Raw genomic sequence first — 72,089 nt, 5'->3', positions numbered from 1 at the left:
ACAGAAGGTTACGGCGGTGGAAATTGTGTTTCGTTGGCTCCCTGGATGTTTTCGAGGTACGTAGGCTTATATAGGAGGAAGAAGTACATCGGTGGCCGCCCGAGGGGCCCACGAGACAGGGGGCGCACCCTGTAGGGGGGGGGGGCGCCCTACCCTCTCATGGTCGCCTCAGCTGCTTCTTGACTTGCACTCCAAGTCCTCTGGATCACGTTCGTTCCAAAAATCACGCTCCCGAAGGTTTCATTCTGTTTGGACTCCGTTTGATATTCCTTTTCTTCGAAATACTGAAATAGGAAAAAAAACAGCAATACGGGCTGGGCCTCCGGTTAGTAGGTTAGTCCCAAAAATGATATAAATGTGTAAAATAAAGCCCATAAACATCCAAAAGGGGTAATATAATAACATGGAACAATAAAAAATTATAGATACGTTGAAGACGTAGCAAGCATCCCCAAGCTTAATTCCTGCTCGTCCTTGAGTAGGTAAATGATAAAAACAGAATTTTTGATGTGGAATGCTACCTAGCATAATTCTCAATGTAATTTTCTTTATTGGGGCATGAATGTTCAGATCCAAATGGTTCAAAATAAAAGTTCATATTGACATAAGAAATAGTGATACTTCAAGCATACTAATCAAAGTAATCATGTCTTCTCAAAATAACATGGTCAAAGAAAGTTACCCCTACAAAATCATATAGTCTGGCTGTTGCTCTATCTTCATCACACAAAGTATTTAATCATGCACAACCCCAATGACAATCCAAGCCATTGTTTCATACTTTAATAATCTCAAACTCTTTCAACTTTCATGCAATACATGAGCGTGAGCCATGGACATAGCACTATATGTGGAATAGAATGGTGGTTGTGGAGAAGACAAAAAGGAGAAGATAGTCTCACATCAACTAGGCGTATCAACGGGCTATGGGGATGCCCATTAATAGATATCAATGTGAGTGAGTAGGGATTGCCATGCAACGGATGCACTAGAGCTATAAAAATATGAAAGATCAACAAAAGAAACTAAGTGGGTGTGCATCCAACTTGCTTGCTCACGAAGACCTAGGGCATTTTGAGGAAGCCCATCATTGGAATATACAAGCCAAGTTCTATAATGAAAAATTCCCACTAGTATATGAAAGTGACAACATAGGAGACTCTCTATCATGAAGATCATGGTGCTACTTTGAAGCACAAGTGTGGAAAAAGAGATAGTAGCATTGTCCCTTCTCTCCTTTTCTCTCATTTTCTTTTTTTCTTTTTTTCTTTTTTTCCTTTGGCCTTTCTTTTCTTTTTCTTTTTGGCCTTTCTTTTTTTCCTTTTTTTTCTTTTTGTAAAGTCCGAAGTCTCATCCCGACTTGTGGGGGAATCATAGTCTTCATCATCCTTTCCTCACTAGGACAATGCTCTAATAATGAAGATCATCACACTTTTATGGATTTACAACTCAAGAATTACAACTCAAAGCTAGAACAAGATATGACTCTATATGAATGCCTCCGGTGGTGTACCGGGATATGCAATGAATCAAGAGTGACATGTATGAAAATTATGAAGGTGGCCTTGCCACAAATACGATGTCAACTACATGATCATGCAAAGAGCAATATGACAAAAGTAATGCGTGTCATATGAACGGAATGGTGGAAAGTTGCATGGCAATATATCTCGGAATGGCTATGGAAATGCCATAATAGGTATGTATGGTGGCTGTTTTGAGGAAGGTATATGGTGGGTGTATGGTACTGGCGAAAGTTGTGTGGCACAAGAGAGGCTAGCAATGGTGGAAAGGTGAAAGGGTGCGTATAATCCATGGACTCAACATTAGTCAAAAGAACTCATATACTTATTGCAAAAATCTAGAAGTCATCAAAAATAAAGTACTACACGCATTCTCCTAGGGGGATAGATTGGTAGGAAAAGACCATCGCTTGTCTCGACCGCCACTCATAAGGAAGACAATCAATAAATAAAATTGTGCTCCAACTTCATCGCAAAGCGGTTCACCATACGTGCATGCTACGAGAATCACAAACCTCAACACAAGTATTTTTCATAATCACCTCGACTAGCATGAATTTAATACCACTACCTCCATATCTCAAAACAATTATCAAGCATCAAATTGATCATAGCATCCAATTCACTTTCTATGATAGTTTTTATTATACCCAACTTGGATGCTCATCATTCTAGGACCAAATTTGTAACCAAAGCAAATACCATGCTGTTCTAAAAGACTCTCAAAAAGATATAAGCGAAGCATGAGAGACTAGCAATTTCTTCAAAATTATGCCACCGCCGTGCTCTAAAAGATATAAGTGAAGCACTAGAGCAAAAACTATTAAGCTCAAAAGATATAAGTGAAGCACATAGAGTATTCTAGCAAATTCTAATCAAGTAGGATTCTCTCAAAGGGTGTGTACAGCAAGGATGATTGTGGTAAACTAAAAAGCAAATACTAATATAATACACGACGCTCCAAGCAAAACACATATTATGTGGCGAATAAAAATATAGCTCCAAGTAAAGTTACCAATGAACGAAGACGAAAGAGGGGATGCCTTCCCGGGGCATCCCCAAGCTTAGGCTTTTGGCTATCCTTGAATATCTTGGGGTGCCATGGGCATCCCCAAGATTAGGCTCTTGCCACTCCTGATTCCATAGTCCATCAAAGCTTTACCCAAAACTTGAAAACTCCACAACACAAAACTCAACAGGAAATCTTATAAGCTCCCTTAGTGAAAGAAAAAAAAACCACCACATAAGGTACTGTAATGAACTCATTCTTTATTTATTTTGGTGTTAAACCTACTGTATTCCAACTTCTCTATCGTTTATAAACTATTTTACTAGCCATAGATGCATCGAAATAAGCAAACAACACATGAAAAACAGAATCTGTCAAAAACAGAATAGTCTGTAGCAATTTGTAGCTAACGCAAACTTCTGGAACTCCAAAAATCCTACTAAAATAGGAAGTCCTGGAAAATTTGTATATTGATCAGAAGCAAAAATAATCAGCGCAAAAGCACGTTTCTGTGATTTAATAAAACTAAATTCGTGCGTGCAAAGTTTCTGTTTTTCAGCAGAATCAAATCAACTATCATCATAGGTTATCCTATAGGTTCTACTTGGCACAAACACTAATTAAAAGATAAAAACACATCTAAACAGAAGGTAGATGCAAGATTTATTACTAAACAGGAACAAAAACAAAAAACAGAACGAAAATTGGGTTGCCTCCCAACTAGCGCTGTCATTTGACGCCCCTAGTTAGGCATAAAAGCAAAGATAGATCTAAGTAGTGCCATCTTTGGCACTAATTTTTTTAATGGAGTTATGCTCAAGCCTGGGAGGCTCTTTGCATTTCCCTTCATGCTCAGAGATTCTTTGATCTTAGGCATCCAACCGCTTATTGTAAAGCGTGATCAAATTATTCATGCGGTTGATACTCCCAACAATATTCTTAAAAGGTTCAACAAGTTTTTGCAATTCAAGTAATTTCTCTAAAATTTGGGTTCCTTCAAGGGAGAAGGGTGATCCTTCTTGTCGGGGAAGTACTCCTACTATCCCCTCTATAATTTCATAAGCGGAACTAGGATCAATTTCAATAAATTCCCCTTTTGCGGGAACATCAAGGAGTTGTTTGTGGGGTAAGGTTAACCCAACGTAAAAATTGCGAATTAAAATCTTGAAATCTCCTTCTAAAGCACAACTACGATAAGATTCTAACATCCTAAACCAAGCGTCTTTTAAATTTTCTCCTTGTCTTTGCTTGAAATGGAGAACTTCAAAGTCGGGAGACAAAGGGATAAAGACCGAGCTAGCCATAATGACAAAGTAAACGAACTAACACACGAGCAAACAGAAAAAGGCAAGCGAAAGAGAGGAGGAGATTGGGAAAGAGAGGGCGAATAAAACGGCAAGGGTGAAGTGGGGGAGAGGAAAATGAGAGGCAAATGGCAAATAATGTAAATGCGAGGGAGATGAGTTTGTGATGGGTACTTGGTATGTCTTGACTTGAGCGAAGACCTCCCCGGCAACGACGCTAGAAATCCTTCTTGCTACGTCTTGAGCTTGCGTTGGTTTTCCTTGAAGAGGAAAGGGTGATGCAACAATAGTAGCGTAAGTATTTCCCTTAGTTTTTGAGAACAAGGTATCAATCTAGTAGGAGGCTCCTCAAAAGTCCCACGCACCTACACAAACAAACAAAGAACTTGCAACCAACACAATAAAGGGGTTGTCAATCCTGAGGGAGTCCTGGATTAGGGGGTGTACGGATAGCTGAACTATCACCTTTGGCCGGACTCCTGGACTATGAAGATACAAGATTGAAGACTTCGTCCCGTGTCCAGATGGGACTTTCCTTGGCGTGGAAGGCAAGCTTGGCGATACGGATGTGTAGATCTCCTACCATTGTAACCGACTCTGTGTAACCCTAACCCTCTTTGGTGCCTATATGAACCGAAGGGTTTTAGTACGTAGGACGAACAACAATCATACCATAGGCTAGCTTCTAGGGTTTAGCCTCTCTGATCTCGTGGTAGATCTACTCTTGTACTACCCATACCATCAATATTAATCAAGCAGGAGTAGGGTTTTACCTCCATCGAGAGGGCCCGAACCTGGGTAAAAACATCGTGTCCCTTGTCTCCTGTTACCATCCGCCTAGACGCACAGTTCGGGACCCCCTACCCGAGATCCGCCGGTTTTGACACCGACATTGGTGCTTTCATTGAGAGTTCCTCTGTGCCGTCGCCATCAGGAAGGATGCCTCATCCCGTCTTTAAAGACAACACTGTCGCTAATGGAGCTTTGGCCATCGGCCAAACTCTCCGGCTAGGCGGTTTTCTTATGACCGCCTGTTCGGCCACCGCTCCGACGATGACTCCTCGGGTCATCGAAAGCAATATTCACGTTAACTCGGAACCCGCCGAGCAGTTAGATCCAATGGAGCTCTCCTCCTTAAACAAGCTCTTGGATCGCATCGCCGCCCTAGGAGTCGCTACAGACTATGATCATATTGGGCCTAAACCCGATCTGAGAGAGATCAACTCTCCCCAGGTTACCCACCACGTTGCTATGGTTGAGGAACAATACCGCGACCCTTCTTCTACCTTAAGGACTAGCTATGTCCGGACTCCCGATCCCTCCATGCCGGATTCCCGCGGTGGGGAGGACGTTACTCAAGCCCTGAACCTAAAGTCAGGCAGCGGGCTAGATTCATTGGACAACATCCAAGAACCCAAGCTTCTAAGTTCGGAAACTACTTGGCCCATGAGTCTTAAATTGGACGGGGTTCCGAATTTAATTTGACCCGCCCACCCAAACATAAGCGATCTATCCCAAATCCAGCAAGAGCCCGCAGAAACAGTACAACATTACTGGGCCAGATTCCTCCTGGTTATAAACAGGATAAAGGACTGCCGCGAGGAGGACGTGATTTCGTTCTTCTGCAATAATTGCACGGACAAGGGAATCCTCAACGCCGTAAGCCGTCGTGAAATTACATGCTTCGCTGACTTGGCGTCCATAGTACGAAAGTACTGTGCAATGGAAAGCGCCTGGAAAACCGAAATAAAATTTTGGGACAATCAGACCCTGAATACAACCCCGGTCCGAAATAAAAGGGTGCATTATCGCCAGGCACCTGGGTTAAACACCAAAAAGCAAAACCCCTCTATAGGGCATGGAACCGTATTGGAAGGATGGCTCAATGGACCCTACAAAATTCATAGTACAGAGGGCGCCACTCCAACTCATAGCCTTAGAGCATGTTGGATACTATGGCAGGTGGCCAAAAGTGGCGAAGAGCTTCTAACTCCAGAGCACCAGCCCAAGGATACCAGTACGGTATTAACAGTCTTCGAGACTTTCGCATCAAATAATATGCGGAAACGAACACTCCGCAGCCTTGCCTAAGTCTACCAAGTAGCAACAATAAACCCATGGAGTGACACGGCTATTACCTTTAATGCCAGTGACGAACCTAAATTCTGAATAGCCCGAGCACCAGCCGCATTGGTCCTCAGTCCAATAGTGGACGACTTTCGCCTTACCAAGGTACTCATGGACGGTGGCAGCGGACTGAACCTCATTTACAAGGAAACCCTACGAAAAATGGAAATAGACTGGAGCCGCATTGAGCGAAGCAGCACAACCTTTAGAGGAATAATCCCCAGTCAGGAAGCATGCTGTACAGGAAAAATCACACTGGATGTGGTGTTCGGCATGCCGGATAATTACAGGTCCGAGGAGGTCACGTTCCAAGTGGCCCCGTTCAGCAGCAGATATCACGCTCTATTAGGGCGAGAGGCATTCACAATTTTTCTAGCTATACCCCATTACGTGTACATGAAGATCAAAATGCCCGGGCCCAACAGAATCATCACTCTTGCTAGTGACCCGGACATAGCACTCCACGCCGAAAATAAGGCAGCCGCACTGGCCCTTGAGGCACTATCCGAAGCCCTAGCGACGAGGAACTCACTGCGCTGCGCTCCATGGTGAATAGCGACGATGTGATACTCGAAAAGAGATCCAAGTACACTTCCTTTAAACCAGCAGACGAAATTGTCAAATTCCAAGTCCATCCAACGGACCCTACAAAAACGGCCTCCATCGGGGCACAATAAAACCCTGATGTAGACGCCGCACTACGAGAATTCCTACGCGAAAATTGGGACATTTTTTCCTGGCACCCTTCAGACATGCCAGGAATCCCACGCCGGCTGGCTGAGCACAGCCTAAACATCCTAAAAGGATTCAAGCCAGTCAAACAAGCTCTACGGCGTTTCTCCGAACCCAAGAGACAGGCCATGGGAGAGGAGCTAGCCAAACTATTGGAGGCCGGATTCATTAGAGATATAAAACATCCGGACTGGCTAGCAAACCTGGTGATGGTACCAAAGAAGGACAAATCCTGGCGCCTATGCGTCGATTTCAAGGACCTTAACAAGGCTTTCCCAAAGGATCCCTTCCCCCTCCCCCGCATTGATCAAATTATCAACGCTACCGCAGGACACGATTCATTGTGCTTCCTCGACGCATACTCCGGCTACCACCAAATTAAGATGGCAGAGCCCGACCAAGCCGCAACGGCATTCATCACCCCATACAGCCCATTCTGCTTCAACACAATGCCCTTCGGGCTCAAAAACGCCGGCGCAACATATCAACGCATGATTCAGACATGTCAGGCAAACCAGATCGGCAAAACAGTGGAGGCATATGTAGACGACGTGGTCGTTAAAACGAAGCATGTCGAAACTCTAGTAGACGACTTGAGGCTCACATCCGATAATCTCCGAACATATGACATCAAGCTCAACCCGGAAAAATGCGTTTTCGACATACCAGCCGGAAAGCTCTTGGGCTTCATTGTATCCGGCAGAGGAATTGAAGCAAACCCAACCAAGATCCGAGCTCTGTCACAATTGGATATCCCAAAGGACCTCAAACAAATACAAACATTGACTGGATGCGTGGCGGCTCTAAGCCGCTTTATCTCCCGTTTGGGAGAAAAGGCATTACCCCTCCATCGCCTCCTCCGACGCACGGAACACTTTGAGTGGACGGATGCCGCCACGGCTGGACTTGAAGAAATAAAAGCCATATTGGCAACAAACCAGGTCCTGGCCGCGCCCAATATGGGTGAACCAATGCTATTATATATCGTGACAACTCATCAAGTTGTGAGCGCGGTGCTCGTTGTCGAACGAGAAACGGACGGACACAAGTTCCCCCTTCAAAAACCAGTTTACTACGTGTCCACTGTCCTAACTCCATGCAAGTCATGGTACCCGCATTATCAAAACATAGCGTACATGGTGTTCATGGCATCGCGGAAGCTGCGACACTACTTTCAAGAGTGTTCGATAACAGTAGCCTCCGAAGTACCTCTTAATGACATTATAAACAACCGCGACGCGACGGGCCGGATTGCCAAATGGGCCATTGAGCTCCTCCCGTTCGACATAACCTATAAGCCACGGTGAGCTATTAAGTCGCAAGTTTTGGCTGACTTCATCGCCGAGTGGACTAAAGCCGAACTCCCTAAAGAGTACGGCGCATATTCCAACTGGATCATGCACTTCGACGGCTCCAAAATGTTGGCTGGTCTGGGAGCTGGCGTCGTTTCGATATCCCCAACCGGAGATACGGTTCAATACGTACTCCAGATAATGTATACGAACTCCAACAACGCAGCTGAATACGAGGCCCTTCTACATGGCCTCCGGATGGCAGTCTCCATGGGCATTCAACGCCTAGAGGTGCACGGGGATTCGAACCTCGTGATATACCAAATAAATGGAGACTTTGATGCCAAGGATCCGAAAATGGCAGCTTATCACAACACCGTCCTAAAAATGTCAGCTCGGTTTGAGGGACTCGAATTTCACCATATAGCCCGGGATAACAACCATGCAGCAGACGTATTGGCACGCATTGGCGCAAAGCGCGATGCCGTCCCTCCCGACATCTTCCTAGAGAGGCTGTTCAAGCCACCCGTACTATGGGAGGGGGAATCCGGAAATAACGACCCGGACCCAACCGCACTGCCCGACACCTAACATTCTGGCACAATCGGTGGTTCTGCCAATGAAGTAACATCCTCAGCCCACGTAATAATGGCAGTCATTGCCCCGTGGACGGAACCATTCCTAGCCTATCTAACCGGGCAGGAACTTCCCGAGGACCAAAACGAGGCTCACTGCATAGTGCGGCGATCTAAAGCCTATAAGGTCCATGAGGGAGAGCTTTACAAGAAAAGCACAACCGGAATCCTTCAAAGGTGTATCTCCGAAGAGGAAGGGCGGAATCTTCTGGCTGAAATTCATGCCTGACTCGGCGGGCACCACGCTGCAGCCCGGGCCCTTGTAGGTAAGGCCTTCCATACAGGATTTTATTGGCCGACGGCCCGGGTAGATGCTCAGGACTTAGTCCAACGATGCGTCGGTTGCCAGATCTTTGCTAATCAAAGCCACATGCCACCCACCACCCTCAAAACTATACCCATAACCAGGCCCTTCACAGTCTGGGGGCTTGACATGGTTGGACCCCTTAAAGGAGGAACCCACAAGCAAAAATACCTACTGGTCATGGTGGATAAATTCACCAAATGGATAGAGGCCAAACTTTTTAAGACGGCCGAATTCGGACCGGTGATAGACTTCATATCAGGGGTCGTACACCGTTACGGCGTCCCCCATAGCATCATTACTAATAACAACACGAACTTTACAGCCGACGAGGTCAAACTCTGGTGCAAAAACATGGGCATCAAGCTCGACTATGCTTCAGTCTATACACCTCAAACTAATGGTCAAGTCGAGCGAGCAAATGGTCTAATCATGAGCGGCATCAAACCCAGATTAGTGCGGCCCCTCAAGGAATCTAACACGCACTGGGTAGAGGAGCTCGACTCCGTACTCTGGGGGCTGCGGACCACTCCGAATCGCACCACCGGATTTACACCATTCTTTATGGTATACGGCGCAGAGGCAGTTCTGCCCTATGATATAATTCATGACTCACCTTGCGTGCGCATGTACGAAGAAAGAGAAGCTGAGCTTGATCGGTAGGACAGTTTAGACGCCTTGGAGGAGGAGCGTGGCGTGGCAAAAGCCCGTTTTGCATTCTATCAACAGCAGGCTCGAAGATATCAAAGGAGAGAAGTACGGGCCAAAACTTACAATGTTGGCGAGTTAGTTCTAAGCCCGTCGGACAAGAAAAAGGACAAACTCAAGCCCAAATGGGAAGGTCCCTTCATCATTGACCAAGTCCTGACCGGCGGAGCGTACCGTTTGCGAAATGCATCGAATAACCGACTCGAGCCGAACCCATGGAACGCAGCCCGTCTCCGAAGATTCTACGCCTAGCGCCGAATTCTGAGTTCGTCTCCTTCCTCCGTCTATATTTTATATAGTAGCTGTCTTATATTTCTGCCCTTCTCCCCTTTTTTTCTTACAGCCTTTGAAGGCTCGTTCGTGCTTTGTTCGCACACACTTGACACGCTATCCGCGCTCATTATACCTGGGGGCTTCTTTAACAGAAGCTTATTTATACGGGCTTCATGCCCAACACATGTGTCACACTTCCGCATGTACCTTTTATTCACCATTATATGCATCGATATGACTTAAGTTTTGGCCAAGCTGGGTTGCCTGGCCACTGTGCTTACCCCTACGTTCCCATTGTTCGGCTAGGTGGTAAAGGGAGCACCTCTGTGATTGCTACTGCCGGGTCAGCCGGATGTGTACCTCAGACTAGGTGAAGCCGAAAGCTAGCGTTCTTAAGGGAATATTCGGTCGGTGAACTAAAAGACGATTTCTTACCTATTTATTTATCTGCCGCCAGATGTTTTTCTGCTTTTTTCGCAGTCCAGACATGCACTTTAGGGCATGCCTCCCAGGGAAAGGAACCCCTAACGGAACTATTCTCCCTGGAAGATGTTTCTTAATAACCATGTAATATAACATAACTAGTTGGGCACTTGTCTGATAAAGCACTAATGACCCCTACGCCTGGTCTCCACGCATGCCCCAGTTCTTATATAACCGCGAGGGTATTCGGACACACTCTGGACTATTGGGTCCCGAGGTTGAAGCGAAAAGGTCCGCTATGACAAACGATCTACAATCCGGCTAGAAGGCATTTTACATGTCATCTTAAATTACATAGTCAATTCGACTGATTGTATTCCTCTTTAATGCCATCTAATAGGCTGTCTAGTTTACAGTCCTGCTGGGAATACTTTGTGGCCAACTCTATTTGGCCGTACACTAAGATCACAGGGATCTCCTTCCCATCGGGCCCCACAGGTCCGACCTCGGCCATGTGGTTTGGGTCAGCCTTCATGTACCGCGTCTTCACCATGGCCCAGGCCTCCCTGGCGCCTTGACGGAAAGCCGATATCTTCCATAATCGGAAGCGCCACCTTGCTCCCTGAAGCCTCTCTGCAAGCTCTCCAAGGCCTTCGGGCAGGGAGACAGATGGCCACAAGGCCTGGGCGACGCCTTTCATCACCTGCCGAACTCGTTCGTGCAGTTGCAAGAGCTCGGGAAGAAGGTCACCCGTAGAACCGGGCATTTCCTCTGCAGGACGGCCTGTGAGCATACCTACAGACATACCTCTGTTAGTCGACTTCCTCACCGAACTCTTTTTCAAAGTTCGGTCAAGCACTTACTAAAACTGCCGCGTCTAAGCCGCCGATTCTCCTTAACGGAGTCAGACAGCTGGGCACGAACATCCTTTAGTTCCTCACCCAGCTGGGTGTTGGCATCTTGGAGATTATTTTTCTCTTGCCTCACCCTTGTAAGCACATTCTCGCCGGCCTTTAACCGGCGCATGAGCTGTTGCTTGTTCGGATCTATCCCGGCGCCATCTGCAATATTGTTGTCAGACTTATACACATGCCACACTTCACAAATTACTTATCTTTTGAAGCATATATTACCAGAGGGGGTCTCTTTGGCTTCCCCCGCTGCGGCTAGTGCGGCCTCAAGTTGGGCTTTGCAGTCCTCCAGCTCCTGGGACAGTTGGGTATTCTTTTCTGTAAGATCTTGCACAATAAATGATTCTTAAATCAGTTAATCTAACTATTTCAAGTCTCGGGGGCTACTGGCATATATAACTGTCAAAATTTCTCACCCATATGTCTTTTACATACTGCTCCGTGGCTCTGGCTAGACCATTTTGACGGCACAGAGGTGCGCATCTCCCGAATTGAAGGCATCCAATGCCTCTAGGGAGAAACATGCGTCACGAAGAACTGTCCGGCGACGCCTGTGATTCATGGCACTCTCCACCTCGGAATTGGTGGCAGATAACCTGTCGGCATCCTCTGTCGGGGAGCATCCAACACACGCCTCATGTTCGCCTCCGCTTCTGGACCTGGCTTTGGAGCCTGGCGAGCGGAGGATTGATTAGTAACCTCTCCGGATACAGTCCGGCGAGCGCTCTTCTTCCTGAAAAAGCACGAGCGTTAGTATGCCTCCCGGAAATAAGACCTGGGATTAAGATGACACGCCATACCGTTGCACCGACGTTTCAATCTGGACTACACTTCTTTTCAGCCTGTTGGGCCTTGTTGTCCCTTGTTGACTAGCCGTCACAGGCTCGGCCTTCCGCCTCAAGGACTTCCCCTGCGAAACGCCATCGGTATATGGTGATAAAAAACAAGCACGGATGGGTCACTTCAAAGTATTGGGACTTCGGTCTCAGTTACCTGCGAGGCTGGAAGTATTTCGGGGTAATCGGCCGTAATGGCTACCAAGGCATTATCGATGCTCAGTTGGTAAAATACCCCATCGATCAGCTCCACCGATATGTCCGGATCCTCTTGGGAGGTCGGATCGATGAACCATTCTGGATCCTCGGGTTGTGGAGGCGGGCTGTTTATATCCTTTACGGCCTGGCATAGTTCCTGCGTCGAAATCACAAAATGAGATACTTGACTATGGGAGTATGGAACGGATAGGCAAAAAGAAATGTCCGCTTACCTAGCTTGGAGGATTGTACATAGAAAATCCGTCCTGTGGATTGACGCGGAGAAATTCCTCCTCTTCTCCCTTGTACAATGCGGACAAGATCTTCATCAGATCGGCGACCGATCCCGGCCCCTTATGGCCGCAGCAGGTGGCATCATCCTCCCCGTTGAAATCCCACATGGGGTGGCCTCTATACTGGAGTAGCTGCACCCCCCGAATAATGCATGTGGCCATGACCCCGATCATGGTCAGTCCGGAATGAGCTAACAACCTAATTCGGCTCATCAGGTAAAGGACGTCCCTGTCATTTTCCTTCTGAGGGCTCCGTGGACGCCAGCTTAGGCGTTTCTTCAAAGGAGAGTTATTGAACTCAGGGAGGCTGATTCGAACAGGGTCCGGCAGGGGGACATCTTCAATATAAAACCATTTTGAAGGCCAGTCTACGGACGCCTTCTTCGGGGTTCCGGATAGATATCCGGTTCTAGTGATGCACCATAGTTCGGCTCCGCCCACTTGATATATTGACCCCTCTTGAGAATAGGGCACAAGGCAGAACAACTTCTTCCACAATGCAAAATGAGCCTCGATGCCCAAAAATAGCTCGCAAAGGGCCACGAAGACCGCAATATGCAAGATGGAGGCAGGCGTAAGGTTGTGCAACTGGAGGCCGTAGAACTCCAGGAGCCCCCGAAGAAATGGATGAATTGGAAATCCGAGCCCTCTTATCAAATAAGGGACAAGGCATACCCGCTCTCCTTTGGAGGGACCGGGGACGCTCTCCGCTTGCTTCCCTCCCTTATAGGTGGCGAGTCCGGCTCGAACCGGAACCATGAAGGCTCGGGGAAGAAATCCCTTGGTTTGGAGCGTCACTAGCTCGCTGTGTGGGACGAAGCATCTCTCCCAATCTCCAGGCTGAGGGCTAGGAAGGCGAGAGGAGCAGCCGCGTCGACTGTCCATGATGGAATGGATTTCTATCAGATGCGCTCTGATGAATGCTCGCGAAGGGAGGATGGTGTGATTCGGATCTAGATCCTCGTCTCCTTTATAGGCAGCTCATTTGCGCAACTAGGGGGGTAAATGTAAAAATACCCTGGCTTTTCGCATTCGTTTCACACGTGGAAGATGGCCATTATTGGGCGTGGAAGCCGAGGAGCGCAATATCTACAAGAAGCCAGATGATATTCAACAGGTACACATGATTTGGAGAAGAATCCGCCTTGCAATGCCGAAGACAATCTATGCGCCGGACTCATCGCCATTGAAGCCTGGTTCGGGGGCTACTGAGGAAGTCCCGGATTAGGTGGTGTCCGGATAGCCGAACTATCACCTTTGGCCGGACTCCTGCACTACGAAGATACAAGATTGAAGACTTCGTCCCGTGTCCGGATGGGACTTTCCTTGGCGTGGAAGGCAAGCTTGGCGATACGGATGTGTAGATCTCCTACCATTGTAACCGACTCTGTGTAACCCTAACCCTCTTCGGTGCCTATATAAACCGAAGGATTTTAGTCCGTAGGACGAACAACAATCATACCATAGGCTAGCTTCTAGGGTTTAGCCTCTCTGATCTTGTGGTAGATCTACTCTTGTACTACCCATACCATCAATATTAATCAAGCAGGAGTAGGGTTTTACGTCCATCGAGAGGGACTGAACCTGGGTAAAAACATCGTGTCCCTTGTCTCCTGTTACCATCCGCCTAGACGCATAGTTCGGGACCCCCTACCTGAGATCCGCCGGTTTTGACACCGACAAATCCCTTCACGGCCACTTGCGAAAGTGAGATCTAATAGAGATAGTATGATAAGATAAATATCTTTTTGGTATTTTATAATATAGATGCAAAAAGTAAAGATGCAAATAAAAGTAGATTGAAAACAAATATGATAAGAGATAGACCCGGGGCCATAGGTTTCACTAGAGGCTTCTCTCAAGATAGCATAAGTATTACGGTGGGTGAACAAATTACTGTCGAGCAATTGATAGAAAAGTGAATAATTATGAGATTATCTAGGCATGATCATGTATATAGGCATCACGTTCGCAACAAGTAGACCGACTCCTACCTGCATCTACTACTATTACTCCACACATCGACCGACTCCTGCCTGCATCTTGAGTATTAAGTTCATAAGAACAGAGTAATGCATTAAGCAAGATGACATGATGTAGAGGGATAAACTCATGAAATATGATATAAACCCCATCTTTTTATCCTCGATGGCAACAATACAATATGTCCCTTGCAACCCTTTCTGTCACTGGGTAAGGTCACCGCAAGATTGATCCCAAAGCCAAGCACTTCTCCCATGGCAAGAAAGATCAATCTAGTAGGCCAAACCAAACTGATAATTCGAAGAGACTTGCAAAGATAACTCAATCATTGATACGTCTCCAATGTATCTACTTTTCCAAACACTTTTGCCCTTGTTTTGGACTCTAACTTGCATGATTTGAATGAAACTAACCCGGACTGACGCTGTTTTCAGCAGAACTGCCATGATGTTGTTTTATGTGTAGAAAAGAAAAGTTCTCGGAATGTCCTGGAAATCCATGGAGACACTTTTTGGAATTAATAAGAATTTTTGGTGAAAGAATTAGTGCCAGGGGGCCCACGGCCTGTCCACGAGACAGGGGGGCGCGCCCCCTAGGGTGCGACACCCTATCTCGTGGGCCCCCTAGACCTCCTCCGACCTCAACTCCAACTCCATATATTCCGTCTCGGGGAGAAAAAAATCAAGGAGAAAGTTTCATCGCGTTTATGACACGGAGCCGCCACCAAGCCCTAATCTCTCCCGGGAGGGCTGATCTAGAGTCCATTCGGGGCTCTCGAGAGGGGGATTCATCCCCGTCGTCATCATCAACCATCCTCCATCACCAATTTCATGATGCTCACCACCGTGCATGAGTAATTCCATCGTAGGCTTGCTGGACTGTGATGGGTTGGATGAGATTTACCATGTAATCAAGTTAGTTTTGTTAGGGTTTGATCCCTAGTATCCACTATGTTCCGAGATTGATGTTGCTATGACTTTGCTATACTTAATCCTTGTCACTAGGGACCGAGTGCCATGATTTCAGATCTGAACCTATTATGTTTTCATGAATATATGTGTGTTCCTGATCCTATATTGCAAGTCTATAGTCGCCTATTATCTGTTATGATCCGACAACCCCGAAGTGACAATAATCGGAATACTTCTCGGTGATGACCGTAGTTTGAGGAGTTCATGTATTCACTACATGCTAATGCTTTGTTCCGGTTCTCTATTAAAAGGAGGCCTTAATATCCCTTAGTTTCCGTAACGACCCCGCTTCAACGGGAGGGTAGGACAAAATATGTCATGCAAGTTCTTTTCCATAATCACGTATGACTATTTACGGAATACATGCCTACATTACATTGATGAATTGGAGCTAGTTCTAGATCACCTTATGTTATAACTATTGCATGAGGAATCGCATCCGACATAATTATCCATCACTGATCCATTGCCTACGAGCTTTTCATATATTGTTCTTTGCTTATTTACTTTTCCGTTGCTACTGTTACTACTACTACAAAAACCCAAAAACATTTATCTTTACTTTTGTTACCGTTACCATTATTATCATACCACTTTTGCTACTAAACACTTAGCTGCAGATACTAAGTTATCCAGGTGTGGTTGAATTGACAACTCAACTGCTAATACTCAAGAATATTCTTTGGCTCCCCTTGTGTCGAATCAATAAATTTGGGTTGAATACTCTACCCTCGAAAGCTATTGCAATCCCCTATACTTGTGGGTTATCAAGACTAATTTCTGGCGCCATTGCCGGGTAGCATAGCTCTATTCTCTGAGCCACTTGGGATTTATATCTGTTGATCACTATGAAGAACTTGAAAGACGGTCGAACTACTATTTTGCCCTCAACTACGAGGGGAGGTAAGGAACTGCCATCTAGCTCTGCACTAGATTCTCCTTCCGTTATTAGTAGGCTTGCGACACCTAAACCTGCTACTGCTATGAATTCTGATATGTCGCATGTTATTGATGATGCCACTTCTCCTATGCATGATGAAACTACTTCTATGCGTGATACTACTGTGCCACTAGGTGAATTTCTTGATGAACAACTTGCTAGAGTTAGGGGGAATGAAAATATTGAAGGACCTATTATTGATGATAGTGATGATGAAGGTTCCCCCAATGATTATGTATTACCTGTTGTTCCTAAGGGTTATGTTATGAATGAAGCAGCTGCTATGGAAATTCTTGCTTGCAATGATAGAAATGATCTTAAGAAATTATTAGCTAAATGGAAGCAGCAGTCTCTTAATGCTAGAACGAAACCCGATCCTGCTTTTCCTACCTCACCTATCTGTGTTACTGATAAGGATTATGAATTCTCTATTGATCCTGAAATTATTACTTTAATTGAATCTGATCCTTTTTATGGCCTTGAATCTGAAACTATTGTGGCACATCTTACCAAGTTGAATGATATAGCCACCTTCTTTACTAATGATGAGAAGTCTTGCTATTTATATATTCTTAAAATATTTCCGTTCTCATTAAAGGGTGATTCTAAGACTTGGTATAATTCTCTTGCTCCTGGTTGTGTGCGTAGTCCCCAGGATATGATTTATTACTTCTCTGCTAAATATTTCCCTGCTCACAAGAAACAAGCTGCCTTGCGGGAAATATATAATTTTGTTAAAATCAAAGAAGAGAGTCTCCCACAAGCTTGGAGGAGGCTTCTCTGGTTACTTAATGCTTTGCATGATCACCCTCTTAAGAAAAATGAAATACTTGATATCTTTTATAATGGACTAACCGATGTTTCCAAGGACTACTTGGATAGTTGTGCTGGTTTTGTTTTCAGGGAAAGAACAGTCGACGAAGCTGAAATACTATTGAATAATATGTTGACTAATGAAAATAATTGGACTCTCCCCGAGCCAGTTCCTGAAGTAATTCCTGAACCAATTGAGCCAACTCCTGAGCCTATTCCTAAACCCACTCCGAAGAAGAGAGGTGTTTTATTTCTCAGTCCTGAAGATATGCAAGAGGCAAAGAAATCAATGAAAGAAAAAGGTATTAAAGCTGAAGATGTAAAGAATTTACCTCCTATTGAAGAAATACATGGTCTTAATTTACCGCCTGAAGAACCACATTGTCTTGATAACCCGACAAAGGTAGTAAAGGTAAATTCTCTCTATAGATATGATAAAGTTGAAGTCCCCTATACTAAATTTCGTAGCCCATGCTTAGAAGAATTTGATGACTTTATGGCTAGACAAGAAAGTTTTAATACTTATGTTGGTAGAGAGTTAAAGAATATTGCTTTCGAGATAGGACGCATAGGTGATAATCTGGCTAGAGTTAAAGATGAACTTCACCGCGTTAGCAAATATGCTTCTATGGTTGCTACTCAAGCTGAGCAAGTACCCAAAGCTCAGAATGATTTGCTTGATGAGTTAAATAATAAAAATGACTTTGATGTTAGAGTGGCTACTAGAACTGGTAGAATGACTCAGGAACCTTTGTATCCTGAAGGCCACCCTAAGGGAATCGAGCAAGATTCTTAGAGAAATAATTTAGAGGCACCTAGTTCTTCTAAAAAGAAGAAGAAGAAAAATGATAGGACTTTGCATTCTTCTAGTGAACCTACTGTAGACACACCTGAGAATCCCAATGATATTTCTATTTCTGATGCTGAAACTCAATTAGGTGATGAACATGAACCTAGTGATAAAGTTAATGATAATGTTCATGTCGATGCTCAACCTAGCAAAAACAATGATGTAGAGATTGAACCTGCTGTTGATCTTGATAACCCACAATCAAAGAATCAATGTTATAATAAGAGAGATTTTGTTGCTAGTAAGCACGGTAAAGAAAGAGAACCATGGGTTCAGAAACCCATGCCCTTTCCTCCTAAACCATCCAAGTCAAAGGATGATGAGGATTTTGAGCGCTTTGCTGAAATGATTAGACCTATTTTCTTACGTATGCGCTTAACTGATATGCTGAAAGTAAATCCTTATGCTAAGTATATGAAGGATATCATCACAAATAAAGGAAAGATACCGAAAGCTGAAATTTCCACCATGCTTGCTAATTACACTTTTAAGGGTGGAATATCAAAGAAACTTGGAGATCCAGGTGTACCAACTATACCATGCTCTATTAAAAGAAACTATGTTAGAACTGCTTTATGTGATCTTGGAGCCGGTGTTAGTGTTATGCCTCTCTCTTTATATCGTAGACTTGAATTGAATAAGTTGACACCTACTGAAATATCTTTGCAAACGGCTGATAAATCAACTGCTATACCTGTCGGTATTTGTGAGGATGTGCCTGTTGTAGTTGCAAATGTAACTATCTTAACGGACTTTGTGATTCTTGATATTCCCGAGGATGATAGTATGTCTATTATCCTTGGTAGACCTTTTCTTAATACTGCAGGGGCTGTTATTGATTGCAACAAAGGCAATGTCACTTTTCATGTTAATGGTAATGAGCATATGGTACAGTTTCTGAGGAAACAATCTCAAGTTCATAGCATCAATTCTATTGAAAAAGTTCCAACTATCATTTTTGGAGATTTTGAATTTCCTCTCCCTACTGTCAAGAAAAAGTATGATATTCTTATTGTTGGGGATTTTCATATCCCCGTTGAGGTAACTTAGTGTTATTCAAAATTTCGCTGGTTCCGTGTTATTCGAAATGAGTTTGTTAACAAGACTTGATCAACCTTGTTAGTGGGTTCATTTTGATGATCACGAGATGGATGAAACTAGAAGGCACAACTTTCTGTACCCTCTTTTTACTTTCTGTTATTTAGAATAAATAAAGCAAAAATGGTATTATCTGTCTGTTTTCTGATTTATCCGTGCATTAAAAAATAGTCCAAAAATAAAAGTGCTCCAAATGCCCTGCAAATTTAGTATGATTTTTTCTGGAATATTTGAGGATTTTAGGCACTGAAAACACCGCAGGAGGGCCAAGCACCAGGCCACGAGAGAGGAGGGCGCGCCCCCCTGTAGGGCGCGCCCCCCTGTCTCGTGGGCCCCTGGTGGCTCCCCTTTACTTATGCCAGCACCCACACACTTCATCTTCTACCCAAAAAAATCCCCATCCAACTCAAGCACAAGTTCTAGCTCGTTTTGCTGCGATTTTCGATCTCTTAGCTCAAAGCTCCATTCACAAAACTGCTTTGGGAGATTGTTGCTTGGTATGTGACTCCTCCGTTGGTCCAATTAGTTTTTATTCTAGTGCTTTATTCATTGCAAATTTTTGCTGCTTAGGTGACCATGTTCTTTAGCTTGCATGTTAAATTTTTGAGGTCCCAAGCAATTCCAATGCATGATATAGGCTCTAGGCACTTGTAGGAGTAGTTGCTACAAATCTTGTTTAGTTTTATTCACTTTTACTTTGAAGTTACTAAAATTTCAGAAATTTTCAGAAAAAGAAATATGCTTACAAGAATGTACCAAGGAGGTTCCTCGACAAAGAAAGGACCGAGGATTGCTATACGTGAACAAGATATTAATTTGCCAAGGGACGCAAATGTACGGGCTTGTGAGTGGCCATCCAATGATTTTATGGTCGAAGCAGGCTTCAAGGAGGAATTTGACGCATATGTGCATAATGCCGAGCTGGAGGACTTCTTACAGGATAAGTGTCCTCAATATTATCAATTTACTCATTCCTTTGTGCGGAGGTTCGAATATATTTCTACGCGTAATTCTCCTAGTGTCATGTTTGATATTTATGATACATCTTATACCATGGATTTATAGGATTTCACAACTGCTTGCAAACTCCCGCAGTGGGGTAATATTAATGATCCTCGCAAATCTGAACTTAGAGATTTTCTTGCTAGTATTACTGTGGGAGAGTCTAGGGACGTAGCACAAGCTACCATAGGGAGCATTCATTTTCCTGCTATACATTATTTTGCTCTCTTTATTGGTAGATGCATTAATGGTAAGGACGAAGTATGTCACATGTGTGCTCCTGATCTTTGTGTCCTCAAGAGTGTTGTGTCAGGTTATAGAGGTTATAACTTGGGGGCAATAGTTGCACGTAGGTTGCAGAATAATAGTAGAAGGGGAGATTTCTTTGGAGGAATTTATGCAACCCGTGTGGCTAATTTTCTTAATATAGCTCCACGAGAGGGGGATATGATTGTACCTCCTGTTTATTTGGATAAAGAAGCTATGATTGATCATAATTTTCTTGAGAGGAATGAACAATTCCTCCATTATCGACTAACCTATGACAGACGCCACGTCATCCCTGTTACTCTTCCTGCTCCCTACCTTTTTGATTATCAGGCAAAAGGAAGATATGTTGTCACGAGGGAAGAAGCAACTGAATATGAGAGGGGAATGGAGGCAGCTCGCCAACACGCTGCTTCTTAGGAGGCAGTCGCCTCTGCATCTCAGTACTACCCCAGTTACTCTTATGGATATCAGCCAGGCGGTCATTGGCATTAGACCAACTTAGGCCAAAAGCCTAAGCTTGGCGGAGTACGTATTTCTCACCGACTTTACATTCATGTTCACACACTAGTCGTCGGTGCTCATACTCTTTCATTGTATTATCCATGCTAGTTTAAATTTATTTTTCTAGTTTTCTTCTTGTGTGTTTGATAAATCTTAAGAAAAACCAAAAAAAATTAGTTAGTTTAATTTCCTTGCTTGTAGTAGAAATTAAAATGAAAACCCAAAAACATTTCTTGTTCCTCTTTTTACTTGTTGGGAGCTTTCCCGTGTAAATAGTTTATTTTCTTTTCTTTCTTTTCTGGGCCGAGAAGACTATATTGAAAATGCTTAGTGGCTCTTATATGCATGATTGATTATTTAACTTAGAGCCCATATTATCTTGTCTTCTCTCTTGAGTTGAATGCTTGCAGATTCCAGCTTAGTCCAATGCACGTGCACTCTTATTATTATACACATCGTTCAGTCGTGCAAGTGAAAGGCAATAATGACGATATATGATGGACTTATTGGGATGAGAAAAGCTGGTATGAACTCGACCTCTCTTGTTTTCGTAAATATGATGAGTTCATCGTTCCTGAGTCAGCAATTATGAAGTAAACATATTTGCAATGAGATTTAGAGATTATAGTTACTTGTGCCATGCTTGATTAGCTATGAGTTATAATGGTTTACCTTGCGTGCCAACATGCTATTACAATGATTATGATGTGATATGATGGGATGGTATCCTCCTTTGAATGTATTAAGTGACTCGACTTGGCACATGTTCACGCATGTAGTTGAATCAAATCAACACAGCCTTCACGATATTTATGTTCATGGTGGATTATATCCTACTCATGCTTGTACTCGGTGTAAATTAATTTTAATGCATGTTTACGACTGTTGTTGCTCTCTCAGTTGGTCGCTTCCCATTCTTTTGCTAGCCTTCACCTGTACTAAGCGGGAATACTGCTTGTGCATCCAAACTCCTTAAACCCCAAAGTTGTTCCATACGAGTCCACTATACCTTCCTATATGCGGTATTTACCTGCCATTCCAAGTAAATTTGTATGAGCCAAACTCCAAACCTTCAAATGAAATTCTGTTTTGTATGCTCGAGCAGCTCATATGTTTGAACTAGGGCTGCCTATATCTTCCATGCTAGGTGGGTTATTCTCACGAGGAGTGGACTCCGCTCTTCATTCACGAGAAAGGACCGGTAACCGGGATGCCCAGTCCCATGATCCAAAAAGATCAAAGCAAATCAAAAATAATTAATCAAAACTCCCCTAGGGCTGTTGTATGTTGGAGGCACTCGTTGTTTCGAGCAAGCCATGGATTGATGCTTGTTGGTGGTTGGGGGAGTATAAACCTTTACCATTCTGTTTGGGAACTTCCTATAATGCATGTAGTATGGAAGATACAGCCATCTCATAGTTGTCGCGTTGACAGCGAAAGTATGCCGCTCAAAATGTTATTCAATCTCTATTTTAAAATCGAGCTCTGGCACCTCTACAAATCCCTGCTTCCCTCTGCGAAGTGCCTATCTATTTACTTTTATGTTGAGTCATCACCCTTCTTATTAAAAGCACCCGCTGGAGAGCACACTGTCATTTGCATGCATTATTATTGGTTTATATTGGGTATGACTTGACTGGATCTCTTTTACCATGAATTACAATGTTTAGTCAGTCCTTGATCTTTAAAGGTGCTCTCAGTTATGTTTTGCGGTCTCAGAAAGGGCTAGCGAGATACCATTTTGTTATATCATGTTATGATTATTTTGAGAAAGTGTTGTCATCCAAGTTTTATTATTATGGCTCGCTAGCTGATTATGTTATTGATATGAGTAACTGTAAGACCTATGTGTTATTGTGAGTATGGTTAGTTCATAATAATTGCTGAAACTTGAATGCTGGCTTTTCATGTTTACAACAACAAGAGCAAACAGAGTTTGTAAAAGTTTTACTTTATCACTTTCAGTTTATCAACTGAATTGCTTGAGGACAAGCAAAGGTTTAAGCTTGGGGAGTTGATACGTCTCCAACGTATCTACTTTTCCAAACACTTTTGCCCTTGTTTTGGACTCTAACTTGCATGATTTGAATGAAACTAACCCGGACTGAGGCTATTTTCAGCAAAACTGCCATGATGTTGTTTTATGGGTAGAAAAGAAAAGTTCTCGGAATGTCCTGGAAATCCACGGAGGCACTTTTTGGAATTAATAAGAATATTTGGCAAAAGAATTAGTGCCAGGGGGCCCACGGCCTGTCCACGAGACAGGGGGCCGCGCCCCCTAGGGCGCGGCCCCCTATCTCGTGGGCCCTCTGGACCTCCTCCGACCTCAACTCCAACTCCATATATTCCGTCTTGGGGAGAAAAGAATCAAGGAGAAAGTTTCATCGCGTTTTACGACACGGAGCCAATGCCAAGCCATAATCTCTCTCGGGAGGGCTGATCTGGAGTCCGTTCGGGGCTTCGGAGAGGGGGATTCGTCGCTGTCATCATCATCAACCATCCTCCATCACCAATTTCATGATGCTCAACGCCGTGCGCGAGTAATTCCATGGTAGGCTTGCTGGACGGTGATGGGTTGGATGAGATTTACCATGTAATCAAGTTAGTTTTGTTATGGTTTGATCCCTAGTATCCACTATGTTGTGAGATTGATGTTGCTGTGACTTTGCTATGCTTAATGCTTGTCACTAGGGCGAGTGCCATGATTTCAGATATGAACCTATTATGTTTTCATGAATATATGTGTGTTCTTGATCCTATCTTGCAAGTCTATAGTCGCCTATTATGTGTTATGATCCGACAACCCCGAAGTGACAATAATCGGGATACTTCTCGGTGATGACCGTAGTTTGAGGAGTTCATGTATTCACTATGTGCTAACGCTTTGTTCCGGTTCTCTATTAAAAGGAGGCCTTAATATTCCTTAGTTTCTGTAAGGACCCCGCTTCAACGGGAGGGTAGGACAAAAGATGTCATGCAAGTTCTTTTCCATAAGCACGTATGACTATTTACGGAATACATGCCTACATTACATTGATGAATTGGAGCTAGTTCTATATCACCCTATGTTATAACTATTGCATGAGGAACATCATCCGGCACTATTATCCATCACTGATCCATTGCCTACAAGCTTTTCATATATTGTTCTTCGCTTATTTACTTTTCCGTTGCTACCGTTAAAACTACTACAAAAACCCAAAAACATTTATCTTCACTTTTGTTACCGTTACCATTATTATCATACCACTTTTGCTACTGAACACTTTGCTGCACATACTAAGTTATCCAGGTGTGGTTGAATTGACAACTCAACTGCTAATACTCAAGAATATTCTTTGGCTCCCCTTGTGTCGAATCAATAAATTTGGGTTGAATACTCTACCCTCTAAAGCTGTTGCGATCCCCTATACTTGTGGGTTATCAATCATACATAAAAGAATTCAGAGGAGATTCAAATATTTCTCATAGATAAACTTGATCATAAACTCACAATTCATCGGATCTCGACAAACACACCACAAAAAGAGTTTACATCGAATAGATCTCCACAAGAGAGGGGGAGAACATTTTATTGAGATCCAAAAAGAGAGAAGAAGCCATCTAGCTAATAACTATGGACCCGAAGGTCTGTGGTAAACTACTCACAACTCATCGGAGAGGCTATGGTGTTGATGTAGAAGCCCTCCATGGTCGATTCCCCCTCCAGCAGAGCACCGACGAAGGCTCCAAGATGGGATCTCACGGATACAGAAGGTTACAGGGGTGGAAATTGTGTTTTGTTGGCTCCCTTGACGTTTTTGGGGCACGTAGGCTTATATAGGAGGAAGAAGTACGTCGGTGGCCGGCCGAGGGGCCCACGAGACAGGGGGGCACCCTGTAGGGGGGGGGCGCCCTACCCCCCCGTGGCCGCCTCGGCTGCTTCTTGACTTGCACTCCAAGTCCTCTGGATCATGTTCGTTCCAAAAATCACGCCCCCGAAGGTTTCATTCCGTTTGGATTCCGTTTGATATTCCTTTTCTTTGAAATACTCAAATAGGCAAAAAAACAGCAATACGGGCCAGGCCTCCGGTTAGTAGATTAGTCCCAAAAATGATATAAATGTTTAAAATAAAGCCCATAAACATCGAAAAGGGGTAATATAATAGCATGGAACAATCAAAAATTATAGATATGTTGAAGACGTATCAGATGCAAAGAAGCATGGTGAGATTAAGTCAAACCACAAGAAAATGTACGGTTATAATGCTATTATGCTACTATCTCTTAGTCTTGTGCTTCATGAAAAGAAATGTGAAAAGGAGGACAAGTGAAATTTAAAATTCCTACGTTTTTTCTTTCAAGGAGACACTAAAGGAACAAATCCATGTGCTCAGTGGACAATATATATATAACATGTACAGTGAAAAAGAGATGCAACAAGTGTACAACCTCTTTGGCGAAGCCATGTCGATCTCAGCGTGATTGGGTTGGCCGGTGAGGATGCTCTGGCTGACTTTGCTGTCGGAGGAGGGGAAGAAGATCTTAGGCATCTGGAGATGGAGCCCGAGGTACTGCTCCGCTGTGATGGAGGGTTTCGTCGTTGGAGCAGCTCCGGTGAGTTGTACGACGCCGAGGCTGAAGCAGGACAAGAGAGACAATGAACAACGTTCACCTGAGTGGAATTCTAATAGCATCTCCAATACATGACGTAAAATACATAACCAAAAAGTGCTAGATGGAAAATACATCAGCCGCTCATCTCTGAACTTAACTGTCGAAACTGAATTTAATTGTCAAAACTGAACTTCACTGTCGAAACTGAACTTAACTGTCGAAACTGAATTTTGCTGTCGAAACCGAATTTTACTGTCGAAACTGAACGCACTAGCAAGGTGAGGTTACACGTCGGTCGACTGACTTTTTCATCTCTGGTCAGTCGATTTTGCAGTAGTTGGATACGAAATCAAGGGCCTGCGGTTCATCTTCAACCTCCACCCCCCTGAGCCGCCAGCCACCACCGGCCAAACAGCAGCCCCCGCCGCCCGCGGCCGGCGGTGCGCCGCCCCGCCCGCCCCGAAAACACTCCCCACCGCCGGTCCGCCGCCGCCCCGGCCATCCCTCTAGGCCCCCCCGTGATGAGCTTTTTCTCCGGCGATCCCCACGCCACCGCCCCGCCAACGCCGCGCCACCGCCGGCGACCACCGCCCCCATCCTGAACCCTAAGATAGATAGTGGGGTACCTCTCCGGTGAGCCCCCCTCCCCGCTGCGGCTGGTTCTTCCTTCACCCCGGCGAGCCCCCCACCCCGTGAAAATCGACTAACCCAATAGTCGATTCAGTCGACTGAAGTGTAGCTAAATCGGAGCAGCATCGTAAGCAAGAGCAAGAGCGAGAGCAGCAGCGTGAGCAAGAGCAATAGCAAGAGTAGACCAAGTAGGGGACCAAGAGCAAGAGCAGAGCAGCAGCCCGAGCGAGAGCTAAAGCAGCAGCAGCTCCTACTGATGTGGACGTCGCCGCCGAGGGAGCGACGCCATGGAGGAAGTGGCCGGCGATGCCGCCGTGGATGGAGCCGCGCCGTGTTGGCTCGGGACCAAGCGCCAGCAGCACCGTGAGATTGAATCAAGAAGAAAATGCGGCGATTAGTGTACAACCTCTTTGGTGGCGCCGATTAGGCCGCAGCTTCACCCGAGGAAACGATGATGATGATGCTCTTCTGGTGGTGCAGGTGAAGATGGCGGTGTGGGAATGGAGGTGGTGCAATAGACGAGGGGAACATCGGGGCAGCTCCTTAGAGGTGGAGGACGGGGTGGCTGAACCGGCGGGACGACGAGATCGACGACGGAACCTCATCTGGTACGGTGGATGAGGGACGTCGAGGTGTTGTTGTGGATGATGTCGTCGGTGAAGAGGCTCCAGCTGGGTGGCGGACGGAGCAGGGTGTGGGGTTTCGTCGCGGGTTTTCGCGGCCTCAGTGTATGAATGGGTGGGCGGATGGGATGGCAGTGGGGAACCATGGCTTAGGGATGTGCTTGTCCGAAATGTGGGGTAAGTTACGAAAGTACGTTCACCGATTTGAGGCGGTTCTTTCGGTTCAGGGGTACCACGGGCATTTCGCATGTTCGGATTTCACAGGAGGTGGGAGTTTTCACGTACGTTGTAATTTCAGAATAGCAAGGCGCGGGTTGAGATGGAGGGAGTTGTTGGAGCACAACGAGACAAAGATATATCTTAAATATTTCGGGCTAACAAGGCACGGGTTGAAATTTCCGGACAAGCCTAATGTGTACTGTACCAAATCAATGCACACTACAAATGTCATTCAAAACTTTGAATTCATGTTATGTTCAATTAAAATATTTTGCTACGTGTATAATGCATGCAACCTACTACTCAAATGAACGTTTTAGTGCATTCCAAACGTATATACTACCGCTTCAATATGAACTAAATTTGAATTCATTTCTCTATTTGAATAAGATCTACAGTAATGATTGTTGTGAAGTCAAGCATTTGAATTCGTTTCTCTGTTTTAATAAGATCTAGAATCATCATTATTGTCAAGTTAAACCATCATTTGTGTATTATCTTCACAGCACACCACATGGTTAGTCTCGAGTTACATACGAACTATGTGTACTATATGAACTCGAACTCGATTTTTTGAATCCACTTTATTTTGATTTCAAATCACATTACATTTCTAGCTCTAGCTAGATCTTCATAATCTAAACCATGTCTCATATGTATAATGTGTTTATCACATTATGTATGGTGCCCCACCCCCTACGGCTACAAGTATTTAGATGTGAGTTGCAAACACCACACATTACCACAAATTCAAATAAAATGTGAGAATGTTCGATATATAGTATTGTTTAGATTGTTCGATATCTAGTTGTAAGATGCAAACGCCACACATTATCACAAATTCAAATAAAATGTGAGATTGTTTGATGTATAGTATGGTTTAGATTATTTAGCATTTAGCTGTGAGTTGCAAACGCCATGCATTATCACATTATGGTATAACATGTGCATAGCACGTGTATCACTGCTATATTCATGCATGCAATGTTTAAAACACTATGATCTCCTATTCAAATATATGAATCCGCTTTCATATCAAATTATGATCTTTGTTAGTCTCTTACACCCACACAATCCTCTAACCTTTGTAGCTACCACTAACTTTCTCTCGTGCATGCACACGCCCTCCTCGCCCTCCCCCTCCCTCGGCATTCTATCCACCGGGCACATTCATTTTTTTTCTTTAGGTCGTTCTCCCAGAGTCTCCACAACTCCTTTCTGACACACACCGACCGATAAACCTCTCTAGTGATGCCTGCCTACAAAATACACACACACCTTCAATCTCCTCCTCTACGTGTCCTTGCCTTGTGTCTCTCATACGGTCACACACACGTGTAAATTCTCGCCCCTCTTTTCATCGATCTCACAACCACACACTCCTCCCCCTATCTAGCTAGTAGCTGGGCCTCTCGCACCACCTCCTAGCTCCATTCTCTCTGTCTATCCGTCTTGCCGGGCCTTATTTTCCTCTAACAAGTGGACGTACACCGACAGACCTCTCGCTATACATATAGCTAGCTAGGTCCTTATAACTCCCTTTTACCCATGCATCAATCGATCTACCTTGTTAGTTGTGTCTCTCCCTTCCTCCAACAAACAACAATTGATCTACCGATCTAGTTAGGTTTGCTTACCAAACACATGGTTCCCCTTCATCATCCATGGATGCGTCCCGACAGATCTATCACGCACAGGCACAAACAGAAACACATCCCCACTCTTATTGATAACATTGCAGTTCCACCCTCAGTTTGTCTAGTAGGCCTCTCCCACCATCTTCGAGAAGCAACTCCATCACCCATCCAGCACTCTACCCCTCTCCCTCCCTCTCCCTCTCTCTCTGTCCCATCATATTTCCCGTCCTTCAGTTATGTATGGATGTCGACCGATCTCCCTCAAGACATAGCTGGGTCTCTTCTTCTCAACACATATACGAGTCGTTCTACCTCTATAGTTAGGCCTTTTCCTACCCCTCCCCCACCCCCTCCCCCCCCCACACACCGATACATCAAGCGCTGTAGTCATGTCTCCCTGCCACACACAAACTTGACATGTGCCCTCTAACATTCCGGTAGGCCAGTCGCCCTATATCTTTGACTTGCACACACACACACACAATTTCGATGGCTCTCTTCATCGATCTCGCACCCACCCACTTGATCATCTCTTCGACTCTATCGATAGCTATGACCCCTCCCTCTCTTCTCGTGGATTGCCCGACCCTCTATATATGATATGGATAGGCCTCCATTTCACACAGATTGCATGCAAAATTTGTTTTGAGATGTCATCGACACATATTCCCACAAATAATTCATGAAATAAACCCCCACCCCACCCCACCCCAACCCCAAAACAAAAAACACTCACAAACGCGGTTTGTATCTCTCACACACACCCACGTAGGTGGGGGACGTGTACGAAGAGAAGAGGTGCATGCACGACGCACGTACTCCCGTCTCATTCCCAACACCCCCGCGCGGGTACACAGTGGAGCTCATTTCTGTACAAAAAAGACAGCCCACGTGGTAATTTGGCATGTGTACTGGTTGTCCACTTGGTGGAGGGAGGATCGTCTACCACAGTGAACAAACAAATTGCGACTTGCCACGTTATGTTAAATTAAAAAAGAGGCAAACCATGTGGGGCCTACCTTAGATGCAAGGCTCTATACACTGGAGTACTTTTGATGTGTCCCGTCAACTCGCAGAACGAGGAGAAGCTTGCTTAGTACACCGTCTCCCCCGCCCACGGGCGCGGTGGCTTGCAGGATGAGGTGAAGCTTGTCCGCCTTACGCCCGCTCCCTCGCCCATGCGCGCGGTGGCTCACAGGACGAGGAGAAAAATTTACTACTCCCTCCGTTTACTCCTCATCCCTACTACCTTGGTTATAGAGATTATATCATATTGTTTGGAATATATATGTCCTTTAGTAGATTTCAATATGAACTACTAGTACGTACTCCAAACAGTGATGTATATAGACGTATTTTAGACTGTACATTCACTCATTTTGCTCCGTATGTAGCACTCTCCCTCGCCCCTCGACCCTCGCCCACACGATGGACGTGCAGCAATTCATTCGATCTCATATAGCCAGAATGATATATACTGCACTACCATTATTGCTCGACTTCCCGAAGAGGCGAAGAGCCAATCGCAAGGTTAATATTTTGGAGATGCCAAGCGCAAGGTTATAGGAGAACGAGTACTAGGTGCCGCGTCATTTATAAATAAAGTTTTTTTTCTTCAGTGGCACGTACGCAATATGATAGGTTCATATGGAGAGAAAAGGAAACGGCTCCACTATATACATAGTCAGGACGGGCCAGCCTACACGGTTTCTTGCTGGGGTTGCTCTCTTCACACTCTCTCACACAAAATGACTGTGGCCACATCTCTAACATCCCGGCGGATCACGTCCGCTGGGGGAAGGGGTGGATGCTTAGTGTAGATGCGGTCGCCGTCGCCGACGGTGAAAACCCACTGTCGGCACGTCTCGATCAGGGGTCCCCGCCGTTCTCTCTCACAAAGCCGGTGAGGTTGCCTTCGTCCCTTGCTCACTGCCGCGACTTGCGCAGTTGCCGCCTCCCGCCGCCCTCCTCAAGGTTGAGCTATGTCCCTCAGGTACAACTCCCTTTATAGCCGGCTTGCACCACTGCTCCAGCTGCCCACATCACTCCCTGTGGATATTTCTCTACTTCTTTGCCCCGCACATACCTCTACTGGCTTCTACATACTGTATTTTTGATGAGTTTATGTCTCATCAACTAGTCCCAGTAATCTTATTCTAATCACGCTTCTTCAATTTCTTTGCCACAGGGATGCTCATTTCAATTTTGGTGAAACTGCACAAAATGATCCGATGGTCAAAAGGTTGCAAACTGCATTTATTAGGAAGCTCGAATGTTGCCAACAAATTGAAGCCTGGTTAGGGTTCACGGTTCAAGGGCTAGGGACTGCATGTATCATTTTTTTCTTTAGCTGCCTCTGTTCCAAAATAAGTGTCAACTTTAGTAGTAGTACAACTTTGTACTAAAGTTTGCACTAAGTTGAGACACTTACTGGAACGGAGGGAGTACATATTTGCTATGATCTGTCAATCATTGAGATGCAATAGCATGCATGTTAGTCTCCTTTGTATTTGATGAAATGTTGCAACGGGCAACCATGGACACAAAATACATGTAACAGAAGCTGGAAGCTTCATAGCATTGTACAAATTTATCTCGCTGATAAATTACAGTACGTACTATACTAGTACTTCCTCCATTCCTAAATATAAGTCTTTGTAGAGATTTCACCATGAACCACATGCGGATGTATATAGATGCATTTTAAGTGTAGATTCATTCATTTTGTTCCGTATGTAGTGGAATCTCTACAAAGATTTATCTACTAGTAATAGCTAACCCCCACTACTAGGAATTCTCTATCCTCTCCTTGAGCCACATCATCAAAATTAATGTAGCCGTTAGATGAACTAAATCGGTCCATAATAGCCGTCTGATCTATACATTGAGAGGCTCCACACTAAGCCACATGCAAGCATGCAGAAATACCGTGGCATGCATGTGAGTGGGTTTTAAATCCCATCAACATGTCTGCATGCAAGCATGCACCGGTAGCATGCATGTAAGTGAGCTTTTAAGTCCCATTAACATGTCAAAAATAAAAATATAATCCCATTATGTAGTAGGAGTTGGCTCATCTTTTTTCCTTACGTGGGATGATCTAAATGATGATGGGAGTTTATTTAGTTTGGCTACCACATTTGTCATGCGGTTATAGAGTTTTTTTAGTTCTATGAAATCGATAATTTTGCGCAGAGAGATGTACGGCTATTCTGCGGCAACGCGCGGGGACTCATCTAGTAATATTTAGGAACAGAGGGAGTACTATGTAAAGAGTTAGGTGTCGCATGGTGATAGTGTGAGGTGGGCCATGTAATCACTGAGCCTGCGTGTTTTCACTGCTCTTGCACGCCTCCGCTGTAAGAATGGAGAAAATTGTAATCTAGTAGTACCTCCTTTCGCCGAAAGCGTGGGACATCCAGTAGTCCTACCACCTCAGTAATCTTTACCTAATAAGAAAGCAAATTGGGTTTCTTTCGTCCGTCATGGCATTTTTTCAGAAAAGTCTCCTATTTCAAAGAATTCAACCCGTAGTCCTATTTTAAGTTAAAACGAAGCGTTATTTTCGTATTTTACACCAAAGTCCCTGTCTTTTCTTGAAATCAACCTGCCGTCCGGATTTAAGTCACACCCGAACCGTTATTTTACATTTTTCGAAAACCCCCTTGATGTTTTAGGTAATTCATCCGCGGATCATATTTAAGTCAAACAAATGCTTTTTAAAATCATCTATATCTTTTAAACCGTAACTCCGATTTGAACATGTTATATATGAAATTTGATTAGAAAAATATGTAGAATATGAATATGAGATTATTTTTACCTGTTAAGTATTTTTAAATATTATTTAGGAATATATTTGAGTCAAACCAAATGATTTTCTAAATTATCTATATCTTTTAAACCATAAATTTGATTTTAACATATTATATATGAAATTTTATTAGAAAAATGTGTGGAATCTAAATATGATGTTAATTTTACCTGTTAAATATTTTTAAAATATTGTTATGGAAGCAAACTTATAATTTATAGCACAAGATCCATTTTTTTCATTCCGACGACAATCTGGATTGCAAAAAAATACCCCACTATAACCATATACGGAAAAGAAAACATCGATAAATACACGTGCATACCTCTGAAAAATGTCCCAAGGGAAAACAACAGATTTCTCATTGCGAGAGTGAGAGAAAGCAAGCGAGCGAGAGAGAGAGGGGGGGAGAGAGAGGGAGAGGGAGGAGAGAGGGAGAGAAAGACGCCTTAGGATTAACCATATTTAACACACGTTTTTTGTTGTTTTGTGTGAACACCGAGACCATCGCCGACGAGGGTGAGAAGGAGGATAAGCGGCAACACAAATATAATGCCTCGCAAAAATAAATGAGATGGACCTATTGTGGTCTTGAGTGATGGTTGTTTAGTTAAGAGTGTGTATTATGTTTTCTCTCCCATTGCCTAGCAGTAAGTTGGACGGGCGAAGCAACCATCACTCTTGGAGGTCACGTCCGCTCTGCCCGGGAATGAATGCGGCACCGATTCTTTGGAGCGGCGCTGACCGTTTCGGGCGGGAAGCGCGCGCGGGCGATGGCGGGGATTTGGGTGGGCCAGGCTGGTCAGGAGCGGGCGTGGCAGCTGTCCGCATGTCCCTACCGGACACGCCCGGAAACAAGAGGATGCACCGACTCTCGAGGCTAAAATCGTACACTACACACCATCTCTCTGTCGCTCTCTCTCTAACACACACATGCTGTTAAACACACACACACACACACACACACACACACACACACGCACGCACCTTGGTCTCGTTGCACCTTCTAACATGACTTATTACACCTAGACAGAGGGAGTATTAAGTATATGAGATACGGTGGCACACTGACTTAAGTCGAATACAAGTGCCCAAAATTGTGTGCATGTTATAATAAGGATTCACTTAAAATAGTACGTGAGCGAACAGAGGGATCAATTGGATAGTTTTCCCGAGCAGTAGCGAGATGTGTGAGGTAAGATACACCGCTGGCGCTTTTAATTTTTCTTATTAATTTGTTTGTTTCACCCTCTGACTGGTGGGACCCAACGTACTACATGGAGTGAGGTAAGGTGACTAAGGCTGCATTATTTCTGCACCACTGTGGATAGTCTTACCACCAAAGCCACATGACATGATTATGATTGAAATCCCAATGACTCCCATACACACAAAAAAACAAAAAAACATGGCATGATTGTCACACGAATGCAGGAATGTATAAAGGTTATTTTCCTCTTGTTGAACATAATGGGAGGGTTGTGTAGCTGGTTAGCCTGTTCGCTCATCAAACTTGAGGTTTTGGGTTCGATAACTACACTTGAGCATAATTTTTGCCAGGAGGATTCTATGACTGGTCAAAATGGATGGATACGGAGCTATACGATCTCATACTGACCGTATAATCACCTCATCACGTATAAGCTGCAGCCTCGGCACTTGTTTTCTAGGGTTTGCACGCTTCACACTCTCTCTCCAGTATATATATACACGCTGGAGCCTCATCGCTTGTAGTTGCTCTCTTCACACTCTCTTGCCCTCTCCCACTGGAGCCTCATCGCTTGTAGTTTCTCTCTTCATACTCTCTTGCCCTCTCCAGATCTAAAAAAGACTTCGTTGGCCTCTCTCTCCCCTCACTGCTGCTCAAAGAGCCGGCAGGATCCGTCTGCCGGGAAGGGAAGGAGGCTTAACGTTGTCGCCGTCGGCGAGGGAGGGAATCCACTACCGGCACAGCTGTTCACTTTCACCCAGCGGTGGTGCGGGAGGGCCTCCGACCACTTCTTCTTCGCCACTATCCCGTCGCCCACCAAACCACGCCCCAAGAACCTTAAGGTATAATTTACTTACTCCACATGCATTGCTCTAGCTGCATGTATACCATGAATCTATGACGTGGTTCAAAGAGGAAAGGAGTGGGGGAAAGTAGTGGGAAAAGTTTTATATAGCATGAATCTAGGACGTGGTTCAAAGAGGAAATGAAGGGGGAAAGTTGTATAGCATGAATCTAGGACATGGTTCAAAGAGGAAAGGAATGGGGGGAAAGTAGTGGGGAAAGTTGTATCGCATAAATCTAGGACGTGGTTCAAAGAGGAAAGGAAGGGGCGAAAGTACTACTACAGACTGGATGTAGAGTTTGAGCATGACTAGATTTGCTACGCTCACATAGGGAAAGGTGTCTAAGGATAACAAAACTGGGAACAACACAAATATGCTCCTTGGTTGTTCGTTCTTTGCCGCAACAGACTGTGCATTGCCACAGTACATCGGTAGATGCACATGGTGCTGGTGCATCCACTGTCTCGTGTAACTCATTAGCTGTTGTTAATCTAAGACCCTGTTTGGTTAAAAACTCCCTAGTCCCTACCTGCTTGGTTCCAGGTACTAAACATGGACTAGAGGTTATTAAATAACATGCCAAAAGACCATGTTACCCCTAGTAATGAACTAATAGAGACAAGGTGCGATGCGTGGCAGGGGCAACTGTTGGAAAAAGTCCCAAAAAGACTCCCTCGGGGTCTTCTTTCTTTAGTCCCAAATGCCCACTTTTAGTCCCAAAAAGTCCCTCCTGTTTGGTTTAGATGGGACTGACACGGAGTTTTTTTAGTCCCTACACCAAAATGTCCCTGTAAACAAACACCCTCTAATAATGCCGCTGGAAAATTGATGCAATGCCTCAATTAAAAGCAAATTACATGTTTAATGAATTTTATTATTAATATAATCTCTATGTTAATATTAATCAATGCCACCGTTTGTGAAATGCTACTGTCTTGCTTTCTTTCCCATTTAGATAAGGTAGATGCTTCTTTTTGTTGGCTTCTGTGCCATCCACCGTTATTGACCACTAATTGTTTCCTTTGCGCCTCTGTGTAAACAGGGTTATCTACTTCACCTCATTGCCATTGTGACCTTTTGTTGCACTGCACAAAACACTTTTGTTTTAAGAGTGTTTTGTGAAGTTCAACCAAAATGTCACACCGACAATGTTGCTTGATTGCTTGATCTTAGTGGAACTGCACAAGAGGAGATCTTACTTCCTATCCGTGTTGGCAAATTTGGTTCAGATCTTCTTCTTATGAGTTGTTTGAATTCCGTAACATGAGAGGTTAGCACTAGCCTTCTTTCACATGATTCTGCAGTGTGCTTTCGTATGTTGTGCTACTTGTACGATAATGTTGCTTGATTTTAGTGAATTGCACAAATGGAGACAAGGCCTCCAATCTGTATGTGCACCATAATATCCCATTGAGGTAAGATAAGGATATTTCACAACTGTTGGCCTGTATTTTGCCACTTTCATCAGAAAATTAAGTTTAGTACTATACTTGTGCTCCCTAATTGACATGCCAAATCTTACATTGAAGGTGAAGCTTGTCTGTTATTGAACCAAGTGATGAAGGGGAAGAACAAGCGGAAGAAAAACAAAAATCAACTCCCAGTGCTGTAATGAAGCACTGGAACTCTGATGACACAAGTAATGATATAGTTTTGCATCTTAATTTATTGCTATGGCTGGAACGAGCATATTGTTTTGCCACTGATTTGATGCCACTCTTAATGTAATACGTAATTATCTCTACTTGTGCAAACAAGGATCTTCTTTGAAGATACCATATATTTTAGTGGAACTGCACAAGAAGATGTTGGAAACATTAAACTAATCGAGGAGTATATAGTAAGCATGGCCACCACCGTAGATAGCAACAGATGGTTCCGGAGAAGTGCTTCATCAGTATGCTCTACACAATAAGCCTCCTGACAAAGGTTGGTACTCGCCCACTGATTTCATCCATATGATTGATCTTGGTCATCTCTATTGGTGTTGTGCTACTGTTTAGATAATGTCATGAAAAAGTGGTATTGTCCTTGAGAAGTGCTTCATCTGTGCTATTTTAAATATTTCCTTTCCTTTTTTTTTGAGAAAACATGGATGCTAGCATTTAGTAGTCCTCTTGTCTTTGCACAACAGGATCATCTTCCTCTGAAGAAGAATATGGAGTACGTTTATGACCCACATGTGGGGGGGGGGATCTGTCGTTGTTCTTTCGATAAGTAAGAGTGTCGAACCCAACGAGGAGCAGAAGGAAATGATAAGCGGTTTTTGGTAAGGTTTTCTCTGCAAGCACTGAAATTGTAGGTAATAGATAGTTTTGTGATAAGATAAATAGTAATGAGTAACAAGCAAATAAAGTAAATAAAGTGCAGCAAGGTGGCCCAATCCTTTATGTAGCAAAGGATAAGCCTGGACAATTTCTAATAATGAGAAAGGAGCTCCCGAGGACACATGGGAATTATCATCAAGCTAGTTTTCATCACGTTCATATGATTCGCGTTCGGTACTTTGATAATTTGATATGTGGGTGGACCGGTACTTGGGTACTTCCCTTACTGGACAAGCATCCCACTTATGATTAACCCCTATTACAAGCGTCCGCAACTACAAAAGAAGTATTAAGGTAAACCTAACCACATCATTAAACATATGGATCCATATCAGCCCCTAACGAAGCAACGCATAAACTATGGTTTAAGCTTCTGTCACTCTAGCAACCCATCATCTACTTATTACTTCCCCATGCCTTCCTCTGGGCCCAAATAATGGTGAAGTGTCATGTAGTCGACGTTCACATAACACCACTAGAGGAAAAGACAACATACATCTCATTAAAATATCGAACGAATACCAAATTCACATGACTACTAATAGCAAGACTTCACCCATGTCCTCAAGAACAAACGTAACAACTCACAAAGCATATTCATGTTCATAATCAGAGGAGTAATAATATGCATAAAGGATCTGAACATATGATCTTCCACCAAGTAAACCAATTAGCATCAACTACAAGGAGTAATCAACACCACTAGCAACCCACAGGTATCAATTTGTGGTTTTAATACAAGATTGGATACAAGATATGAACTAGGGTTTTGAGAGGAGATGGTGCTGGTGAAGATGTTGATGGAGATTGACCCCCTCCCGACGAGAGGATCATTAGTGATGACGTTGGTGATGATTCCCCCCTCCCGGAGGGAAGTGTCCCCGGCAGAACAGCTCCTCCAGAGCCCTAGATTGGTTCCACCAAGGTTCCGCCTCATGGCGGCGGAGTTTCGTCCCGTAAGCTTGCCCAAGATTTTTTTTCCAGGGTAAAAGCTCTCATATAGCAGAAGATGGACACCGGAGGCCCACAAGGGGGCCCAGGAGATAGGGGCGCGCCCAGTAGGGGGGCGCCCTCCACTCTCCTGGATAGGGTGTGGGCCCCTTGGTGTATTTCTTTTGCTCAATAATTCTTATAAATTCCAAAAAGATGTTTCATGGAGTTTCAGGACTTTTGGAGCAGTGCAGAATAGGTTTCCAATGTTTGCTCCTTTTCCAGCCAGAATTCCAGCTACCGGCATTCCCCCTCTTCATGGTAAACCTTGTAAAATAAGAGAGAATAGCCATAAGTATTGAGATATAATGTGTATTGATTCTTCGTGCTAAAGTTTGGTTTTCGTCTTTGCCTAAAAATAGTATTGATTCTTGGAACAAGTGCAAAGATGCTTTTATCTCTAAGTATTTTCGTCCCGCTAAGATCATTACTCTTGGGAACGATATTATGAATTTTAAAAAACTTGATCATGAGCATGTTGCCCAATCTTGGGAAAGAATGAAATTGATGCTTCACAATTGCCCTACTCATGGTTTGAATTTATGGATGATCATACAAAAATTTTATGCCGGTTTGAACTTTGCTTCTAGAAATCTCTTAGATTCGGCCGCGGGAGGCACGCTTATGGAAATCACGTTAGGAGATGCTACAAAATTACTTGATAATATTATGGCTAATTATTCTCAATGGCACACCGAAAGATCTTCTAGTAAAAAAGTGCATGCTATAGAAGAAATCAATGTTTTGAGTGGAAAGATGGATGAACTTATGAAGATGTTTGCTACTAAAAATACTCCTATTTATCCCAATGATATTCCTTTGTCTTCCTTGATTGATAATAATAATGAATCTATGGATGTGAATTTTGTTGGTAGGAATAATTTTGGAAACAATGCTTATAGAGTTAATGCTAGACCGTTCCCTAGTAATCCCTCTAATAATTATGGAAATTCCTACAATAATTCTTATGGTAATTTTAATAAGATGCCCTCTTATTCTGAGAATAGTGTGAAAGAATTCATGATTTCTCAAAAGAATTTTAATGCTTTGCTTGAAGAAAAATTGCTCAAAGTTGATGATTTGGCTAGGAACATTGATAGACTTTCGCTTGATGTTAATTCTTTTAAACTTGGATCTTCTTCTCCTAAGCATGATATCAATGAGTATCTCAAAGTAATGAGAATTTCCATTTATGAGTGCAAGGAAAGAACCGCTAGATTGCGTGCTAAAAAGATAGTTTTATAAAAGCGTGTTCTTCTAGTTTCCGTGAAAATAATGATGAGGATCTTAAAGTTATTGATGCATCTCCTATTATATCTATGTTTTTCAATATGAATTTTGATGATTATGGGACTGATGATGAATCAACTTTGCCTAAAAGGTGTCCCAAGAATTCGGAAGCTTTAGATCTTGATGCTAAATTGGGTAAAAGTGAGATTGGAGAATCCTCAACTTCCAATAATGTTGAACCTACTATCTTGGATTTCAAGGAATTTGATTATGATAGTTGTTCTTTAAAAGGGTGTATTTCCTTGTTGCAATCCGTTGTTAATTCTCCTCATGCTTATAGTCAAACTAAAGCTTTTACCAAACATATCGTTGATGCCTTGATGCAATCTTATGATGAAAAACTTAATTTGGAAGTTTCTATACCTAGAAAACTTAATGATGAGTGGGAGCCTACTATAAATATTAGAATTAAAGATTATGAGTGATTTGCTTTGTGTGATTTGGGTGCTAGTGTTTCCACGATTCCAAAAACTTTATGTGATATTCTAGGTTTCCATGATCTTGATGATTGCTCTTTAAATTTGCACCTTGCGGATTCCACCATTAAAAAGCCAATGGGAAAGATCAATGATGTTCTTATTGTTGCAAATAGAAATTTGGTGCCCGTAGATTTTATCGTTCTTGATATAGATTGCAATCTTTCTTGCCCTATTATTCTTGGTAGACCTTTCTTTAGAACGATTGGTGCGATTATTGATATGAAGGGAGGGAATATTAGATTTCAATTTCCATTAAATAAAGGCATTGAACACTTTCCAAGAAAGAAAGTCAAATTACCTTATGAATCTATCATGCGGGCTACTTATGAATTTAGTGCCAAAGATGGTACCCGTTAGATCTATGCTTGCTTTTATGCCTAGCTAGGGGCGTTAAACAATAGCGCTAGTTGGGAGGCAACCCAATTTTCTTTATGTTTTTTTGCTCCTGTTTAGTAATAAATCTTGCATCTACCTTCTGGTTAGATGTGTTTTTATCTTTTAATTAGTGTTTGTGCCAAGTAGAACCTATAGGATAACCTACGATGATAGCTGATTTGATTCTGCTGAAAAACAGAAACTTTGCGCACACGAATATAATTTTGTCAAATCACAGGAACGTGCTTTTGCATTGATTCTTTTTGCTGCTGTTCAATCATTTTTTTTACAGGACTTCCTATTTTGGTAGGATGTTTTGAGTTCCAGAAGTTTGCGTTAGTTACAGATTGCTACAGACTGTTCTGTTTTTGACAAATTCTGTTTTTCGTGTGTTGTTTGCTTATTTCAATGCATCTATGGCTAGTAAATTAGTTTAGAAACCATAAGGAAGTTGGAATATAGTAGGTTTAACACCAATATAAATAAATAATGAGTTCATTTCAGTACCTTATGTGGTGGTTTTGTTTTCTTTCACTAACAGAAGTTATAAGATTTCCTGTTGAGTTTTGTGTTGTGAAGTTTTCAAGTTTTGGGTAAAGCTTTTATGGACTATGGAATAAGGAGTGGCAAGAGCCTAAGCTTGGGGATGCCCATGGCACCCCAAGATATTCAAGGATAGCCAAAAGCCTAAGCTTGGGGATGCCCCGGGAAGGCATCCCCTCTTTCGTCTTCGTTCATTGGTAACTTTACTTGGAGCTATATTTTTATTCGCTGCATGATATGTGTTTTGCTTGAAGCGTCGTGTATTATATTAGTCTTTGATTTTTAGTTTACCACAATCATACTTGATGTACACACCTTTTGGGAGAAGCCTATTTGATTAGAATTTGCTAGAATACTCTATGTGCTTCACTTATATCTTTTGAGCTTGATAGTTTTTGCTTTAGTGCTTCACTTATAATTTTTAGAGCATGGTGGTATCTTAATTTTGAAGAAATTGCTAGTCTCTCATGCTTCACTTATGTCTTTTTGAGAGTCTTTTAGAACAACATGGTATTTTCTATTATCATAAAGTTGGTCCTAGAATGATGAACATCCAAGTTGGGTATAATAAAAACTATCATAGGAAGTGAATTGGATGCTATGATCAACTTGATACTTGATAATTGTTTTGAGATATGGAGGTAGTGATATTAAAGTCATGCTAGTTGGGTGATTATGAATTTAAAGAATGCTTGTGTTGAAGTTAGCAAGTCCCGTAGCATGCACGTATGGTTAAAGTTGTGTAACAAATTTGAAACATGAAGTGTACCTGGCTTGTGCATCCTAATGAGTGGCGGTCGGGGACGAGCGATGGTCTTTTCCTACCAATCTATCCCCCTAGGAGCATGCGCGTAGTACTTGATTTTTGATGACTTCTAAATTTTTGCAATAAGTATATGAGTGCTTTTGACTAATGTTGAGTCCATGGATTATATGCACTTTTACCTTTCCGCCTTTGCTAGCCTCTTCGGTACCGTGCATTGCCCTTTCTCACCTTGAGAGTTGGTGCAGACTTCGCCGGTGCATCCAAACCCCGTGATACGATATGCTATATCACACATAAACCTCCCTATATCTTCCTCAAAACAGCCACCATACCTACATATTATGGCATTTCCATAGCCATTCCGGGATATATTGCCATGCAACTTTCCATCGTTCCGTTCCTCATAATCATGACATACTTTACTTTTGTCATATTGCCATTGCATGATCATGTAGTTGACATCGTATTTGTGGCAAAGCCACCAAGCATTATTTTTCATACATGTCACTCTTGATTCATTGCACCATCCCGGTACACCACCGGAGGCATTCATATAGAGTCATATCTTGTTCTAGTTTCGAGTTGTAATTCTTATGTTGTAATCAATAGAAGTGTGATGATCATCATTATTAGAACATTGCCCAAAGAAAAAAAAGGAAAAAAAGGAAGAAAGGCCAAAAGAAGGAAAAAAGAAAGGCCCAAAAAAAGGGAAAAGAAAAAAAGAAAAAAAAGAAAATAAAAGAAAATAAATAAAAAGGGCAATGTTACTATCTCTTTTTTCACACTTGTGCTTCAAAGTAGCACCTTGTTCTCCATGTAGTGAGTATCATATATTGTGCTTCAAAGTAGAACCATGTTTTCATATAGTGAGACTCATAAGTTGTCTTTTTCATACTAGTGGGAATTTTTCATTATAGAACTTGGCTTGTATATTCCTACGATGGGCTTCCTCAAATGCCCTAGGTCTTCGTGAGCAAGCAAGTTGGATGCACACCCACTAGTTTCTTTCTGTTGAGCATTCATTTATAGCTCTAGTGCATCCGTTGCATGGCAATCCCTACTCCTCATGTTGACATCAATTGATGGGCATCTCCATAGCCCGTTGATTATCCTCGTCAATGTGAGACTTTCTCCTTTTTTGTCTTCTCCACACAATCCCCATCATCATATTCTATTCCACCCATAGTGCTATGTCCATGGCTCACGCTCATGTATTGCGTGAAGGTTGAAAAAGTTTGAGATTATTTATGTATGAAACAATTGCTTGGCTTGTCATCAGGGGTATAGAAGTTGGGAACATCTTTGTGTGATGAAAATGAAGCATAGCCTAACTATATGATTTTGTATGGATGAACTTTCTTTTGCCATGTTATTTTGAGAAGACGTGATAACTTTGATTAGTATGCTTGAAGTGTTACTATTTCTTTTATCAATATGAACTTTTATTTTGTATTCATTTGGATCTGAACATTCATGCCACAATAAAGAAAATTACATTATGAATTATGCTAGGTAGCATTCCACATCAACAATTTCTTTTTTATCCTGTACCTACTCGAGGACGAGCAGGAATTAAACTTGGGGATGCTTGATACGTCTCCAACGTATCTATAATTTTTTATTGTTCCATGCTATTATATTACCCCTTTTGGATGTTTATGGGCTTTATTTTACACATTTATATCATTTTTGGGACTAACCTACTAACCGGAGGCCCAGCCCATATTGCTGTTTTTTTGCCTATTTCAGTATTTCAAAGAAAAGGAATATCAAACGGAGTCCAAACGGAATGGAACCTTCGGGAGCATGATTTTTGGAACGAACGTGATCCATAGGACTTGGAGTGCAAGTCAAGAAGTTGCCGAAGAAGCCACGAGATAGGAGGCCGCGCTCCCCCTGTAGGGCGCGCCCCCTGTCTCGTGGGCCCCTCGGGTGGCCACCGACGTACTTATTTCTCCTATATTGTGACACTCCAAAAAATTTGATTTGGTTTTTAGCAAATTCTTTAATTGATTTGAAGGAGGATATTTAAAATCTTTCTAAAAAGACTCTTCTTCTCAAAAAAATTTCTTTTGGCAAATATTGTATTTTGGGTCATCCTCAACCTTGATGTTTGGTATTGAAGGCTTTTCATTGGTGTTGACTCATCACAATTAATTCTTGGAAAGATTTTCATTGGGCCACCTTTGCTATCGACCCCACGCCATTCGTCCCCAATGGTTTCGAGATCATTGATGGTGGTCCACGGCGTCTCCCACGCACCTTCTACTCGCCTGCTGTGGCTCCTGATCGTCAACATGAAGACTACGCCATTACAATCATTGAGCCTGCTCCTCTGCCTGAAGAAAATCTCGTTATCAGAAATTTGGTCAGTGATTTTGTCATTAACAATCTTGGCCGCGCTGTTCTTGATGCTCAGCCTTGGATTCAAGGAGTCGGTCTCTTTCGTTTCAATAGCCCGTTTGCTAGGCAAGCTCTAGTTGATCATCCTCCATTCGATCTTGGCAATGATAAATTTGTTAGATTTGTGCTGCATGATGAGGGTATTAACTACAGAGCTATCCAAGGTTTTCGTCGGGGCTGGCTTATGATTGTTGAAATTCCCCTAGACTACAGGCGCACTCAGTTTATTTCAGATGCTATTAGCACTTTTGGCCGCTTTCATCACTGGCACCAGGATGATCCTCTGCTTGTGCGTACTTTGGCATATGTTTCTTTCCCTGCAACCACTTTAGTGCCAAGGGATGTTGTGTATCGAGAGTTTGCTGACTTTGGTGGTTCCCGCATTTCTTGGTCTGCTCCGATATACATCTTCTCTGCAGACTTTGCTGATATTCTGCTAGCTGATGAGGATCCTATGCCCCTGGATGGCAACCCGCATCCGCTCCCTGGACATCTGCATTTTCATAACCATAACTGGGTTATGCCTGAATTTCCTAAGATTGGCTGGGATGAGTTGCCGCCTCCGGAACATAACCATGCACCTCAGCACCAGGATGCTCCGCATGATGATCTGCATGATGTACAACAGGAGCTTGTGGATGAGAATCAAGTGGTTGTTGATCAATCGCAAGAATCAATGGTTCTGCAAGTCTCAGATGATTCTGTTAATAACCAGCCGGTGAATGACATGGTCATGTTTCAGCCACCTGGGGCTCCTCCATAGCCTCCTCTGCATACTGGACAGGTGCTCGCTGTCTTTGGACCTGTCCTGCCTCCTGACATGCTGTGGAAGCGATCATTTGAGAAGATAATGCCCACACTCTGCTTTTCTGAAATTCCAAAGCTTCTGTTCAAGTCTGGATTTGGGTCAATATTGCTTTGTAGAAAGTCTTGGGATGTTTGCTTTAATGGATATGATCTCAGCTTGGTTCTGCCACCTGTGCCTGCTTCTTCCAGTAATGCTCGTCTTCTTCCTCCTACAAAAAGGCCAGTTGCTAGGGCACTCTATTTTGATGACATTTCTGAACCCATCTCTGAATCTTTTGAGTTCACTGCTGCACCAAAGGTGACTCTGAAATGTGATCGCAAGCAAAAGGCTACAGTTTTGGTGGACACTGAGGTCCGTCGCAGTGCATGGCTCAGTGCGTTAAGAGATGGCTATCGTTTGCCATGCAATGGCGTCAGCAAATCTTCTAGTCTGAACAAGTCTCCACACACTATGAAGAAACGCAAGACCAAGTCGGCTCAGTCTGATGGAGCTTCTTCAGTGCCACCACCAACTGCCATCTCTGAACTTCAGCGTATTGGGGCTCGCCTACGCATCGCTCCGGAGAAGATAGCCGCAGATAAGCTTGTTGCTAATCCAGCTCAGTCTACAAGCAGCAAGAGTTCTGATGTTTGAGTGCATGCATATGCTTTTTGGTTCATGGTGTACCACCTTAAACGCCATCTATCTTTATTTATGTCTTTATGTTTCCAACTCTGTCATTCTGCTATGTTTAGCTGGTCTATGTGGACCATTGTGTGGTCTACTTTTGCTGCAACTTCTTATGGTTTGTAATGAGTCAGACTGGGTTTAAAGATTGGAAGGTTCTGTGTTGGAACGTGCATGGCCTTAATTCTGAAGTGCGGCAGCTTGCTGTCAAATAGAAAATTGATGAAAGTGGTTGCTCTGTGGTTTGCCTACAAGAAACTAAGTTTATGCATATTGATCATAGGTTCATTAGGAAGTTCTGTCCTCGACGTTTTGACAACTTTGCATTTGTTCCTTCGGTTGGTGCGTCAGCTGGTATGGTTGTTATCTGGAATTCTTCTTTTTTGAGGGCAAGTTAATTGAGGCTAAACCATTTGGTATTATTGTGGAGTTTCTTTCCAAACATACATCTGAAGTTTGGAAGCTGGCAGTGTCTATGGTCCTTGTCAGAGTCCTGCTAGAGATGAGTTCATACAGTGGTTATATAATCTAGACATTAATTGTGATGACAAATGGCTTCTTTTGGGGGATTTTAACTTTATGAGATCGCTTGAAAACCGTAACCTACCGGGTGGTAATGTAAACGACATATTTCTGTTTAATGAAATCATAGGGCATTTGGGTCTTGTTGAGCTGCCAATTAAGGGTAGACAATTTACTTGGTCTAATATGCAGTCTTAGCCCCTTCTTGAACAAATTGACTGGTTTTCACTTCGGTTGCTTGGACGTCGGATCATCCAAACACTCTGGTCTTGCCTCTTGCGCGATCAACATCGGATCATGTTCCTTGTGTGGTCACTGTTGCCACGGCCATTCCCAAAGCTAAAGTTTTTCGTTTTGAAAACTATTGGGTTGACTTACCTGGCTTTAATGAGTGGGTTGCTCAGGTTTGGGGCCGGATAGTGCGTAAGTCTTCTGCTGCTTTAACGATCTCTACCAAGTTCAAAGCACTCCGACATGCTTTAAAGAAATGGCATTTAAAGCTGTCCACAGTTAAGGTGTTAATTGCCGATTGTAATAAAGTTATTCTGTTCTTTGATGAGATGGAGGAGATTCGGCCTTTAAGTTGGCATGAATTCAATTTCAGGCGAATAGTTAAGTTACACCTTCAGCATATTCTGCACTGGTAGTATATTTACTGGAAACAGCGTTGTACGATCAGAAGCATTAAGGTGGGGGAGGAAAATTCAAAGTTTTTTCACGCTATGGCCACCGAGAGGTACCGACGGAATACAGTTTCTTCTATCAAGAACTCGGCGGGTGAGGTGGTTACTGACCATCAAATGTTGGCGGGCATGTTTTGGTCGGATTTCAATCAGCGCATGGGACATGCAAAAGGAATTCAAATGGGTTTCGATCTGCACAACTTAATTCAGAGGGTTGATGGTCTAGAGGATCTTTCTTTGCCGTTCTTGGATTCTGAGGTTGATGCTGTAATTAAGAATATGCCGTGCGACCGTGCTCCAGGCCCCGATGGCTTTACAGGTCTTTTTTTTAAAGAAGTGCTGGACTGTTCTCAAGGAGGACTTCATGCAACTTGTCAATGAGTCTTATGAGGGGAGGTGTAATTTGGAATGTCTTAATACTTCCTTAATCACCCTTGTCCCCAAGAAGCTAAGCCCTGAAGTGGTTGGAGATTTTAGGCCCATATCTCTGACAAACACGTGTTCGAAGTTTTTGACTAAGTTGCTAGCCAATCGGCTACAAAAAGTGATCTTGAGATGTATTCATCGCAACCAGTATGGGTTTCTACGTTGCCGCTCTATCTAGGATTGTCTAGCCTGGTGTTTTGAATACATTCATCAATGTAAAGCTTCAAAGCGGCCCATCATCCTCCTTAAGCTTGATTTCACGAAGGCCTTCGATACAATTGAGCATGAAGCCATCCTCAGAATCCTTCAGTGCAAGGGTTTTGATACTCGTTGGACAAACTGGATTAATAGCATTTTGTCCACGGGTTCTTCTTTGGTTCTCTTAAATGGTATTCCAGGTAATCACTTTGTCTGCAGAGCTGGCGTACGTCAAGGATACCCTCTCTCTCCACTATTATTTGTCATTGCGGTTGATTTGCTTCAGTCGGTAATCAATGAGATGTGCTCAAGAAACATTCTCACTTTGCCAATTCCAACAAATTGCAATGACTATCTAATCGTTCAATATGCGGATGACACATTAATTGTACTACCTACGATTGAAGACCAGCTGATCTCCTTCAAGGTCATGCTCAACACTTTTGCATCATCAACTGGTTTATGTGTCAACTTTAGTAAGTCATCTCTTATTCCAATCAATATGAGTGATGAAGAGGGCGCTAGGGTTGCCAACCTTCTAGGTTGTGATGTGGGATCTATGCCTTTCACATATCTTGGACTACCCATGGGTACGTCCATACCCACGATCTATGATCTTTTACCTGTTGTTAACCGTATTGAACGCCGGTTATCCGCCCTCTCGTGTCTACTAAATCAAGGAAGTCGTTTGCAACTCCTTCAGTCCGTGCTTTGCTCAATGCCAATTTATTTCCTATGCACTCTATCTCTCCCCAAGGGCATCTTGTAGCAGATTGAGAGAATCATGCGTCAATGCCTGTGGAAAGGCAACACAGATAACCCTCGACAATCCCTAGCTGCATGGGATCGGGTCTGCCGTCCAAAGAAATGTGGTGGTTTGGGTGTGCTCAATTTGGGACTCCAAAATGAAGCCTTGTTATTAAAGCATCTATTCAAGTTTTTTAACAGAATGGACGTGCCTTGGGTCACACTAATTTGGGACAGCTACTATGCTGCTTCGCCACCACAGGTCACGCAGAGTCGTGGCTCATTTTGGTGGAGAGATGTAATGAGCTTATACACCAACTTCTGCAAGTTAGCTGTCCCACAAGTACACGCTAGCAACACGGTGGTTTTCTGGCTTGATAGATGGCAGTTGGGTAATAATGTGGTTCTGTTGAGTGCGAAGTTCCCTAGTTTCATTCTTTTGTCATTGATGACACAGTCACAGTCAGAGAATTTATGGAGCTTCCTGAGATCTCGGAACATTTCCACCTGCCTCTGTCCCAAGAGGCCTACTCCGAACTATCTCATCTTCAAGATTTGCTATCTTTAGTCAGCTTAAATGGGGACTGCAAGGATATTTGGAAGTGGCCATCTAAATCTGGGGAGTTTAAATCAAAGTTGTATTATCAGTCTTGCTTCTCCCATTTGGTGGTTGATCCCATCTTCAAATGGATTTGGAAATCTGCTTGCACGCTCAAGTTTAAAGTGTTTGGATGGCTTCTCCTAATGGACCGTTTGAATACTAGGGATATGATGCAACGTAGGAACTGGATCATCCAGGATGATACGTGTGTCCTTTGCTTCTGTGCCTCACATGAGGATCGTGCACATCTCTTCTTTGCTTGCAACTTCAGCCAGAGGGTTTCGAATTACCTTGGGATTTCTTGGAATGCTCAACCAAACTAGACTACATATGAGCTGGCTCTTGCTGCTAGGAGGGATTTTGGTCATCCTTTCTTCACTGAGGTGGTTTTTACTGCTACTTGGAATATCTGGACACAAAGGAATGGGAAAATCTTTAGGAATGAGAGACCTACCTTCATTTCTTGGAGGAGGAATTTCATACATGATATCTCCCTATTAGCTCATAGAATCAAATGTAAATATAAGGATAGCTTACTACTCTGGATAGCCTCTCTCTGATAGGCTTATTGTAAGTATTTTATTTCCTTGCTTTCTGTTCCCATGTAATTATGTAAACCTCTTGTTCTCTATGAGGCTGTTGCCTTGCAGTATATAGTCAAAAAAAAAGAAATCCTATGGGTTTTGGATTTATTATTTTATTTCAAACCATTCTCTTTTGCCATGCTCCTTGTTGAAACTTTCTACCAAAACCCCTCCCTCCACTTTGGGTCAAGTCAAATATCCAATCCCCGCAAGTTCAACCCATTTTTGATTTTTAATCTATTTATTTTATCCCCAAATCTATTTCTGTCATTTATTTTTGGACCTAGGTGTTTTACAAAGGAAGTACCAGATTACTTTTGAGTTTTGATCCCAAACAAACTCCTCTGACTAGTCCTTAGCACCCCCAACCTAGATCCATCAAGACCCACTTGTCCACAGTTCAAAATTTTCAAGTTTTGCTCATTGCAAGTTTGGACCAGATTTGTCATTTTTGGTGAAATTCAATAATTTTCTTCTCCAAAAATTCTGGGATAAATCAGGCAACCCCTAGTTGCATCAAGGGACCACCTCACCAAAGATCAGCTCCAGAAAATTTTTTCACGTGCCAAAATCATTTCATCAAACACCTGGCGTGCACTGTTTCTATTCAATTTCAGTAAAGTTCAGAGATTCAGTGTTAGTTCAGTCGACAACGTCGTTTTCTTCAGAGCCTCGGCGTCAATCTCGCCAGTGCCCGCGTCGGCATGATGCTCATTGCTCCTTCTTCATATCTGGAGCGCCGCACGGTCGTTTGGACGGGCACAAGCGTCGGATGCGACGTGTCTCGCCGACGCTGGCAACTTCTGCTGTGGCAAAGCCACCCGTGGCGGCCAGCAGGGACCAGCACCACCTTTTGGTGCAGTCCAGCACCGCCCAAGCCTCCCGAAGCCTCCGCATGGCTGTCGGCTTGCCTGTGCATGCCGCGGCACCGTCGCCATGGCCTGAGCAGTGCAGAGCGTGCTCTCTGCTGCCGACGAGCTCCGTGAGCCGTTCCGTCGGAAACTTGGAGTATCTCCCAAGGTAGGCCGAGCTTAGCACTTGAACGGGACCAGTAGACCCTCGCGGTGATGCCTAGCCCCTAAATCACCTGACCGACCACTGCCTCTCCGTAATCATCGCCGGAGTTATCCTGTTCTCGGCCACCACCTCGGACCGGCTATAAAAGGAGCCCTCGAGCTCGTTCTCGACCCAACGCCACTCCTCCACCCCACCAGAGCCCCGCCTAGCCACTAGGAGGACCTCGAGGAGGTCTCCTTCCCCGACTCCGGTCGCCCGATCCGCTTCGGGCTCCGGCACGATCCAGTCTGGTGAGGACACCTCCGCCTCCCAAAACGCTTCAGCAATCCTCTAGTGCACCCACACGTCTGACCCTAGCCTCGATTTGGCATTTGCAGCTCTCCTAGGCGAGATCCACCACCGCCCGAACCGCCGTCCGCCGGAGTAAAGGCCACCGTCGATGTGGTGCTCGCCGACGACCAACTCCACCACCCACAGACGCGGAAGAGCACCCCGAGTCCGTAGGTACCATCCACTCCTCCTAACTCGTCGTGGATCGCCGCCGGCGACCACCGCAGCTTTCGGGCGCCGGTGACTCTGTTTTGAAGATTCAAACCTGACGGGTGGGACCCCCTCATCAGTGTTTTCTTATTTTTAAACCGTTTTCTGAATACCCCTTCGGGCAGGATACGTTTTCCTTTGGGGTTGGCGTGTTTCTAATCGAAACGTTTTCTATTTTTATAAACTACCCCCTGGAAACTTTCTGTTTCATTACAGATGAGTCCCTGGACTAAAACCTTAATAACTTTTAAACAGAAATTGATTTTTTGATTGATTCTTTTTCTGTCATCTTTATTTTTATGTCTAGTTTTTTATCATATTTATATGAAAAATATTTAGAACACTTTTTGTGCACACGCGGTATTTACGTTAGTACGCATTTTCTTTATACCGTAGATAACGGTGGAGGTGACGGAACCGCAAACTTCACCGAGCTAGACTCCGACTACTCCGAACCAGGCAAGCATGTTCGAACCTTTGATATGATGAGTGTTTTGCATGTTTTCTTGAGTAGTTATTTCATGGCATGTTTATATGAATATCAGTAAGTGTTATATTCACTGTTCAAGATATCTTATGATATTCCGATAAATCGGCCGATTTATCGCTTACCTGTGTCTGACAGATAAGATAAATCGGCCGATAAATCAGCCTATATGGCGATAAATCGGCCGATATGCCGATAAACTAGCCGATTTACCCCTTATCATGGGCCGACCGATAAGTTCCCGATAAGCGATATCCCCAACGTTCGTTATATTGCATGCAAAGCTAATACAAGTGAGCTTCAAAACCCGATGTGTTATTTGATGTGAGTTCATATGATCATGTGGTGACATGAAAGGTGGTAAGATGGTATTGTTGAAGCATGCCAGTCTTATGCCAAACCATTTAACTCAAGTGATAACGTGGATCAAGTCACGTTACCATCCGTTTCCCTTTTGTGCTACCACATGTTTTCTGCAAAGAATATGGTTTAGTAAGTTGCAAACTTCTTTCCTCGTACACACCAAATAGAGGGGCCGTGATGAGGGTTCCATGGCCCTAGATTAAAGCCAGTCATCCGGTCAGGGGGCATGGGTGTTCCCGGTTGGGACCGAGAGGGGGGCACCCTTAGAGCGTGCGATATAAATTTGATCCCATGCTACTCGAGGTTGTGGCCTCCCCGTCTCAAAGTTTTTCTTGAACGTTGCCTAGGGTGATTCCTGGCATTGGGATGTGGAATGGGTGTGTACTGGTTAGATGGGTTTCTTATGAAATACCGTAAACGGAACTAGTCCTTCGTGACTACTGGAATCCGTTAGCTGTGGTTAAATAGTACAAACTCTGCAGAGTCAAAATCATTCAAGTAACCGTATATATGGTCGAGGACTATGGTCAACTTATCTATGTCAGTCTCAGAGTCAGTTTCAGTGACAATCCCCGGTGAACAAACATGAATGGTAAACCCGGCTGAATGTTATTCCTGTGGATGGAGTAACCTGCTTATTATTACTGAGTATTTTCTTGGAATGACTTAATTTCATGAAGAACTTGAGTTCAGACGATGAAATATAAGCCCTTTACGTGAGGTCGCGCAGACGTCCGACTCTGGCATTCTTGTGGTTTATTTTCTTTGTTATAAGCCCTTTATGTGACGTCACGTAGACGTCCGAATGTGGCATTCTTGTTGTTTATTTTTGTTATAAGCCCTTTATGTGACGTCGCACAGACGTCCGACTGTGGCATTCTAGTTGTTTATCTTTTGTTATAAGCCCTTTATGTGATGTCGCTCAGACATCCGACTATGGCATCCATGTTATTTACTTTCATTATAAGCCCTTTCCGAGATGTCGCGTAGACGTCCGACTGTGGCATGCACTGTCATTTACATTTCAATATAAGCCCTTTATGTGGTGTCGCTCAGACGCCCGACTGCGGCATGTTAATTTATTTTTCTACCTTTCGAGGCATCGCTTCAGACACCCGATCGATTTTCAGTTATTTTATTGGGATTTCAGGAGGACTACCGCCTGACTTCCTTTTTTATTTAACCTGTCTTGCAAATTTATTATTTGAGTGTGCATTGCTAACTGCTCATGTGCATCATGTTTGCATTTGTTATATCTTATGTCCGAACCGTCTTGCGAGTACATTCAAAGTACTCACCTGGCTTGTTGATTTGGCCAGATGTTGACGAAGGCGATCTTATGGATGAAGAGTACGATAGCGAGTCTGACGCCTAGAGGAGTCCCAGTCAGTCCCGTGCGATCCTGGAATTGGTCACTAGTATCATATACGCTTCCGCTACCCGAATAAAATCATCGAGCCTCACTCCGACGCTCGATGAGCTGTAAGATTAGGAGTCATGTCACCCACTTCACTGTGACATATCCACCACCACTTTTATTACAAGTCAGTAGTATGCTACCACACCCTTGTGTCATATCCGCCCTTATGTATAATATTGGCGTGCTTGTAATAAATTGTTGAGCAGCCTCAGCTCAACCCTGTATAATAATTAGTACTTCTGGATTTCTGTATCAAGGATTTGTCTGCCAGTAAGGAGATTCTTCCTATATTGGTCTATATAAGAGTCGGTTTCTCAATAAGCTGTTTATTGGAAAACCGGTCGTGACAAACTTGGTATCAGAGCCAGGCTGACTGTAGGAAGTCACTAGGTGCGATCGCTAATCGGTTATTAGAGTAATGAGTACTATTATAATATTTAGCAAATGTAGCAATTTTCTGTTAGTCATCATAAATTTATGATTTGACTATTCGGAATTTTTGTCCACTTTTGTAGATGGCTGGCAACGACTGTGAGTCACAGGTGTTCGCCAATGTACCTGAGGGGTTCGTCAAGATTCTCATCTCCATCGTCAAAATTGCGATCGGGCCATCGACTCGTACGGAGTTCAAACTCTACCAACACAAGATAAGTGATAGTCTGTCCATCCACCAGGCCGTGGTGCAATTCAAGGGAGGACATTTTGAGTCATGCAGCTTCCGGTTTGTGGGAAGGGCCATGCCTACGGAGAGGGATGCCATGCAGATGGCTGCCCGTGAGGCGATAACTCGTCTTCGGGATGTTCTTCCTTCAATGAAGACTCGTCGCTAACGCTACCTCACATGCCACGTGCCATACACATGTCACTATGCATTCGCTTGCCCTAGGGGAGAGAGAGATGAGACTATTGAGATGTTAGTTGAGTACCTCAAGGCTCTCGAGGCAGCTTTTGATAACCTCGTGGACGACCTTGTGGCTGCTCGTATGGACTTCGTGCATAGCTGTTCCGCCAACAGGAGGGAGCTCCTCCATACAGCACCACCACTCACTTATGTCTCGTCCTCAGCATCCCATACACCGCCACCTTCGCCACTGCTCGCCGCCTGCCTACTCCTGAAGAATTTGACCAAGTCATCGCCCCTACTCCAGTCAGAGCTGCACCACCTACCACACCTGCACCAGCTCCACAACTCAGTGCTTCACGTCTGGAGCCTATTAGTGATGAGGAGGTTGAGTCTCCAGCATCACTGGGTCTTACCCTTGGCAGGCCGAGGGAAGTCCTTACCATCTCTGACTGAGTGCGCCTAGTAGCCGTGCAATGTGTTAGCTTGTATGATATGTTTATATGTATATAGGTTGTGAGAAGTAGTTTGTGTGCGCATAATGTAGGAACTGGGAGAAGTGCACTAGCCTAAATAACATGTCAGGAATGTGTACTTACATCCTGAGTGATGTATTGTATAATTACGGCTTGCGTGTGAGATATGTACTGAGCAGTCCTTCTCCATGCGCAATCAAGTATTTTCTTGAAAAATGTTGGAGTTCTTAATGTTTCGCCTTGCAAAATTATTTATTCTGCCACTCAGCTCTTCTCATAAGATTTACAAAAAATACCCCAGAGTGGAAAATGCCTCGTCCTTGGACTCGTTCCATGCCAAGTCCGCAGGAAGAAAATTATGGTACGCAGACAAGTAACAATTTCACACAGGGGCAGTCAAGTTAGCAAGGCAGTGAAGCAGCATTTTCTCAAGTATGCCGCCTTTATGAGCAAAGCCAGCAACAGCATCAAGAAATGATGAACCATGTCATCAATATGGGAAATCACCATGGACCGTATCAGCAGCAATCAAAATTGTGTGAACTACAAAAGACGCGTCCCCCAACGTTCTCTCATACTGACAAACCTCTTGAGGCCGATGATTGGCTTCAAGACATTGAAAGGAAATTAGTTATTGCACAATGTTCGGACCGTGAGAAGGTACTATATGCACCTCACTATCTCACTGGAGCAACTGCATCATGGTGGGAGAATTCCTACACATGAACCCCAATGAAAATGACATCACCTGGGAAGAATTTAAAGAAGGTTTTCGTGGGGCGCACATTCCCAGAAGTACTATGAAGATCAAGAAAAGGGAGTTTGATGACCTCAAGCAGAGAACCATGACAGTGACTGAGTACAATAGTCAGTTTACTCTATTGTCTCGTTATGCCAACGAAGAGCATATGAATGAAAACAAAAAGATGGAAAAATTCCTGGACGGTCTGGCACCAGCACTTAAATGCCAGCTAGTCGTACACACCTTCCCGGATTTCAAAACACTTGTAGACAAAGCTATTACACTGGAAATGAGCACCATAGCCTGGAGGATTTTCGCAAGCGCAAAAGGGACCAGACTATTCTTGCTCGCAACAACCGGAGCAAGACTGATTTTCAGAAAGGTGGGGCACACAAACCTACGACCAATGTTTCACGCCCAAACAAAAATTTCCATGCGAGGGACAAGGATTTTACATATCGCCCAGGTGTTACTTGCTACGTGGAGAAGAAGGACACTATGCCAAGCAGTGTCCGAAGCCAAGAAACTCGGCCCCCAAGCTGAACAACGGTGGCAATAATTCAACGCCCAAGCGAAACAACTTCAACACCAATAACAATCACAACAGGGTCACTTGAACCATGTGACCAAGGAGGAAGCACAGAATGCCCCGGATATGGTACTCGGTACGTTCCCTATCAACACAATACCTGCCACAGTTTTGTTTGATTCTGGAGCTTCTCACTCGTTCATTTCAATGAAATTTTCTTTGCAAAATGATTTTTCGATGCTTCCCTTGGAAAAATCCATGATCATCAAGTCCCCCGGGATTAAGCAAGTTACTCAGAGTTACTGCCAAGGTGTGGTTATTGAGTTTGAAGGACTAAAGTTTCATGCAAACCTCATTGTATTGGAAAATAAGGGACTGCATGTTATCCTAGGAATGGACTGGTTAACCACCAACAAAGGATTTATTGACTGCTTCAATCGGACTGTAATTCTTACCCATCATCACGGGAAGACAATAAAAATTGCAGCTCAAGAAAGACAAATATCATGACAACCAAGGTTGAACAAGGTGGACATTTCAGAGTTAAGCAAAGTTCCAGTGGTGTGTGAGTTCCCCGATGTATTTCCCGAAGAGCTACCAAGCATGCCGCCAGACCGGGAAATAGAGTTCATCATTGAGCTAGCACCTGAAACCACCCCCATTTATAAGAAGCCCTATAGCATGGCACCCTCCGAGTTGGTAGAATTAAAGAAGCAAATAAAAGAATTACTGGACAAGGGATTTATACGAGCCAGCTCCTCACCTTGGGGTTCACCAGTATTATTTGCCAAGAAAAAGGATGGGACACTAAGATTATGTATAGACTATCGAGCACTCAACATGGTCACCATCAAAAACAAATATCCAATGCCACGGATAAATGACTTATTTGACCAGCTCGCACAAGCCAAGGTTTTCTCAAAAATTGATTTAAGGTCGGGGTATCATCAATTAAAAGTACGGACAGAAGATATTCCCAAGACAACATTCACCTCCAGGTACGGACTATATGAGTTTACAGTAATGCCGTTTGGACTGACAAACGCCCCCGCATATTTTGTACACCTCATGAACAAAGTATTTATGAAATTTATGGACAAATTTGTTGTGGTGTTCATTGATGATATTCTGGTATACTCCAAGATACCAGAAGAGCAAGCTGAGCATCTCAGGATCGTACTGGGAGAATTAAGGAAACATCAATTATACGCCAAGTTCAGCAAATGTGAATTTTGGTTAAGACAGGTTGGTATTCTAGGCCATGTACTAGCCCAAGAAGGTGTTGTCGTAGACCCGGAAAAGGTCAAGGCCGTACTTGGCTAGAAACCACCAGCCAGCGTAACGGATGTATGAAGTTTCTTGGGAATCGCAGGATATTACCGAAGGTTTATTGAAGGGTTCTCCACCATAGCAAAACCAATGACACAGTTACTCAAGAAGGATAAGAAATTTGTATGGACTAAAGCTTGCGAGAAAAGTTTCCAAGAACTCAAATGGAAATTAACGACAGCACCAGTATTCGTTGTACCAGACATACACAAAAGTTTTGAAGTGTATTGTGACGCATCCAGGAAGGGCCTCAGATGCGTATTAATGCAAGAAGGCAAAGTAGTCGCATACGCTTCCAGGCAACTATGAAGGCATGAAGAAAATTATCCCACTCATGACTTGGAGTTGGCAGCAGTCATTCATGCACTCAAAGAGTGGAGACACTTTTTGCTTGGGAATCGTTGTGAAATATATACTGACCATAAAAGGCTCAAATATATTTTCACACAACCAAAACTCAATTTGCGACAATGACGCTGGTTGGAATTAGTGAAAGATTATGATGTTGGCATTCACTACCACCCAGGAAAAGAAAATGTAGTGGCGGATGCTTTTAGTCGGAACCCCAGTTCGAGCAACGACGGTCTACCAAACTTGAGACCTGAATTTCAGCAGGAGTTCGCCAAACTCAACTTGGTGATGGTCACGGAGGGAAATGTGTCAAATTTTGAAATATAGCCTACCCTAATGGAACAGATTAAGGAGGCTCAGCATGGGCACCCCAGCATCGAAGGCATTAAAAGGAAAGTGAGTTTGGGCAAGGCCTCAGAATTCGTCATAGACGATAAGGGAATATTGTGGTACGGAGATAGGCTTTACGTACCAAATATGGAAGGTCTTAAACAGCAAATTCTAGCGAAGGCCACACCGCTCCATATTCAATCCATCCTGGAGGGACCAAAATGTACAAGGACATTCAGGAAATTTTTTGGTGGCACGGTATGAAAAGGGATATAGCCACATTCATTGCATGTTGTGATTCGTGTCAACGCATTAAAGCCGAGCACCAAAAAACAGCAGGACTATTACAGCCAAACAAGGTACCCGAGTGGAAATGGGACGAAATTGGAATGGATTTTATTGTCGGACTACCTCGGTCGCGATACGGAAATGATGCCATATGGGTCATCACAGATAGATTGACTAAGGTGGCACATTTCATCCCAGTAAAGATGACCCACACCGCTCAGAAACTTGCCAAACTTTATCTCTCCCATATAGTTTGTCTGCATGGAATTCCAAAGACTATAATATCTGACAGAGGCACTCAATTCGTCTCTAGATTTTGGGATCAATTACAACAAGCTCTGGGAACTCAACTAGCATTCAGTACAACATACCACCCTGAGACTGATGGACAAACTGAACGCGTGAACCAAATTCTAGAGGACATGCTGAGAGCGTGTGTCCTCACCTATGGAACCAGTTGGGAAGAAAGCTTGCCATATGCCGAGTTCGCGTATAACAACAGTTACCAAGCCAGCCTACAAATGGCACCTTTTGAAGCCTTGTATGGGCTGAGATGTCGTACCCCACTAAATTGGTCAGAGACCGGAGACAGTCGTATCTTCGTCCCAGACATGCTCAAGGAAGCTGGGAGAAAGTTAAGCTAATCAGGGACCGACTCAAGACAGCTCAAAGCCAACAGAAGAGTTATTACGATCGAAAACACCGGGGAGTCAGCTTTGAACCCGGTGAGTATGTGTACCTACGAGTATCTCCTATGAGGGTCCTGCAACGATTCAAAGTTAAAGGAAAGCTAGCACCAAGATTCATCGGACCCTTCTGTGTAGTTGCGTGAAGAGGCACAGTAGCCTACCAGCTAGACCTACCCGAAGAACTGTCAGACGTCCACGACGTGTTCCACATCTCACAGTTGAGAAAATGCGTAAGAAACCCAGAGAAGCATGTATCTCATGAAGACATTGACGTGCAACCGGACCTCACCTAGAGGGAACGTCCAATAAAAATATTGGAGGAGTCTGAAAGGAGGACCCGTCAGAAAACAATTAAGTTTTTCAAAGTTCAGTGGAGTAATCACACCGAGGATGAAGCAACATGGGAAAGAGAGGATTTTCTTCGAGCAGGACACCCGCACCTATTTGAGGATCTGCTGAAATCTCGGGGACGAGATTTTTCCTAAGGTGGTAGGTGTTGTGAAACTCCAAAAATTTTGATTTGGTTTTTAGCAAATTCTTTAATTGATTTGAAGGAGGCTATTTAAAATCTTTCAAAAAAGACTCTTCTTCTCAAAATTTTCTCTTTTGGCAAATATTGTATTTTGGGTCATCCTCAACCTTGATGTTTGGTATTGAAGGCTTTTCATTGGTGTTGACTCATCACAGTTAATTCTTGGAAAGATTTTCAATTAAAAAGAAATCCTATGGGTTTTGGATTTATTCTTTTATTTCAAACCATTCTCTTTTGCCATGCTCCTTGTTGAAACTTTCTTCCAAAACCCCTCCCTCCACTTTGGGTCAAGTCAAATATCCAATCCCAGCAAGTTCAACCCATTTTTGATTTTTATTCTATTTATTTTATTCCCAAAACTATTTCTGTCATTTATTTTGGACCTAGGTGTTTTACAAAGGAAGTACCAGATTACTTTTGAGTTTTGATCCCAAACAAACTCCTCTGACTAGTCCTTAGCACCCCCAACCTAGATCCATCAAGACCCACTTGTCCACAGTTCAAAATTTTCAAGTTTTGCTCATTGCAAGTTTGGACCAGATTTGTCATTTTTTGTGAAATTCAATAATTTTCTTCTCCAAAAATTCTGGGATAAATCAGGCAACCCCTAGTTGCATCAAGGGACCACCTCACCAAAGATCAGCTCCAGAAAAAAATTTCACGTGCCAAAATCATTTCATCAAACACCTGGCGTGCACTGTTTCTATTCAATTTCAGTAAAGTTCAGAGATTCAGTGTTGGGTTCAGTCGACAACGTCGTTTTCTTCAGAGCCTCGGCGTCAATCTCGCCAGTGCCCGCGTCGGCATGATGCTCATTGCTCCTTCTTCATATCTGGAGCGCCGCACGGTCGTTTGGACGGGCACAAGCGTCGGATGCGACGTGTCTCGCCGACGCCGGCAACTTCTGCGGTGGCAAAGCCACCCGTGGCGGCCAGCAGGGACCAGCACCACCTTTTGGTGCAGTCCAGCACCGCCCAAGCCTCCCGAAGCCTCCGCATGGCTGTCCGCTTGCCTGTGCATGCCGCGGCACCGTCGCCGTGGCCTGAGCAGTGCAGAGCGTGCTCTCTGCTGCCGACGAGCTCCGTGAGCCGTTCCGTCGGAAACTTGGAGTATCACCCAAGGTAGGCCGAGCTTAGCACTTGAACAGGACCAGTAGACCCTCGCGGTGATGCCTAGCCCCTAAATCACCTGACCGACCACTGCCTCTCCGTAATCATCGCCGGAGTTATCCTGTTCTCGGCCACCACCTCGGACCGGCTATAAAAGGAGCCCTCGAGCTCATTCTCGACCCAACGCCACTCCTCCACCCCACCAGAGCCCCGCCTAGCCACTAGGAGGACCTCGAGGAGGTCTCCTTCCCGGACTCCAGCCGCCCCGATCCGCTTCGGGCTCCGGCACGATCCACTCTGGTGAGAACACCTCCGCCTCCCAAAACGCGTCAGCAACCCTCTAGTGCACCCACACGTCTGACCCTAGTCTCGATTTGGCATTTGCAGCTCTCCTAGGCGAGATCCACCACCGCCCGAACCACCGTCCGCCGGAGTAAAGGCCGCCGTGGACGTGGTGCTCGCTGACGACCAACTCCACCACCCACAGACGTGGAAGAGCACCCCGAGTCCATAGCTACCATCCACTCCTGCTAACTCGCCGTGGATCGCCGCCGGCGACCACCGCAGCCTTCGGGCGCCGGTGACTCTGTTTTGAAGATTCAAACCTGACGGGTGGGACCCCCTCGTCAGTGTTTTCTTCTTTTTGAACCGTTTTCTGAAGACGCCTTCGAGCAGGATACGTTTTCCTTTGGAGTTGGCGTGTTTCTAATCGAAACATTTTCTGTTTTTATAAACGACCCCTGGAAACTTTATGTTTCATTATAGATGAGTCCTTGGACTAAAACCTTAATAACTTTTAAACAGGAAATGATTTTTGATTGATTCTCTTTCTGTCATCTTTATTATTCTGTCTAGTTTTTTATCATATTTATTTGAAAAATATTTAGAACATTTTTTGTGCACACACGGTATTTATGTTAGTACGCGTTTTCTTTATACCGTAGATACCGGAGGAGGTGACGAAACCGCAAACTTCACCAAGCTAGACTCTGACTACTCCGAACCAGGCAAGCATGTTCGAACCTTTGATATGATGAGTGTTTTGCATGTTTGCTTGAGTAGTTATTTCATGGCATGTTTATATGAATATCAGTAAGTGTTATATTGCATGCAAAGCTAAAACAAGTGAGCTTCGAAACCCGATGTGTTATTTGATGTGAGTTCACATGATCACGTGATGACATGAAAGGTGGTAAGATGGTATTGTTGAAGCATGCCAATCTTATGCCAAACCATTTAACTCTAGTGATAACGTGGATCAAGTCACGTTACCATCCGTTTCCCTTTTGTGCTACCACATGTTTTCTACAAAGAATATGGTTTAGAAAGTTGCAAACCTATTTCCTTGTACACACCAAATAGAGGGGCCGTGATGAGGTTTCGATGGCCCTGGATTAAAGCCAGTCATCTGGTCAGGGGGCATGGGTGTTTCCAGTTGGGACCGAGAGGGGGGCACCCCGTAGAGCGCGCGATATAAATTTGATCCCATGCTACTTGAGGTTGTGGCCTCCCCATCTCAAAGTTTTTCTTGAACGTTGCCTAGGGTGATTCCTGGCATCGGGATGTGGAATGGGTGTGTACTGGTTAGATGGGTTTCTTCTGAAATACCGTAAACGGAACTAGTCCTTCGTGACTACTGGAATCCGTTAGCTGTGGTTAAATAGTACAAACTCTGCAGAGTCAAAATCATTCGAGTAACCGTATCTATGGTCAAGGACTATGGTCAACTTATCTATGTCAGTCTCAGAGTCAGTTTCAGTGACAATCCCCGGTGAACAAACATGAATGGTAAACCCGGCTGAATGTTATTCCTGTGGATGGAGTAACCTGCTTATTATTACTGAGTATTTTCTTGGAATGACTTAATTTCATGAACAACTTGAGTTCGGATGATGAAATATAAGCCCTTTACGTGACGTCGCGCAGACGTCCGACTGTGGCATTCTTGTGGTTTATTTTCTTTGTTAAAAGCCCTTTATGTGACATCGCGTAGATGACCGACTGTGGGATTCTTGTTGTTTATTTTTGTTATAAGCCCTTTATGTGACGTCGCGCAGACGTCCGACTATGGCATTCTGGTTGTTTATCTTTTGTTATAAGCCCTGTATGTGATGTCGCTCAGACATCTGACTGTGGCATCCATGTTATTTACTTTCATTATAAGCCATTTCCGAGATGTTGCGTAGACGTCCGAATGTGGCACGCACTGTCATTTACATTTCAATATAAGCCCTTTATGTGGTATCGCTCGGACGCCCGACTGCGGCATGTTAATTTATTTTTCTACCTTTCGAGGCGTCGCTTCAGACACCTGATCGGTTTTCAGTTATTTTATTGGGATTTCGGGAGGACTACCGCCTGACTTCCTTTTTTATTTAACCTGTCATGAAAATTTATTATTTGAGTGTGCATTGCTAACTGCTCATGTGCATCATGTTTGCATTTGTTATATCTTATGTCTGAACTGTCTTGCGAGTACATTCAAAGTACTCACCTGGCTTGTTGGTTTGGCCAGATGTTGACGAAGACGACCTTATGGATGAAGAGTACGATAGCGAGTCCGACGCCTAGAGGAGTCCCAGTCAGTCCCGTGCTATCCTGGAATTGGTCACTAGTATCATATACGCTTCCGCTACCCGAATAAAATCATCGAGCCTCACTCCGACGCTCGATGAGCTGTAAGATTAGGAGTCATGTCACCCACTCCACTGTGACATATCCACCACCACTTTTATTACAACTCAGTAGTATGCCACCACACGCTTGTGTCATATTCGCCCTTATGTATAATATTGGCATGCTTGTAATAAATTGTTGAGCAGCCTCAGCTCAACCTTGTATAATAATTAGTAATTCTGGATTTCTATATCAAGGATTTGTCTGCTAGTAAGGAGATTCTTCCTATACTGGTCTATATAAGGGTCGGTTTCTCAATAAGCTGTTTATTGGAAAACCGGTCGTGACATATATTTACCTATGTACCCCGAAAACATCCAGGAGCACCACGAAACACAATTTCCACCGCCGTAACCTTCTATATCCGCGAGATCTCATCTTGGAGCCTTCGCCGACACTCTACCGGAGGGGGAATCAACCACGGAGGGCCTCTACATCAACATCCTTGCCCCTCCGATGAGTTGTGAGTAGTTTACCACAGACCTACAGGTCCATAGTTATTAGCTAGATGGCTTCTTCTCTCTTTTTGGATCTCAATACATTGTTCTCCCCCTCTCTTATGGAGATCTATTCGATGTAAACTCTTTTTGTGGTGTGTTTGTCGAGATCCGATGAATTGTGGGTTTATGATCAAGTTTATCTATGAATAATATTGGAATCTTCTCTGAATTCTTTTATGTATGATTGAGTTATCTTTGCAAGTCTCTTTGAATTATCAGTTTGGTTTTCCCTACTAGATTGTTCTTTCTTGCCATGGGAGAAGTGCTTAGCTTTGGGTTCAATCTTGCAGTGTCCTTACCCAGTGACAGAAAGAGTTGCAAGGCACGTATTGTATTATTGCCATCGAGGATAACAAGATGGGGTTTATATCATATTGCATGAGTTTATCCCTCTACATCATGTCATCTTGCTTAATGCGTTACTCTATTCTTATGAACTTAATACTCTACATGCAGGCAGGAGTCGGTCGATGTGTGGAGTAATAGTAGTAGACGCAGGCAGGAGTCGGTCTAATTGTTATGGACGTGATGCCTATATACATGATCATGCCTAGATAATCTCATAACTATGCGATTTTCTATCAATTGCTCGACAGTAATTTGTTCACCCACCGTAATACTTATGCTATCTTGAGAGAAGCCTCTAGTGAAACCTATGCCCCCCGGGTCTATCTCTTATCTTATTTGCTTTCAATCTACTTTTATTTCCATCTTTACTTTTTGCATCTATATTATAAAATACCAAAAATATATTTATCTTATCATACTATCTTTATTAGATCTCACTTTCACAAGTGGCCGTGAAGGGATTGACAACCCCTTTATTGCGTTGGTTGCGAGTTCTCAGTTTGTTTGTGTAGGTGCGTGGGACTTTTGAGGAGCCTCCTACTGGATTGATACCTTGGTTCTCAAAACTGAGGGAAATACTTATGCTACACTTGCTGCATCACCCTCTCCTCTTCGAGGAAAACCAACGCAAGCTCAAGAAGTAGCAATTAGTTCCACAACAAGATCGTACAAAGCTTATTTTCTCTGCACTAATAAGTCATACATATTTAGATAGCAATTTTGATTGCTTGCAACATGACAACTTACTTGAAGGATCTTACTCAATCCATAGGTAGGTATGGTGGACTCTCATGGCAAAACTGGGTTTAAGGATATTTGGAAGCACAAGTAGTATCTCTACTTGGTGCAAGGAATTTGGCTAGCATGAGGGGGAAAGGCAAGCTCAACATATTTGGAAGGTCGATGACAATATACTTTAACTGAGATGTCAGAAAACATAAACCATTACGTTATCTTCCTTGTCCAACGTCAACTCTTTTAGCATGTCATACTTAATGAGTGCTCCCAATTATAAAAGTTGTCCAAGATAATATATTTATATGTGAACCTCTCTTTCCTTATCACTTCCTATTAATTGCAACGATGACCAAGACTACGTTTATCAACTCTCAACAATTTTTATGCCTCATACTTTCTATATGTGAAGTCATCACTATTCATAAGATCAATATGAACCCTTTTATTCTTTCTACTTTCTGAAGATCATAGCAACATAGCAAAGCCCTTGACTCAACACTAATCTTTATTACAAAAAGAGATCACAATGCAAAATTAAAAACTACTTGATATCAAAACTTCAATCTACTAGATCAAGATACTACTAAAAGGATCAAACTAAATAAAATGGTAAAGATAGGAGTGTGATGGTGATACGATACCGGGGCACCTCCCCCAAGCTTGGCAGTTGCCAAGGGGAGTTCCCATACCCATGTAATTATGTCCCCGGAGGTGGTGAAGTAGGAGTTGTTGATGATGTAGGCTTGTCGTCCGTCTTCCAAGGCATAGGCTCACCATCATAGAAGGATGATCGAGTCTCCGGGATCCTTAAATCTGCAGCCAAACTCATTCTCTTGAATCTATATTCATACTCACAGTTCTGGTTTTGCAGGTCATAGATCTGGGCTTGGAGGTGCTCGATTTTCTGTTGAAGCTTGAAGATGGTATCCCCAATGACTTTGGCATCTAACTTTTGGTTGTTGGTGAACTCCGTGATCATCATCTGGTTGGCGTTGAGTCCATGCTCCACCATCCCTTGGCACTTGAAAACTTGCTGCTCTACGGCTTCGAGCTTTATCTCCACGCTTCCAGTACGCCTTGGTCCCTCCACATCGCGGATGTGCAGCACCCCCTCACGCATCTCAATGGTTTGAGGGTGTTGCAGCACCTCCGCGAGATAGGGGTTGATAACCCTCTCGAAAAACTTGTCCTTGGGAGCGCTTGGAGACGACATGATGCTCTAGATCTGAAACAGAAACAGCTCGAAATGAAAACAGAGGATATTTGCGTGATACGGTGGTCAAAACCTTTGGGAGCATATATAATGAATTTTTACCGACCAAAATACATAATGTGCAAGAAAGCGGAGTCCGGCAGGCACACGAGGTGCCCATGAGACAGGGGGCGCGCCCAATGGAGGGGGGCGCGCCCTCCACTCTCGTGGGGGCCTCGTGTCCCTTTCGGAATACTTCTTTCTTTCTAAAATTCTTAAATATTCCAAAACTGATAAAAATTTCCATTGGAGTTGTTTTGAGTCGGTTTACTTACCGTACCACATACCTATTCCTTTTCGGAATCTAGAACATTCTGGAAAGTGTCCCTTATGTATTCCTCAGGGGTTACAGTTTCAATAATATTAGTTTCAACATTGATAGGATTACCTAAAATATAATGTTTAATTCTTTGACCGTTTACAACCCTTGGACTTGTGCCTTCGAAGTTGTTGATTTCTATGGCACCAAAATGATAGACCTCCTCGATAACATAAGGACCTTCCCATTTAGAGAGAAGTTTTCCTGCAAAAAAAATCTTAAATGAGAGTTGAATAATAACACATAATCTCCTACGTTGAACTCGCGCTTTTGTACCCTTTTATCATGCCAGCGTTTGACTTTTTCTTTGAACAGCTTGGCATTCTCATAGGCTTGGGTTCTCCATTCATCAAGTCAGCTAATATCAAACAACCTCTTCTCACAGGCAAGTTTGAAGTCATAGTTGAGCTCTTTAATAGCCCAATATGCCTTATGTTCAAGTTCAAGAGGTAAATGACAAGATTTTCCATAAACCATCTTATATGGAGACATACCCATAGGATTTTTGTATGCAGTTCTATAGGCCCATAATGCATCATCAAGTTTTTTTGGACCAATTCTTTCTAGATCTATTCACAGTCTTTTGCAAAATTAATTTGAGCTCTCTATTGCTCAACTCTACTTGACCACTAGACTGCAGATGATAAGGTGATGCAATTCTATGATTGACATCATACTTAGCAAGCATCTTACGAAAAGCACCATGAATAAAATGTGAACCACCATCAGTCATAAGATATCTAGGGACTCCAAACCTCAGAAAAATAACTTCTTTAAGTATTTTAATAGAAGTGTTATGATCAACACTACTAGTTGGGATAGCTTCTATCCACTTAGTAATGTAATCAACATCAACTAAAATATGTGTATAACCATTAGATGCAGGAAAAGGTCCCATATAATCAAAGCCCCAAACATCAGATGGTTCAATAACAAGAGAATAATTCATAGGCATTTCTTGACGTCTACTAATGTTACCTATTCTTTGACATTCATCACAGGATAAAACAAACTTACGAGCATCTTTGAAGCGAGTAGGCAAATAAAAACCAGATTGTAGTACCTTGTGTGCAGTTCTATCTCCAGCGTGGTGTCCTCCATAGGATTCAGAGTGACACTTTCGTAGGATCTGTTCCTGTTCATGCTCAGGCATACAACATCTAATAACACCATCTACTCCTTCTTTATAAAGGTGTGGGTCATCCCAGAAGTAATGTCTTAAATCATAAAAGAACTTTTTCTTTTGCTGGTATGTGAAACTAGGAGGTATAAATTTAGCAACAATGTAATTAGCATAATCAGCATACCAAGGAGCAGTATGAGAAGCATTAATGACTGCTAATTGTTCATCAGGAAAGCTATCATCAATAGGCAGTGGGTCATCAAGAACATTCTCTAACCTAGATAAGTTGTCTGCAACGGGGTTCTCAGCTCCCTTTTTATCAATAATATGCAAGTCAAATTCTTGGAGCAAGAGAACCCATCTAATGAGTCTAGGCTTAGCATCTTTCTTTTCCATAAGATATTTAATAGCAGCATGATCAGTGTGAATAGTAACTTTGGAATCAACAATATAAGGTCTAAACTTATCACATGCAAGCACAACTGCTAAGAATTCTTTTTCAGTAGTAGCATAATTTCTCTGGGCAGTATCAAGAGTCTTACTAGCATACTGGATAACATTCAATTTCTTATCAACTCTTTGCCCTAGAACAACACCTACAACATAATCACTAGCATCACACATAATTTCAAAAGGTAAATTCCAATCAGGTGGCTGAATGATAGGTGCAGTGATCAAAGTTTTCTTAAGTATTTCAAATCCTTCTAGACAATCATCATCAAAGATAAAAGGAATATCTTTTTGCAATAAATTAGACAGAGGCCTAGAGATTTTAGAAAAGTCCTTAATGAACCTCCTATAAAAACCAGCATGACCAAGGAAACTTCTTATACCTTTTATGTCCTTGGGACATGGCATCTTTTCAATAGCATCAACCTTGGCTTTATCAACTTCAATACCTCTCTCGAAGATCTTGTGCCCCAAGACAATGCCTTCATTAACCATAAAGTGACACTTTTCCCAATTCAGGACGAGACTAGTGTCTTCGCATCTCTGGAAAACTCGATCAAGGTTGCTCAAACAATCATCAAAAGAGGATCCATAAACGAAGAAATCATCCATGAATACCTCACAAATCTTTTCACAAAAATCAGAGAATATAGCCATCATGCATCTTTGAAAGGTAGCAGGTGCATTACATAAACCAAAAGTCATACATCTATAAGCAAAAGTACCAAAAGGGCAAGTAAAAGTAGTTGTAGATTGATCCTTTGCTGACACAGGTATCTGAGAGATACCAGATTAACCATCTAGAAAGCAAAAATGAGTGTGTTTGGATAGTCTTTATAGCATTTGATCGATAAAAGGTAAAGGGTAATGATCTTTCTTAGTAGCTTTATTTAACTTACGGAAATCAATTACCATCCTATAACATGTAATAATACTTTGCAGGATCAATTCATCTTTATCATTAGGAACAACGGTAATACCTCCCTTTTTAGTAACACAATGGACAGGGCTTACCCATTCACTATCAGTAACGGGATAAATAATACCTGCCTCAAGGAGCTTTAGTATCTCCTTTCTTACAACTTCCTTCATCTTGGGATTTAGTCGTCGTTGAGGATCTCTAACGGGTTTGGCATCGTCCTCCAATTTAATTTTGTGTTGGCATAACGTGGGACTAACACCCTTAAGATCATCCAGAGTATATCCAATAGCTGCTCGGTGCTTCTTCAGAGTTTTCAATAATCTTTCTTCTTCTTGCTCTGAAAGGTTAGGACTAATAATAATAGGATATATTTTCTTTTCATCAAGATAAGCATACTTAACATTATCAGGTAATGGTTTGAGTTCAAACACGGGATCACCCTTTGGTGGAGGAGGATCCCCAAGAATTTCAACGGGAAGGTTATGTTTCAGCATAGGTTCCTGTTTAAGAAACACTTCATCTATTTCCCTTCTTTCCTTCATAAACATATCGTTTTCATGGTCTAGCAAATATTGTTCTAACGGATCAGCAGGAGATACGACAATGAAAGCAAGACCAATAATCTCATCCTTACTAGGTGGTTCCCTATCATGAGGTTGTTTATGAAACTTAGCAAAATTAAACTCATGAGACATACCATCTAGGCCAACAGTGACAATATTTTTTTTCACAATCGATGTTAGCACTAGTTGTATTCAAGAAGGGTCTACCAAAAATAATGGGACAAAAATCATCTTGTGGGGAGCCAAGAACAAGAAAATCAGCAGGGTATTTAACCTTCCGACATAAAACTTCAACATCTCTAACAATCCCAAAGGGTTTAATGGTATCCCTATTAGCAAGCTTAATAGTAACATCAATGTCTTCTAATTCAATGGGTGCAATGTCATGCATAATTTCTTGATATAAGGTATAAGGTATTGCACTAGCACTAGCACCCATATCACATAAGCCATGATAACAATGATCTCCTATTTTAACAGAAATAACAGGCATGCCTATGACCAGTCTATGTGTCTTAGTGTCTGGTCTAGCAATATTAGGAGTCTCACCACAAAAATAAATAACATGCCCATCTAAATCATCATCCAAGAGATCTTTAACCATAGCAATACTAGGTTGAACATTAATTTGATCAGGAGGTGTATAAGTCCTAGTATTACTCTTACGAACAACAGTCGAAGCTTTAGCATGATCCTTTATCCTAACAGGAAAAGGAGGTTTCTCAACATAAGTAGTAGGAACAATAGGATCACTATAGGTGATAGTCTTTTCTTCAACTGTAATAGGTGCACCTACTTTCGCTTCAATAGGAGGATTATATTTAAACCACTTCTCTTTAGGGAGATCAACATGAGTAGCAAAAGATTCACAGAAAGAAGCTAATACCTCAGAGTCAAGTCCGTACTTAGCGCTAAATCCACGAAAAGCATCGGTATCCATAAAAGATTTAACACAATCGAACTTAGGTGTCATACCTGACTCCTTACCATCGTCGGAACCCCAATCTTCAGAGTTGCGTTTAATTCTTTCCAATAAGTCCCATTTGAAATCAATAGTCTTCAGCATATAAGAACCAGCACACGAAGTATCGAGCAGGTTGCGATTATTAAGAGAAAGCCGAGCATAAAAGTTCTGAATAATCATTTCCCGAGAGAGCTCATGATTGGGGCATGAATATAACATTGACTTAAGCCTCCCCCAAGCTTGAGCGATGCTTTCTCCTTCACGAGGCCTGAAATTATATATGTAATTACAATCACTATCGGGGGTTGGGGGCGACATATGCCAACGGGTGGCTTATCATGGTGGGAGCGAGTAGAACATCCCCGGTGCCTGGAAGCGGGATGAGGCGTAGGCACGAACGCCAGTGTACTTTACCCAGGTCCGGGGCTCTCCTAGGAGATAACACCCCTAGTCCTGCTCTGCGGGGTCTCCGCATGATCACTAAAGGCTCAAGTGATACAAAGTTGCTCCTTGAGATGTGTGCTAGAGGAAGGAGAAGTCAAGGCTAGCTCTCTCCTGCTCTACGGATGTGGATAGGTCTAATGGGGTGGGAACCTTTGCATGGGTGCCCTGGGGGGTTTATATAGGCCTACCCCCTAGGGATACAATGGTAATCTGGTCGGCTGCTGGGCCCGGCTGTCAGTGTCTCCGGCCCCTGGCTTCTCCGCCGACTACTGGGGCCCGCCGCCTGGCGGGCCCCGCCGACTGGTCTGGTACGGAGCCGACAGGACGCTCCCGCCGCCGGCGGGTCTGGTTGGTGGCTGCTCACTGTAGCCGTGCTGCTAACGATGCTGACTCGGTCAGCTTAGCGTGGCTACAGTCCCGCCGCCTGGTGGGAGATCACTGTAGCTGAGGGAGTCCTAGATTAGGGGGTATCCAGACAGCCGGACTATATACATCGTCCAGACTATTGGAGCGTGCAGATACAAGACTCAAGACTCCGTCCCGTGTTCGGATGTGACTCTCCTTTGCGTGGAAGACAAGCTTGACGATCCGGATATTATATTTCCTTCCTTGTAACCGACTCCATGTAAACCCTAGCCCTCTCCAGTGTCTATATAAACTGGAGAGGTTGGTCCTTAGAAGGCCGATCAAAATTACAATCATAATCATCATAGGCTAGCTCCTAGGGTTTAGCCTCTACGATCTCGTGGTAGATCTACTCTTATACTACTCATATCATCAATATTAATCAAGCAGGAAGTAGGGTTTTACCTCTATCGAGAGGGCCCGAACCTGGGTAAACATTGTGCCCCTTGCTTCCTGTTACCATCAGCCTAAGACGGACAGATCGGGACCCCGTACCCGAGATCCGCCAGTTTTGACACCAACATTGGTGCTTTCACTGAGAGTTCCTCTGTGTCGCCGCTGCGAGGCTTGATGGCGCCTTCAATCGTCAACGACACGGTCCAGGGCGAGACTTTCCTCCCCGGACAAATGTTCGTGTTCGGCGGCTTCGCACTGCAGGCCAATTCACTTGGCCATCTGGAGCAGATTGACAGCTACGCCCCTGGCCACCAGGTCAGGTTCGGAAACCTGAACTACACGGCCGATATCCGCGGAGACTTGATCTTCGACGGAGTCGGGCCTGTGCCCGGAGCGCCGGACAGTCACGATGAGCACGGCTTAGACCTGCTGTGTGACACCCCAAAATTTTGACCTTGTTTTTATAAATTTAAAATTTTGCCAGGAAACTAAAACTTTTATTTTCTGGATCTCCTTCTGATTTCAGAACCACTCTTTTAATTATTACTATGGAGTTTTTACCCCAAGTGAAAACTTCTCAGTCATTTTTGGACTTATTTCCCCTCTCAAATAAAACAATTCTTTTATCAGTGGGATTATCTATATAATTTTTATTTTTCTGAGTTTTATTTCTCAAAATTGGCTTTTCATAAATTTCAAAGTTCCATTTGCACTACAACACTTTGATAAATTTATTCAAAAATCTCACCAAAATTTGGAGATGTCATGTGATGCTTTTTAATCACTTTTATGCAAAAGTATATTTCATTCATTGGATATTTTGAGTTCTACACCAGGTTTTCAAATCTGGTCCAGTGGGCAGTTTTACACTACAACCTATTTAAATATTTCTTTAAAACTTCTACCAAAATTATGGGATGTCAGTGGTAGCATGCAATTCAACTTTATGCAAAAACCTAGTGATGTTC

The sequence above is a fragment of the Triticum dicoccoides genome, chromosome 4B (genome assembly GCF_002162155.2).
Source record: "Triticum dicoccoides isolate Atlit2015 ecotype Zavitan chromosome 4B, WEW_v2.0, whole genome shotgun sequence".
In the NCBI taxonomy this organism is placed as follows: domain Eukaryota; kingdom Viridiplantae; phylum Streptophyta; class Magnoliopsida; order Poales; family Poaceae; genus Triticum; species Triticum dicoccoides.
Note: the sequence above shows the minus strand (reverse complement) of the source record.